Source organism: Numenius arquata, chromosome 6, assembly GCF_964106895.1.
Source record: "Numenius arquata chromosome 6, bNumArq3.hap1.1, whole genome shotgun sequence".
In the NCBI taxonomy this organism is placed as follows: Eukaryota; Metazoa; Chordata; class Aves; order Charadriiformes; family Scolopacidae; genus Numenius; species Numenius arquata.
Genome location: NC_133581.1, coordinates 47,167,429 through 47,228,376, shown reverse-complemented (window position 1 = coordinate 47,228,376; position 60,948 = coordinate 47,167,429). Strand labels below are relative to the sequence as shown.

The 60,948-nt window shown below is 41.3% G+C and overlaps 2 protein-coding genes across 2 annotated transcripts; one reads left to right on the top strand and one right to left on the bottom strand.

Annotated features, from left to right (window-relative positions):
- Positions 1–451: 451 nt before the first annotated feature.
- PIGH (phosphatidylinositol glycan anchor biosynthesis class H) lies at positions 452–6,925 on the top strand. Its single transcript, XM_074148943.1, has 4 exons — positions 452–679; positions 2,652–2,861; positions 3,489–3,572; positions 5,715–6,925. Exons 1-4 carry the CDS (start codon positions 503–505, stop codon positions 5,814–5,816), a joined length of 573 nt encoding a protein of 190 aa, XP_074005044.1. The 5' UTR covers positions 452–502; the 3' UTR covers positions 5,817–6,925.
- Positions 6,926–11,315: 4,390 nt separating this feature from the next.
- On the bottom strand, positions 11,316–55,993 carry PLEKHH1 (pleckstrin homology, MyTH4 and FERM domain containing H1). Its single transcript, XM_074148941.1, has 28 exons — positions 55,853–55,993; positions 50,076–50,138; positions 46,698–46,847; positions 43,498–43,581; positions 41,898–41,979; positions 38,114–39,123; positions 35,664–35,742; positions 34,953–35,041; positions 34,340–34,490; positions 33,217–33,356; positions 32,318–32,428; positions 30,732–30,818; positions 29,585–29,746; positions 28,511–28,591; positions 27,347–27,526; positions 27,109–27,217; positions 26,077–26,189; positions 25,223–25,399; positions 24,308–24,405; positions 21,560–21,737; positions 21,009–21,164; positions 18,251–18,351; positions 16,380–16,521; positions 15,332–15,474; positions 14,160–14,289; positions 12,501–12,587; positions 11,808–11,954; positions 11,316–11,492 (listed from the first exon to the last, which is right to left on the bottom strand). The coding sequence occupies exons 1-28, from the start codon at positions 55,991–55,993 to the stop codon at positions 11,316–11,318; spliced, it is 4,368 nt and encodes a 1,455-aa protein (XP_074005042.1).
- Positions 55,994–60,948: the final 4,955 nt, after the last annotated feature.

The window sequence follows — 60,948 nt, the reverse complement described above, 5'->3', positions numbered from 1 at the left end:
CTCTGGAACCAAGAAACACTGCTTTAAACTTTGAAACAAAAATTACTGGAAACACCCCAAAGAGACTTTGTTACAGACAAAAAGATACATTTTTATGTAGCAGGAACCGGTAAAGGCAAATGGCGAAAAAACCCGTGTCTCTTCACCACGGCAAGAGACACACACGGCCACACTAAAAGCCGTTATTAAACAACCGGAGGAAGCGAGCGCTGAACCGTCAGCCTTTGCAGACCGCGGGAACTCCTGATGCCCACCCGGACCACGGAGAGACGCCTGGCGAAGCTTCCCCGCCCCGGGCAATCCAGCGGCGCACCCTGCGGCCGGAGCGGCGCCGCTGGGCGGGGAGGGGAGGGGAGGGCCGTGCCGGTCCCGCCTCCCCGCCGCTCACCTCAGCCCCGGCTCCTCCCGCGCCGCCGCGACAACCGGAAGCGCGTGGCTGGGCCGCACGCCGAGGCGGGCCGGGTCGTGCTCGGCCGCTTCTCGGTGGTTCCGGCGGGGCGGCATGGAGGAGCGACGGTACCGCTCGGCCTCGGGGGCGCCCATCGCGCTGCGGCGCCGCCAGCACAGCGCCTCCTGCCGGGAGCTGGCCGTGCGCTGCCCCCGCCTGCGGCTCCGCTCACTCAGCGCCGCCACCTCCGCCGCCTGGCTGGCGGCCTACGGCCTCTTCGTGCTCACCGAGGTACCGACCGCCCCCCGGGCCGCCCCCCGATCAGACGCCGAGCCCTGAGCCAGTGTCCCGCTGAAATACCGGGGGGGTCATCAAGGGGCTGTGGTTGGCCTCCGAGAGGGTCTGTGGCAGCCTCTGTCCCCAAAGCCCACTGGCCTGGAGGGAGCCACGTGGCCTTTGCCGAGCTGCTCCTAGGGCATGGGCAACGCCGGCCAAGGAAGGTGGCCATAGCCGGTGAAAAGGCGATTCCCACGTATCCTGGGCCTCCTCCGTGCTCCGGGAATGCCGAGGCAGTAGATGGTGATGAGACTGCAGTGAAAAAGAGAGAGCTGTGGTAGCCAGGGTCTGAGGGCCCGCAAGCTACGACCTGGGTGCTCTTGGTGGCTTCTCAGATGCCTCCGTTGGTTTGTAGCCCCTTGCCAGATAGGGTAGATGTAGGTATGGGTGTGGAGTGAGGCCTGTCACATTCTTTTGAGTCCAAATAACAAATGCTTACTCGGAGAGATGAGTTGTGGGAGTCTGCAATAAAGGATATATTGAAGAAGGTGAGCGATTGCTAATCCCCAGAGGTATTTTCCTGAGTGAGTCAGAGAGCACTGCACTGTGAATGTCATCTACTTGTTTATGTTTCTCAGCCAAGGCAGTAAGACCTTGGCAGTACAGATTTCCAAAGCTGCTGATAAATCCAAAAGTATTAATTTAGCTACCTGATCTGTGACCCATACTTGCAGGGAAGGACCAATTTCTAGACCCAGACCCAATCTCCAGATTGAAGTCAGTAGCTTGACTGAAGAAGCTGCTCACTGTGACAAACACTACGACTGCTGCACTTCAATTTTTTCAATAATCTTTCCCAAGGAATGAAGACAGAGATTGCGACATGAGTCAGTTGACATATTTCTGATACGAAAAGATGATTCGCATTTTTTTAGCTGGAAGGGAAGCTGTGTTTGAGTTGTATTTGCTACAAAAGCAAACAGTGGTTGCCAGCCTGCTTGGTTTTACACATGCTCATGCAGCTCATATGCAAGTGACTGCAATCCTCCCTTTCTGACAGGAAACCAGATCTGAAAATCTCTCTCTGTGTGGATTTCAGTGTCTGTAATTCATGACTGTTTTTTCTTTTTGCCATGGTAACAAACTTTTGGAGAAGTCCTGTACCCTTCCTGTTTGAATGTGGCCATGGCTTCTTTACCTCACATGGTGGTACAGGTTTGAGTGGTAGCGCCACACAGTTCTTGTCCTTTAGGAAGCGTCAGTTATAACTGATGCATCGGTGTGCATCGGAGCTCTCGAAAACATGTGCCAGAAATAGGTTGTAGGTTGCAAACCTTTAGGATTTGTTACCAGGTCTTCAGATGACTTCCTGTTTGTTGCCTATAGTTCCATCAGTTATATATTGTTTTACGTAACAGCAATCCCAAGATTGCAGCGTGCAAAAGACACTCGTCCTCAGTTGAAGCACAGGAGAGAGCAAGTGCTCTCTAGATTGGTATTTTAAGCCAGGAAGAGAGACAAGGTTTGAACAAGTTTAGACTTGCGTTTTGTAGGAGGAAACCACTAGGCTGGTGTTTTTTCCTAAGAGATTTGTCTTCCTCTCTGAGACTCCACCTCTGCTCTAGTAAACATTTCACAACACTTCTCTGTCAGTGACATCATCTCTATAGACATTTGTTATAATACACTGTCATTGATGTAACTAGCTGGGTCTGGCTGAGATTTCTACACTAAATTTATGAGGGAATAGAATTTTCTTGCAGTTTCCAGTTTCAGCTCCAGTTCTTTCAGACCGTACTGTGAAGGCTGATCTAAATCTCATGACATACATCAGCCAGCCAGGTGAATAAAAGGAGTCCACCTAAGTAAAATTGCCTTGTAACTGTAGCTTTAATGTTATAATTTACTGTGAAATATTACTTTGTCTAAAACCATGTTCAATTAATTGTAAGACCAGAGCTCTGTCTTTGCTTGGCTTGTGTTACAGAATAGCATGGTGCTTTCTGCTGCTATCATCATCACGCTGATTGGCCTGATCGTATACTTGCACTTCGTGAAAATTGACCAGGAATCGCTGTTGGTCATCGGCTCGCTCGGCATTCAGGTGACTTCATCCTATGCTTCAGGGAAGGAGAGCACAACCTTCATTGAGATGAGTCAAGTGAAGGATGTGGTTATCAATGAAGCCATCCATATGGTAATCATGCACAGTCTTGCTTCTTGTGTATCTGTGGGCACACTCACATCCAGTGTATTTTCATGAGCGTGATTTACCAGAGCAACTAAACACAGCACCATCCATAGTGTTAGTGACATCAGGAGCTTGGTTTCAGATTTCTTTCTTTATTCTCTTATCTGTTCTCTCACCTTTAAAGGAGAACTTAAGACAAACAAATAACCTCAAAAAGCCAAGTCCATCCCTTAGATAATGCCACTGACACTGAGCTGGTGGTTTTAGTTCTTTGTGTTGAACTGTTCTTACAAACCCTGATGCCAAGCTCCAAAAGTAGTCAAGACGGAGTGAGAAGATAGGCAACGCGAGATGATTTTTCCAATTTCTGAAGTTTTCTGCAAAGCTCCTTTAGAAAAGCAGACCTTACCCTTCCAGCATAATAATAATAAAATATAATAGAAAAAAAACTCAGGTAAAATTATTTTTTTTATTGTGTGAATGGAGGAAAGTTATAGATATAAATTTGTAGACTTGACTGTGGCCTGGGTTGATTGGCCTTCAGACTATTGAGTTGAAACAGATTCTGTGATAACTCCTGGCACTTTGATGGCGTCATCAAACTCCAATGATTTTTTTCTGTTTGTCTTGTAGCAAAAAGTTATGTACTACCTGTGCATCCTCCTCCAGGACCCTGGAGATCCTCAGGGAGTATCTGAGGTTGTGCCACTCTTTCAGGTGAGTTTGCCTGAACGGTGGAGAAATCCAGATCTGTGCTCTGTGTGTGTGCACCAGTTGTCTAAGTGTACCTTTATTCCACTACAGGTAGCTGATTACAGTTGCCTTTCCCTGACTGGGCCTTCAGGCATTGTGGAATGGGTGGTATTGGAAATCTCACAGAATTACGTACCAGGGGTGGTCTTTTAATTTGCCCTCCATTCAAAGACCAGGGAGCTGTGTAAATAACCCAACCGGGAGCTTGCATGAAGTAGAAGTCTTTGGCTCACATAAGCTGCTGAGGACTCATACGGCTTTCTCTGTAGTCTCGTGCTCAGTGTTACCATCATAACTATAGCACTGCACTGTAGCTGATTTTTCTCTCAGCTCTGTGTGCCAAAAGTGCTCATAAAAACCTCCTTGGCATACAAATGACTTCCCCTGTCTCACCTGTTGACAAAGATCACAGTACAAACTGTGAGCAATTTGCTTAATGTATAATAACTTGTTTGCTTTACCATTACCCTGTCTCCCCTTTCTCTTCTTTTGCTAACCTGTTCATAATCCCATTTTGGGGATAGATCTTATTTCTGTATGATCCTTGGGTGGTGGTAAGCAGTACAGAGGTACTTCACATCTTAGACAGCTGATGTTTATAGCCCTCTCTGTCCTTCTTAATTCACTTGCTGCTGGTAACTGTCAGTTTGTAGTCCACATCCAGTTTATGACTAGATACAGTTAGTCTTCAGCTAAATACTAACAGGTATAAGTAAAGTATTCCATTGATACTTGCTGCTAGCTTGGTCCCACAATTGTAAAGACATTTACTAACAGTAATATAAATAAAGTATTTCACACATAGTCGAGCAAGAAAAATGGATTTGCTGGATGTCAACAACTACTAAATTTCAGCTGCACTCAGTTCCTTTCCAGTGTGCCTTTCCAGCTTCAAAGAGGCTGCCTGGCATTTGTGTACATTCTTTTTTTTTTTTTTTTCCCCTAGCTCAACTCTGAACAGTGTTATTTCCATGGAAATATCTTAGCATTGGTAGAGCTGACTCCACCAGCAAAGGAGGTACAGAAAGAGCTGTGTCAGTTTGCAATTCATTACCTGTCAGTAATTCTCACTTTAACATGCAAGTTAGTGTGTTACTTAGTTTGGAAGCAGCAGTGATTAGTAACTTTATTGCATCTCCTTCGTTGGGTTCCTCTAAGTTATGTCAGCCTTCAAAAATACAATTTACCGTGTCACTGAGCCCAGGAGCAGTTCTGCGCTGAATTGACCTATTGTTCTCTTAAGCAACACTTGCAAGGAGAGGCATTTGATGGACTTTACACAGTAATGCTGTTTTGGGAGCTCAAAAGTCATGGGACTGTAGGGACGGTGGGACTGGGAAACTTTCACCTCCTTGCTGGTTTTAATCTGGTCCAGGTTAGAAGTGACAGAAAAATCATTATACTTTGACCACTGTTTGCTGTTTGTGTGAAATGAATTGATGTTTTCAGTTAACCTACCATTGTCCTTTTGTTGACAATACCGCCAGAGGCCAAGGGCCAGGTGTCTAAATTCTCTGTCCTGAAGGTAGACTTTTCAGGGTGGAGGACACCTAGGATGGTAGATTAGTGTATGGAAATTAGTTTCGTAGGTCTCTAGAGGGAGTACGGCCTAGTAGATAGGTTAATGGGCTGGAAGGTGTGGATTTTCTTCCGTGCTGTCACTGTGCACTGTGAGCAGAGAAAGAGGATTTCTGATTTGGTGAGAGACTCGGGCTAACTGCAGAATGGTGCTGCATGTTTTGACCTGACGGCTTTAGGGACTGGCGTTTTTCATCCCAGAGCAGGTATGGCTTATGGAATGGCTTTGCATTCCTATATCACCAGTTTACATCAAACGCCTTCTGGAGTTTCATGAATTATTTATCAATGAACATGTAAAAGGGAAATCTGTTCTCCATTCACTTAATGTGAGAAAGCTGATCAACTACAGATACCTTGCTGTTGGCGTTCCTTCTACACGTCGGCTTCCGATAGTCAGCTTTGTGGCAGCTGTCTCCACGTTTCCTTTCCCTGCCTGACAAAACTCACTAGTGGGAAGTTAAAGCTTTCCAGCTCTTTTACAGCCAGTTCAGAGCCTCATTCTCTGTTGTTTGTCTTGAATTCTAGAGCTCCAAGCCACGTCTGGACTGCTTGATAGAGTTGTACAAAAGTTGCCAAGAGATCCTGGAGCAGAGGAAGACGGCTCCACAGTCAAGTGGTATAAAATAGTAAAAAAAATAATCAAGGAGGTGAACTTGCAGCAGGACTTGGAGAGACTCACAGAAAAGCAAGCAAAACTGCCCCATGTCTTCTTTTAATTAATGAGTAGAAAGTGGTGCAGCAGTAGAGTGAGGTTAGGGCTAAAGGCCCACACAGACTCACAGAATTGTTACAGAAAATGTCAGCTCAAGCACACAAGTGAACCTCAAAATCCTCTGCTGTGGAGACAGGTGGGCAGAACTTTTTAGAGTCAGACAGAGAAGATTTATCCTTGCCTCTCCAGAAAAGAATTATGGGGAAATTATGAGCAAAGGGAGGCAAGAACATGCATCAAACGTTTACTCTTTTGTGGATCTGAAAATTCTGATAAACTGACAATGTAACCTTGGCCAGACTGCCAAAAATGTGCTTTTTTTTTTTGTTTCTATTTAACCCTTTTTTTGAAAAAAGCATGTACCACTCTAAATACCAAAGCTGATGGGTGGGCTGGGACAGTAACCTAATCCACATGAGAATTTCAGAAAGAACATAAAATTAAAACATACTGTTGCATTCAATTATGTTTAATGAAATAAATATGGGAGAGCAGACCTTGGCCTCTTCAAGGATCTGCTACCGTGGAATGGTATCCTAGAGGGAAGAGGGGGTCCATAGCGGTTGATACTCAAGGATCACCTTCTTCAAGTGCAAGAACAGTCCATCCCAGTAAGCAAGAAGTCAAGCAAAAATGCCAGGAAGCTGGCATGGATGCATGGATAAATGGATGAATAAATTGCTCCTGGAAAAACTCAAACACCAGTGGTGGAAGCAGGGACAGGTAACCTGGGAGGAATATAGCAACATTGTCTGAGATGGAGTTAGGAAAACCAAAGCCCACCTGGAGTTGAATCAGTTGAGGGATGTCAAAGGCAACAAGAAGGGCTTCTGTAAGTACATAAGTTGCAAAAGGAAGACAGGGAAGGTGCGGACCCATTGCTGAATGGGGCAGTGGCATGGTGACGCAGGACATGGAGAAGATACAGCATTGAAAGGGCCACATCAATTGCTCTGAGAATATGAGGCAAATGTGTTGTTGAAAATGATGGTAATGACTATGTGAATAAAGATTTATTGCTCTGTACTCCTGTGATAACTTAAGGTTGGGAAATCCTTCTTTGTTGATGAGCTAAAAGTTACTGTAACCTTTAAGTGGTATTTTTCTTTCTTTTTTACCATGACTTCTTAGTAACATAACTAAGACAGTTGAAATGTCAAAACAAGAGCTAAACAAGCAAGTTGGCAGGAGCCTAGGGGCCATGCTTAATTTGCATACAATGCTATACTATGGTTGTCTACATCATCTCAAATTAAAACGTGGCAACATACCATCATGCAATATGGTAGAGATAAGGTGATTTATTTTTTTCCCATGGTGCTGCAAAGTTTGAAAGACACTGGTTAGCTCACGTCACAGGAAGCATTCTAGTTGTCCAAGTGAAAGGCAGCAGCTTGGGGATGTGCCACTGGCTTTTGGGTAACATCTAGGTTACTTCATTTTTTATGGGTTTATTTCTCATAAATACTTCAAATGTTGGGGTTAGCCAGATTTTTAGTTCCAGTACTGCCCTAATGTAAATTGGTGGGTCTCTCTGAAGTCAGTGAAGCTGGAGCCTGATGCAGATTATTTGGGTGCAAGTCCAGGCAGAACTGGGGAGGGCGGGTGTTAGGGCAGGAGCAGAAAAGAGTGGCAGGCCCTGGGAACGTGACAGTGTAAATGACTGCAATGGAAGTCCTTTGACTAAGAAGCATGTGTTATACTTCGGTTTCATATAGCTCAGGGTGTGGTTGAGCCAGGTTGTGTTTCTTCATGGGGAGGAGAAATGGCCAAGGCCCTTGAGGAGCACTATAGCAGCAGGAAGATTCACTGAGCTGTGGGGAGAACATGTCAGAAAATAAATTATGTCTCAGCAGAGTGGACAGGGTTTTCGGCTTAAGAGTGTGCTGGGAACATTGACTACACTGTAAAAATCCCATGAAGTCCTGAGAATGTGCACTGAAGAAACAACCAAGTAGCTGTGTCACAGGAGGAAGTCTGGAAGGTTGTTTTAGCCATCTTTTGAAGGAGTGAACATCCTGTGCCCATAGGAGTGCACTTTAGTCATGCACTAAAGTTAAGAGAAGATCAGCAGAGACAAACACGGAATCAGACTAGGGCAGGTTTGCACCAGGTGTGTGCATGGATATCAAACACAGTCTTTGTCCTTTTTTTTGTTTACATTGAGACTGTTTTGGCTTTTAAAGTAGTTTCTTTCATTCTGAGAATAATACAGTGTAATTAATCACAACTGCATTTTATTAAGAACAAACAGAAATCTCACAGTATCTCCCAGACAGCCTTCTATATACACACAGCAGTTGGGTAAACAAAGGATCCTGTCATCTCATTCTATGCTGCAGCAATAATCATTGGCAAAAGCATTGATTAAAATAAAAATTGTTTTCTCTACCAAAGAATCATACAAAATAGATATCTACACAGGTTTGGTTGGTTGGTTGAAGTCAGGTAAGCTATAAATAGGAGGTATATGTGCATCCATCAGAGTGGGGTTGTCCCTGAAATACTCAAGTATTGATGAATATTTTTAAGAAATAAGGAAGAATAAAAAGTTCTATATGCCATGCTTCTCAATTTAAAGTGCAGTTATAGCAGAAAATAATGAGCTTCGGGCAGCTCTTGCTTATTCAACATCTGTGCTTCCTGTTTGCCCTGGTACAAGTCTCTCAGGACATGAGTGTTGGCGCTGTGAGGGAAGTACAGCCTCTGAACTGTAGACTTTTATGCCTTGAGCATCCCCAGCACCGATGACAGCTCAGCTTGTTCTGAAGAAGCTTGGTGACTGGTGGGATACAGGAAGCAGGCTGCCAAACAGACCTTCAGGTACAGGAGCAATAGTTAGGCACAGGTGATTGAGTGAGGAGGAATAATGCTCTCTGTATTCAAACTGATGTATCTATACTAAGATCACCGTGTACGTGAGAGAGCAGCAAAATATGTACTACTGACCACTCTATCAGTATATATAGTCACTTAAAAGTATCTAAAGGGAAAAAAAAAAAGAGACTAAATACCTTCTCAAAATTGTTTTTGGCTCAGAAAGCTTCCACCCTTTTCTGTAACTTCAAGGGATGGTCCTTAAATTCGTAACAAGTGGGTATGTTACAGCATGTGCAAATCGGGTCTCTCTTCATACAATCTTTTCCTGTCATGTGTCTGCCATATTGTTGCCAGAACCCACTATGGCATGGTCTGGGTTTTGTTTGTGGGTTTATTTTTGGTTTTTTGTAACAAAGATGCCGATAAGGGGTTGCTTCGAAGGATTTTTGTCTGTCCCATGCTCTTCTCTTTTAATTTGTGGCTTTGCAGCAATCTTAAGAGTGAAACAAAAACTTCTTGAAGTATCAGCTCCACTGTGTGCATTAGTTGGATATTTCAAGGTTGGTGGCAGGTACCAGGGAGCAAAAACACTGGTATGGTTGGTTTGTTCATTTGTGAATAGCTTTGGTTTGCTATTACTGAATTCTTTCTAATGGTTGGATTCACACTGTTTAAATTTGGGAAAGCTGCCCATGAATGCATAATTATTATGAAGTTGCAGATGGTACTTTTGAAAGTGCAGTTATCCTTCCTTAGCTTTTTTAGAATGCTTATGAGAATAGCTGAACTCAAGCCAGGCAGATTTAGATTTTTTCAAGAAGAATTGCTATTTGTTTTTTTAAAAACAATTTGTTTAAAATCCATTAACCTTCTCAATCATAACGAAGTCCCTTTGAAACAGATCCAAAAACCCCCATTCTTCAGGAAAGACTGAAGAAGAATACTTGAGTACACATTTGCTGACTACCTCCTCCTTGCTATGGGAGCACGAAGGAAGCAGGAGTTTGAAAGGATCAGCTTCTGTCAAGTCAGAATGGGAGAGCTGGTTTGGGAAGATCTGTTCCAGTTGCTGAAAGACAGAAAAAGTACAAAATTTGCTTGCCTGGTCTTCCTTTGTCTGAGATTACGTGCAGTTTCAAACGCATCCCGAGACATCTACAACAGTGATTAACAGAAAGAGTCTTTGAAAGTGCTTGTCTGATGGTGGAGCACGTGATACCTTCAGCCCTGCAGCAGAGATATAATGTTTATCTTTGTATAACAGCATTGGCTCCCAAAATGTCCCAGTCCTGTAGGAGACAAGGCATCATCTGACAGTGTTCCAGTCCCAGTCGTTCTGAGTCCTCAACATGCAAAGACATTTCAGTACCACTGAACTCTTATTCTCTATTCCCTGTTTCAGATCTGAAATTACCCTTGACTTCCATTAGAATTATTCTTGTCAGTTTAGTTACTCTTCCTTCTGAACAGCGTCTTCTTCCTTTCTTTCATGCCTGGAGCAAGGACTTGGAAAGTTTGTCTCTTTCGGTTTTGGCATCAGTTTCAGGGAGTAGTCGTTATAGCTCTAGGGAAAATTAAATTGTCATCTTGGTTGTGTTAAGCAGTTGCATAAAAATGATTATGGTCTCTGCAAAAAGACTATCTTAGTAGTTGTTCTGGGAGTGGCAAAATTGAATTTAAACATGGTAAAAAAACTTTAGTGTGATGGCTATTCACAACCAGAGTATAGAACCAAAGTTATGTCTAAACTACCTGATCAGACTATGTCATGTTAATCTTTATATTCTGGTAATAGCCTTTTCATTGTATATCTAGTTTACGGTGCAGTGATACGCAGCTCCTAATACAGGCAGTATTCAATAGGATGCATCCTTGTACAGGGTTCGTGCCACATGTCACACTATCCATTACCACCTGGTTTTACTTTTAATAGGTCTGTGTTCAGCCCACTGCAGTCAGATTCAAGCCTATTGCCACTCAAATCTGCTGTGCAGGGGTTGCAGTCTAACCCAGGTAAAAAGTGAGCATGTTAGGGATTGATGCAAATAGAAGATTATTGGAAATAATGATAATAACTGAAAGGGGCTATGATGAGGAAAAGAGGTCACTAGGAGTTTTAAGAGCTGGTCTGAGATTTCAGACACAGGGCGCGCAGTGATCTAAAGGCAGGTGCAAAGCTGAAAATGGGAGGGATCAAAGAAAACCTTTGTGCTTGTAAGCACAGCAGTATGATCAGGAGATGGAAGAAGAATGGGTGCAAGGAAGGAGAGCAGATGTAATGTGACTGGAGCACTATGCAGGCAAGTGACCTGAGGGATGGTATTTTGGATGGAGTGTGGCATGGAAACGAAACTCCTGCACAGTCCCCAAAAGCAAGACTTTTTTAAAAAAAGAAGGGACACTGCCTCTACACGCACTAAGGAACTTTGTCTATTCTTATCGATAAAGAATCAGAGCCTGCATTAAAGTGAGGTGTGTAACCAGCAAAATCACAGCAGTCTGCAATTCAGTACAGAGCAGTGCAAAAAAAAAAAACCCCAACACAAAACCAAAAAACAATCAATCAAATCCCTAAAGTCATTTGGAATGAGACCTCAGAGCAGGGTGGGCCCCTTAGTGCTTCGGGGCACAGAAGGGTAAAAGCACCGACTTTCAGCCTCCCAGAGCTTGTTGGCAGGTGTTTTGCTGCGGGAGGGCTGTGTAGAAGGTAGGAGCGAAGGTGTCGAACGGTAGTTAATATAGCTGGCAATAAGAAGTGTTGCTTCAACAATCTAGGGGAAAAAAGAAAATGATTAACTGTAAGTCAATTAGAGGTAAGAGTGCCCTTTGATTTTTAGAACCCATTGACTGCATAACTTTTGCAAATGGCTTTCTCACATGGAGTTGTTGGTTTTGAAGCGAAGGTCTGTCTTTAAGAGTTGGGTCTTACAGTAAGTCCCTTGATTAAAGATTCCAGCTTACAAGGGATTTATTGAATGTATGTAGCTAGTGCAGCAGCCACAAGTGTATGTCCCTAGGGCTTGCACAAAATGCCCAGCTGTGACGCTGCCAGATGGAAAGAAACTCACCGTTCATTTTGTAATTACCTTTGGAATTGCCATTGTGAAAAGGAGTTTTTCAGTGATGTTTTTTCCAGAACTCCTTTCTTTCGTTTGACTGACTACAATCATGAAGTCATCTCGACAGCCTCCAAAGGTCAGCACAGAGGAGTATGAATAAGAGACCTTCAAGTGCTGCAGACAACAGAGAGTTTGAAAGAGTCATAGTTCTGTAAAAGAAAAAATGGCCACCTTAAACTAATATTTCTACTACTTACTGCAAGAACACCAGATCTCCAGCTGTAATAGACAGTATAGGGAATTGGCTCTATAGGTAATGGCTGGCAGAGAAATCTCAAATGATAATTGCATTTCTAGTTTTCTCCAAGCTTGCTCTACACCTCTCTGCTCCAGAGCAATAGTCCGAACTTTGTTGTATCCCGGATGGTGGTAGTTAAGCACATACCACTGAGATTTTGGAAGATGTATGAACATGTTTGCTGCTCATCAAAGAGGCAGTTAGCTGTTTCGTGAAACCTTACCTGACACTGGAGCTGTAATTTTCCTTTGTTTATGTAGTGTTCAAACATATCACTGACTTCCTCAACTCTGACTTCTACAAATTAACTTCTGGATCCATTTGAAGTTAAAGACCAACTTTTAGTGACTTTAAGTGGACTCAAGGGAATGTCTTTCTGTGGGAGGTAAGTTACTTTTCTTAAACGGTGTTCCTCACCATACCATAGTGTTATAATCCAGTATGCTGATACCATCTTCATTCACAGCTATCCAGACTGGACAGTCTTCCAACGAGGAAGGCAAAACAGGCTACAGAAAAAGAATTATTAATTTAGATATTTCTTGACCACCACGCAAAGATGTTTATTTCATCACACACACAAATCTTGGGTTTTAAGGATAAAGTAAAGACAAGGGTCTGACCCAGTTTGACTTTCTAGAGGACTTCTCTCAAAATCTGGAATAGCATTTTCAGATTTACATAAGAGTTTTGGGACTAGTGGCACAAGAGATGCAACGATAACGATGGCATTGAGATTAATTAAATTCCATCAGTGTGGTTAAAACTGAAAGAAATGCTAGGACAGAGCAACAAAGCAGCAGTTCTGCTCTGCTGTGGTTCTTATATCGCTCCCATCAGTCAGGCAGGCAGTGAAGCCTGTTGGTTTCTATAATGCCAACACACCCAGTACCATCACATCAATGCGGTTTTCTTTCTTACGGATTTTGACAAACATGCAGCAATTATCTGTTAAAGATGAGTTATGTGTTGTTATGAATAATGACATGAATCTTTCCTGGGAATCTGCTATTATCTGACTAATGCCATAGGCTTTGCTGTTTAACTATGGAAAAGTTAGAAAATATGTTAATAATCAAAAATATCAACATTATTTAAACTGTGGGTCGAACTATTCTATGTTCTGATTCTTCAGTGTCATTAACCTCAAATACCAGTAACCTCTTCTGCTTTTACTGCTGACAGTGGAAATAATTGTCTTTTGAAAACTTATTGTGTATTTGCTCCAGAGGTCCCTTTCATCCTTAGACTTTATGTCTTAACTATAGCAGCTTTAACTTCAAAGCAAGGAACACGTAACTATGAACATGACCTATCTCAAGCTTTCAGTAGAGGAGGTTTCTGCTGACTTGGGTAAGACAGTTAATGCCAAAACAAGATTTCTCAGCCACAATGTGCTAAGACCTTAGTTCAGGCATGAGTAATAGGCAGAGAGCTCTATCCTGGGATGGGCTGAGAGATGGTACAAGCTACAGGGAGAAGCTCCAGCTGTTCTTTGCTCTCCCACTGATGCCTGTGGGCTGGCAGCTTAACCAATATGTGCTTTAGTTTTTCTGTTTCTGCAACAGGACAGTAGCAGTGCTTACCTCTCTCCTGTGGCAAGGAAAGCAGCCAGCTCTGTGCCAAGCAGAGAACAGGACTGAAATACCCATTCTCCTTTTAGAGAATCAGCTGCCAGGTGTGATTTATGGGGGACTCTTCCCTCCCACCCCCCGCAGTCGTATGTAAATAGTATTTTTAAACTATCATTGCAGCCTTGATGACCAGGAAAATTCGTGCCTGAGAAAGCTTTGGCAAGGTTTGTAAGGAGATTTAGTTCTCTGCGTTATGATCAACTGATGCAGCCAGGGAACCTTCAGAATTTATTTACTAAACACTAGCAACCCCTAGTGTTTAGAACGTATTTATCTTCTTTCTAAATCTATGTGGTACCAAACAGAGCTGTTCGTTCAGAACAGACTATTGTTCAGTTTTTCCCTTCCTGAAGTTAAGCATTTTCAATCCGTGTTAACCAGAGATCATAAGTATATGTCTGCTCAGATAGTTCACTCAGGAACAGAAAAAAAGTGTACTCCTGTTACCTTTGCAGTAAATACGTTGGCTCCAAAGAGAGGCCACTTCCGGGCCACTGTCAAATAAATTCGAATGCATTCTGGTGGAGAGCATCCCTGTAGAACCATCCACTTCGTTGCCAGCCTGTCAGCCAGTTGCCTTTCACAGAATCCAAGACACAAGACATCATTATTTACTAATGTCTTCCAAGGAAAGGTGAGTAAAATTATAACAATTTATAGATGTACCTCTCATTCCAAAAGGGCTGTTCTACACAGCACCACAGACAGGGCTGTTTGCATTGTCAGTTATGAGGGTTGTACAACCTGAGTTTATTTTAGCATTTTAATGCCCAAGAATCAGAGTCACATATGGATTGCTCACTGGTGAATATATTAAACAACTGTAACTACAAACACTCAGGCAGCTGTTACAGTAAAATCCTGCCCAGCTTGTCTTCACATTCAATTATACTCACACCTTCATCTTAACTGTAGCATACTCTATATGGAGTGGCAATATATATTAACTCACTCTCGATTTGGCTCACTAGGGATGGTTTGGCAGCTATCTTGCTACATGCAGATGGAATTTGCTTCCAAAAGGAGGTAATTGTGTTAGTTCCACCACTGCATCCCTAAGTAGCTTTGGATCTGGAAGATTATCATTCTCTCGTTAAAACAGTTAGAGCTGAGATCCATGGCAGTATCCGAGTTCTGTACTTGAGATCTCTGCATTGTGTGTGAGAATTTCCAAGTCAGAACATCAAAAAGCCCTGCTAAAATATGTCCTACTAGAATTACTCCATGGCCTGAAGCAGCCCATATGTGCTGGCTTTACGGCTCATTGCAAATGTTAGGCATCTGGATTCAACTGACACTCGGGGGAAGGGTAAAACAAAAATTCAGAAACAGAATTCATCTTAGGCTTAGGTTAGAGTTTGTTGGAACTGAAATGGCTAACTTGGAAGTGAAAGGCTTAAACTTTTTGTTTAGGGAAAAATTAGTTGGTATTTGGCTCTTTTTATATTAGTTAACTGCTATTTTCTTTTAAAGGAACCTTTTCCTGACACTTGTGTTTTGGTTAAGTTTCTACATCAAATAATCTTGACAGGGCTCCTTGAAACTTCTTCAATATAAAGACAGAATTTTGCAAGTAAAATTTGTTTTCAGTGCAAAGTATAGAAAAGCAAACAATTTACCTGAGCTGTTCGGGAGTAATGTTTTGCTTGTAGCGTTTAGGGTAGAATTTATCTAAGACTTGGTGGAGAAGATGCTGCATTTTTGATTGTGATGTTCCTCCAGGACTTGAAGATCCTGGTCGATCCAAATCCCCATACTCCACCTAAGACAACATTATAGTTTATAGTGCAACACAACTATGGGGTTTTTAGTGCAGTAGAACATTCCACAAATTCCCATTCCGATAACTACTGTGTTTATTAGTCATGCAAAAAGACACCATTAGACTGGCGAGTTTTGTAACAGCATTTACCACAGCAAATGTATACAACAGAGCAACCACTGAGGACATGACCACCCAAGGAATTCTTTACCAATCCAAGAAAGTGAAACAAGAACTCAGCCAGCTCCTTGTTGTAGGGAGACACTTCTGAATAACTGCCAAGCTTTTGGGGTTTATTTTCAATTAGCCAATTAGAACAACAGCCTATCTGTAAATAGATAGGACATTGTTCCCGGCTTCTTCATCTCAATTTACATTGCTTTAACAAATGCAACAATCAGTTTCAGCTCAGTAAGAAACTACTATCCTGTTTATCATGCCCACAACCCATACTGTGTGTTTTATGTGGCAATAGCTAAATGCAAGCCTGGAGGTCTAATGGAGGATCCTACATGATGGTCTTCCTGAGTAAGAGGCTATTGGCAGTGCAACAGGGAAAGTTTTTACTATTAAGTGGAATTCTATTAGTGATACTATTTCCATATCTCTCCTAAGGCACTACTTGGAGGAGTTCTGGGTATAGTCCAGCCTCACTGTTTTTTCCAATATTTTTCTTCAGAAGGAAAGGAAAGGCACTCCTGTAGCAAATTTCCTCACAGCAAAAGGTGTTCTAACAACATATGTACGCTGGTATAATGTGTTTGGCATGGTACATCTCAGACTGTATGTTTGATAAGAAAAACTACTTTTGATGCAAAAGAAAGTTGCTTAGTCAAAGATATTCAGTGTACAGCTGAAGTCCCTGGAGGACAAAAGGGAGGATTTCTGCCCATAGCCATACTCACCTGAGCCATCAGAGCCACCATTTCCAGAGCTAATTCCTTATTAACAGGAAACCTTCCATTGGCTATTTCATTGCTGACTTGGAAGGCCAGTAGCAACCGCTCCCGGTCTGTCTCACCTTTGGCCTGGCTCCGAAAATATAGCCTAAAAAGCAGAGAGGATTGTGAAGTTAAAAGATACTGTGAACTGAGAGTAGATGAACTTTGTGTATTGTGGGGGTACTGGACAGAACTTTGGAAGCTGAGCTGCTTCTGTTATGAACAAGATTTAGGCAAGGAGGCTCAAAACATGCTTGCTATCTTTGGAAGCCATTTGAATTCTGAGCGCCAAGCACTTCAAGAAAGTGAAGCCTTATTAAACACAGGTAAATCAAGTGTCCGTCCATCCCTATCAAGCACAGGCAATATTTCAGATACGGTCTTCTCTGCTTATAACAGAATGCAGAACTGTGTCTGCTCTACACGTATAAACTTCTACATGACAGCCTTGTAGACTTGTTATTTTTGCCATCTTTGTTTTGACCAGTTACACTTATATTGTTATTGTCATTGTTATTAAAAAAGTTTGCTTCAGCAGGAAATAATAGAAAAAAATTGAAGCAGCATTCTTGCAAATCAAAGCTTCCTGCTATTTTTTATTCCCTTCATACTTGCAATTTCTTTGCCCTGGTATAGCAGGATGATTAATGGGGCTTGAAGACACCAGCTTGGGGAATGCTTCCCAGAACCATTCCTCATACATGCCCACACCATCTAATTCAAATATTAATTTACAGCTGCATCTATGACTATATATTCCACAATACAACAGAAGATACTTATTTCAGTGGATCAGTTTGTTTATTTTTATGTCAATTTAAGATTAACACCACCATTAGGACCATAGTGACCTTATACATCTTATCAGAGTCCTTGGCTTTAGAACACCCCAACCTTGGAAAGACCTTATCAAAACATCCTTGCTGTCCAGTCTAGGCACATTCCAGTCCAACAAAATAATACTGCAAAGATTCACTCCTGAAACAAATACTGCCTTCTGGGTCAAAAGCAATAACTTCTGCTTCCAGCTCTGTTATATCAACTAACAAAGCTCACAGAAATTTGTTTCCGCCATTAGAGTCAACAAAATCTTCATACATTCAATACAGAACTTTGCTTTGTCTCTTTTTGGTTTCGGGGTGGCCTTTGTTTTGGCTGCAAACAGAATTCACATGCAGAAAGCCATTCTTTGTTCTCATACACATCTCTCTATTCACTGTAATTCAGAATTCCTGTCTGTATTGTAAATGATGAACCTGTTCCAGTTTTTGGTTTAGATCTTTGTCTTATTCTTTCATTCTCTACTATCTCTTGTCATCCAACTTTTAACGTTTCTTTCTTATATAAAAGTCTGTGCACTGCTACTACATGTCTCCTCTACAGCTTTTGCCATTCAGAACATTATTCCTCTATGTTTTTCATCTTTGTGATTCTTCACTTAATTGCAAGTTTCAGCATATTTGTTTTCACTGGTGATTTTTCCCTCAGGTATCTCTTCCTCTCACCTAAGACGCATTATTTAATTATGTTTTAGGATCTAGGCAAATGAAATCATGCCAAGTATGTCTTACTGTGCTACAGCTAGTTCTTAACCCATTTTAAGTCTAGTCTGCTATTGCAAAGTATTTTGGGTTTTACTTCTAGGCCATATACCCTCTCTTACACATGTACCACACACAAAAGTCATCACATCTCATGTAGGATTTGAGCGCGTCTTTGCTAAAATAGTTTCGGCACTAACAGTACTATAAATTACTGACCATCTACAGAGATATATCCAGCCTAGAAATGTTAAATTAACAGCAGTTGTGAGGCCAACGAACAAAGCACAGTACCTGTTCTTATAGGTCAACTTCACAATTCTTGTGCCACCTTCATATTTCCCAGGATGCAATTCTTTTAAGGCTTGTTCCCATTTAGAAATGACATCACAGATCTTTAAAAAATATGGAGAGAGGAGAGACAAACTGAGGTGAAATGTATAGTCAAGGCTTGAGGGAAAAGTAAGTGAAAAATGTATCGTGGAACACAAAAGATAAAGAAATAGACTGGATCAGCATAAACACAGCCAAAAGCAGCACAGCAATTCCTTTTTCTATTACACAGTATGTAAAAATTAAAACATTCCTACTGAAAACTCCAGCTCTAACCTGCAAGGGGACATCTGTAAGTGAATTCTGGTCTGGTAGCAACTCCATGGCTATGTCTATGTTAGCATGTAGCAAAGCCCAGGAGGAGCAGATCTGCACAGTGGAACACTGGTCCCTAAGACTGTGTGCCCACACTTTATCAGTTTCAAAGGGTTTTCCTTTGGACTAGCTTTAGTCTGGTCAAATGGCCTGAAAGCCCACTACTGTGTTGGATCACATCTTCCAGTTCATTTTTCACGTAAAAAGAATCCAGTTCATCCTCTCTAAGCTTGCTCCTTAATGTGAATCAAAGCATGGTTAATAGGAATGATTGGTAGGTTTGCTTCAAAAGTGCCGTCCTCAGCCAAACTAAAGCACTATCGTATTCTCTGAATAGCAGCTGTCTACCTGCTTGGCTAAAGCAAACCCTTGGATGTGGATATCTGAACTTTGGGAACATTTGGTCCTAGACTCCAACTTTGTAACTCAGATATATTTTTAGTAATAGCATGGTTAATCTCTTTGGTTCCATTCAGCTTCTCTTGGTTATTCCAGTCCTTTTACAAGCGGTCTAATAAAGGCCCCTACTTCTCTTTTGATAGCGTCTCAATAAAAGGAATGTGAACATAAGAAGTCACATGAAATACATAATCAGATATCCTAATCCTCTCTTAAAAAGCTATTGAGGTTGCTGGCTAAGTAAATAATAAACAGTTAATAACCAGTAAAAGTGATGCCTTTGATTGTCTCAAGCTCCTTCGTTTACTATCTCATCTCTCCCAATGGTGGTTCAATTACCAGCAAAGCTCCAGATTATCTGATCTGTATCAGGCCATAAAAGTGAAGTATATAATTTGGCACTGTCTGTGGCAGTTTCCTCTTCAAACACTCTAATTTAAACTTCTCCCTCCGTTGCCCATCGCGAAATTCTACACTGTGTAAAACCGCATGTTTTTGTTCCTTACAGGTATCAGGGCCTCTTCAAAGTTCCCACTACCACTATTCCTCCCTCAGTGCTGTACGACAAATTATTCTCCCAGATTTGTACCAAAATCTGATGTGTCTCACTCATAGCTGCTAGCCGCTCACTCAAGGCTGTCATTCAGCTGCAGCATGGGTAAAAATCTCCATATGAAAGACACAGATGTTAATATTTGATTTGCTTTCCTTTTCCCTTCATCTGAGGCACTCCTCTCTCTTTTGAAGTAAAAGCATACTCAGTAGAGCTTTCTCCCCTAAGTACACTCATCAACAATGAAAGCCTGAGTTATCTGGAGATAGCAAGGAGATACTTCATAATCCAATGGATGAGATTTATATAGACATGCCAAGAGAATCGCAGCCTAACATAAATTTGTCTCAATTAAAAGTGTCACATTTGAGGTTAGTTGTGATATCTGATCATGCTAGCTAGCTCACTCATGTTTTAATTTTGCAGTCAAGATATTAAAGTTTAATGTATGTGCTCAAATCTGAGTTAAAGACTTTTTAAAAATTGACCAACTTATCACCTACTAAAACAGAACATGCTTTGTCCTAACTAGTGTTTCAGACGACACTGAGCTAATTAAGGAATCATAGAATCATTTAGGTTGGAAAAGACCTTTATGATCATAGACTCCAACAGTAAACCTAACACTACCAAGTCCACTACTAAACAATGTCCCCAAGCACCACATCTAAATGTCTTTTAAATACCTCCAGGGATGGTGACTCAACCACTTCCCTGGACAGCCTGTTCCAATGTTTGACAACCCTTTCAGTGAAGAAATATTTCCTAATATCCATTCTAAACCTCCCCTTGTGCAGCTTGAAGCCATTTCCTCTCATCCTGTTACTTGTGAAAAGAGACTGACAGCCACCTTTCTACAGCCTCCTTTCAGGTAGTTGTAGAGAGCGGTAAGGTCTCCCTTCAGCCTCCTTTTCTCCCCACTAAACAACCCCAGTTCCCTCAGCTGACCCTCATAAGACTTGCTGTCCAGACCCTTCACCAGTTCTGTTGCCCTTCTCTGGACTCACTCCAGCACCTCAATGTCTTTCCTGTAGTGAGTGGCCCAAACTGGACACAGCACTCGAGATAGGGCCTCACCAGTGCCCGGTCCAGGGGAATGATCACTTCCCTAGTCCTGCTGACCACACTATTCCTGATACAGGCCAGGATGCTGTTGGCCTTCTTGGCCATCTGGGCCCATTGCTGGCTCATATTCAGCCAACTTTCAACCAACACCTCCAGATCCTTTTCTGCCAGGCAGCTCTCCAGCCACTCTCCCCCAAGCCTGTAACATTGCATGGGGTTGTTGTGACCCAAATGCAGGAATTAAGTGCTCTGAATGCTAATCTAGATAGACAATACCCAAGTGTATTTGATCTTGCTGCATTAAGAAAAATTTAGTAGCCTTTTAGCAGCATACAAAGATGTATGCTGAAAGTAGCAGAGGGAAAAAGAAAACACCAAAACAACCACCTTTGTGTTGCCCTGCAGACAATGTTCCAAATTCCTGCCAGAAGGATCATCTGTGAACAGAGAAAATCCCATGTGGGATGGCTTCCTCATTCCTGTCTCCTGGTTCAGTCGCTGGATGAATTCATCAACTGTTGAGGAACCATCAAAACCTACAACCTGCAATGAAGGAGATGGTAACTGAGAATAACTTTCAAGAAACATGACATTGATGGGTATCACAACTAAAGAAGCCTGTTTTTTTTACAGATTGGTGTCTCAGCTCCAGTGATTACACTTGCATATTGTCACCCTTCACATTGCATTCTTTCTCGTACTGAGACACTTACAACATTTCTCTCTTTTCCCCAGCCAACATTTTTTCCTAAGACCTGTAGAGCTGGCACGGGATTCCCTTCATTTTCTCAGGAAAAACGGCAAGGAAGAGAAATAGTGTCTGTCTCCCAATATCTGATGTGTATAATAAACACCATGGTGCCACCCACACACATGAAGGAGGCAGGTTATGGTGCATTCCTCCAGTGCCCAGAAGAAAGGCAGCTGCTGTGGCTTACCTGGTAGGTACCATTCATGAAGTGCACTGGGATGCTAAAGGGGAGCGAGTGGTGGTAGGGATTTCTCAGCAGGATGGACACAATCTCCATCCGGGAGGGCTTGGCTTCCCGCTCACCAGTCTGCACAGTGCGGTCTACTGATCTCTGGCAGTAGATGGCATACTTGCCTATTTCACTCCTAGGCAAAGAGGTGGAAATAAGACACAACAAACATGCTTTAAATGCCATGTCCTCTTCCATATCCCATGCCACGACAAAGCATTTCTCCCCCAGGCTTTTGCTCAAGTAAAGATACATCTTTGTGCAGCTATCCTAGTTCATCTCAACAGACTAACAGCTCAAGTGAAAAGCTACAATACAAATCTCGGCTCCAAGGATCTGTAAAGATGAGGTAGGTGATGGACTCCCTGGGAAGTGCAAGAGCATTCCCTGCTCCTAGATGGACTGGACATTGTATAGGAATATCCTCTTCTGTACCCTGTTGCCATCATAGTATCCATTAAACCAAGACCAGTTAGTTACTATCATATCAAGTCCTGATAAGTATTAATAATAAACTGTAATGCTTTAGTCTCTCAGGATTATATAAGTTGTGTTTATCAATTTACATGGTCATAGAAATTTTAAGTTTCCATGCATTAACCCTATCTGCCAATCAAGAGACTCGACAGAGATTCAAAGCAGGCTCAGATTTGTTAACAGTTCAATACAGTATAGGGACAGACTAATAGGATCAGTTTACTGTCTACTGAAGAGAGTGCACCATCCGATAGCACCAAAAGGATCTAAGTGTCTCTAAAGCCAGGCAGGAACAGTCCATTACATCTTTTGCAAAATGTTATATGCAAAATGTTATAAAGAATGTATATACTGAATAAGTTCTGAAATTGAAGTATTTATATGGATTTATAACCGTGCTATCACTTTGCAGGGGAAACTGATTCCATTCAAGATGCCTTCAGGAGCTCAGTACATGATTAAATCTCCAGTTGAATTCCTACAAGCAACATGGAAGTCAGGAGCTCTGGCTTTTCACTGCGGCAATGTATTGCTCACCTTCCCAGTAATGTGTTTGAACAATTTTCAGAGAATCTTGCTTCAACGAGAAGCTGTTGTGTCTGGCTCCCAAATGCTCCTGAGCCCTGTGTCTTCTAACCTAGAACTGTGTCCCCCTTTTTTCCTCTCAGAGACTGAATATATACTCTAAGGTCACCTTTCATGAAAAACAATACCTAGAATGAAGATCTAGTGTACATCTAGACCATAGGCACTATGCAACATAAACATTCTAGTGTCGTTTGCTGTATGAAACAGAGAAATCACATCTATTTAACTGGTCAAGAAACAGCCGTACCTGCTCCATCTAAAGAGACATAAGTATTCCTAAATATAGGGCAGAAGGAGCTAAGCTAACTCTCATTTAGCAACTGCTCTAAATCTAATCTAAACAACAGATATCTAAACTACAGATGATTATAAGCAGAGTTTGCTGTAATTTGTTTGTTTGGGTTTTTTTTCTAGCCTTAATAATTGTTTCATAGGTGCATTGCATAAATACATTTCCTCTTTGCTTCTGCCTTAAGGTTTTTTTTTTTTGTTGTTGATAAAGGTACTTTTGGGCTAAGAACTGGCAGACCATCAGCATAGTAGTGATTGAAACTGATGCATTAAATGAGTATCACAGAGCCCAGCACATCTTTATGAAATTCAATAGTCCCTAACAGTAGAGCAGCTCCACTACTGAGTTGAATGGACCAGTTTGGGATCTGGTAATGCACAAGATTGAAGAGATGATTTCTAGTACTTGCCAGAAGATCCCTAACATATTGCCTAAGCCAATGGAGACGGAGCCTGAACATTGAGGAGTGCCTAATATCTGTATTTTTGCTTCTGAGAAGAAATAGCAAATGTGAGGCAGCACATAAGAAAATTAAGAAAAAAAACTTTATAGGAGGAGTACACAAGTCTCCTTTGCAATACTAGGAGATTTTTAGCTTGAGTTCCAAGGCAGACTTAGGCTGAGTATTTGAATATGAATATTTGTTTGAAATGAAGCCACTCTTTTACCTATGTCTTAGCAACAGTATATTGTTGCAACAGACAACTAGACATCTCTAGCTGTGACCTCCTCTCCAAGGACACAATGAGATATGCTGAAGACCAGATCACTATGGAAACAAACAAAGAGCACAGCATGAACACTGGAGAACAACTTATTGCTGTTACAGTAGATCTTGTGCTGGTTTTTTATAGGGGAAAGTGTTACACACCAAAGAGGTAACAGAAAACAGTACTAGCATATATTTCAGGTTTGTTAGTTTTTCCTAACTTTTTATGGTTCCCTGAGATGTTCTCTGCCTCACTTTTGTTCTGTCAGTATGCTTAGTAACCTGACAACAAAATGTAATCACCTAAAATTCTAATAATTCATTTTAAATAATTACTTTGGTCTTTCTAGCAATAAAAGAAAGCAGAAAGATCAGCAAAAAACTCCCTGTGTAACTCCAGTTGTACCTGCAAAAAGTTCTTTTGCTAGTATAGGTCACTCAATGTTGTGAACTAGCTAATATAAGTGACAAATTAATGTGAATGACTGAAGGGGGAATGACTTGATACCACTGGGAACTTTCTGTCCCCTCCCTCAACTTATTTTTGCAGGTGTGAGTTACAAAACTGCTTCCATCTTTATCCATAGTGGATGCAAAAGACAATCAGCTTAGCAGAAGAAAATGCTGTTGGAATCTTTACCTGGGGTCTGCATGTCGCTGGAAGTGCTGCTTGATGTACCAGAGGAAGTGATGCTGAGGCAGGAATAGAGGAGCACACAAAGCCAGGAGTTGCCAGCACTGTGAACATAAAACTGGATGTCATTCTTGTTCTGTACTTGCCTGTTGTCTTTCATAGAATACTGCAACCAAAATGTTGGATGGTGACCACTGCTTTTGGGAGCCATATAGTTCAAGATGCTTCAAAGGGAAGTGATGGTCAGAGGACAAACTGCTCTTCAGTATCTCAACCTGGACTCCAAGAAGAGGTATTCTAAATGACTGGCCACTTTTGAAAATTTTCACTAGTGTAACCAGAGCTGAATGAACAATTAAGACTTAAAATAATACTTTTTTCCTGTTTGTAACTGCAAATCATAACGAAGAACACACTAGGTAATTTTGTTTCAAATTAAACCCATTATTCTTCAACCAGATTTTATTTTCTCATTTGAGATGGGAATATTATAATCGATTATTTACATTTATGCTGTAACTTATTAATTTGATTTACCCAATAATTATAGTGCAATAATCAGATTTCATGCTTAATAGTAATATTAATGATTTCCATGTGTTGATTAACTAAAATGGAAAACAGAATTAATAGCATGTGACAGTTATAGCTAGCCAACATGAGTGATGAATTTTGATTCTGAATATGGTCTGAATAGACCATGTGCAACTGGTAAATGGTTAAAATAAAAATAAAGCTTAGTTTGCAAGTAGTTACATTCTCAGTGTTTTTCTTTACACATCAGTGTTGAGATTCTCTTTCCTCCAGCATGCCTTTCGCATTTGCACAACTTTATGAGTACCAGTCCCATTGCTAATTATTAAAAACATGCAATTAAATAGAAAGTATTTGCAGAGTGGAAGCGATAGAAGAGGAACTGACCTGAATGACTGAATGGTTCTGGGGTTGTCGGCAGCTGGTCTGTTTAACAAGCTGACAGTAAATTTCATTCTGCAGCTCAGTATGTGTCAAGCAGACCTGCAGTGCTGTCTGGGCAAGTGACACGTGGTAATCAATAGAGGGTGCCTCCACAGGGACATTGATGAACAGCTGACAGGACTGGAAAAGGGTGGAAGTTAGCCAGTGCCATGAATACAGTGACTCTTCTCTGGTACTTTGCAGGCCAGGTTCCCCAGATGTGTTACAGACAACTAATGAACTCTTCTAAATAACCCTGAGAGGAGGGAGGAGAATAAATACTTAATTCCTATCCCTCCCTCTTTAGTTGTGACAACTAGAAAATTCACTCAACCTCCCCCAGCCTGAGGAGCTCATAGTCAGCAAGAAAATCAAGGGGAAAATGTGCTTCTGCCTTTCATGCTCATGCTTTACCTTGCTGAGACTGGACAGTCTTACTGCTCATCTCACGCTTAGAGAGTGCAAGATTCACATCTCCAATGGCTTCACCATTGGTCTTACTGACACAACTGAGTTTGCCACTAAATTGTTTTCTTCAGTCCAACTATTGGAGAGGAAGAGGAAGACAAGGCTAACTTTGAAGTGTAAAGGCTGTGGAGGACATCATTTCTAAACGCAGATACTCTACAAGGAAAAGTTAGAATTTCAGAGAATGAATGACACCTAATATCCAACTGTCCTATTGTAATTTATTGATACAGCACACCTGTCTAAAGCAACCAATGGTGACAGTAAATGTGACAAACATGACCAAACAATGTTGTTGCCCCAGCAACAGAATAAAATAACTGAAAGCCATGCAATGTCCCTTTAAATACCTTAAAAAGTTTCAGAGCTTCAGTCTGTAGAGCCTCCGACGGCAGAGTGGTGAGGGATGTGTGCAACCCATCTTTACTGTAGCACAACATAGGATGTTTCCACAGAGGAGAATCTGAGGTAGTAGACAGGTAAAAACACGCAGTGTCAGAGACAGAAGAAAGATAACAGTGTTCACGTTGAAAAGGAGCCTTGCTGATATGGCAAAGCACCCGAGGAAGCAGCGCTGCACTAGGCCACATTTATCTTTGATACCACTTCATTGGATTTCAGCAAAGCCTGCCATGAACAAGGAGTCACCAGCAGCATTAGACATCAGCAGAAAGAAGTATTGCCATCCTCAATCTTGCTGTGTCAGAGCTTCTCATCAGCTGGATTCTGGTGAGAAACCACCCAGCTGTGTGTTCAAACAAGAGACACAAACTCTGCCAGGGCAGCTGCCTGCAATAGGGATCTATGTTACTGCAAATCACTATTCAACAGTAAGCAAGGTCCACATATAGGTCTTGCAATATGTGAGCATGTAGAAAAAGAGTATTAAGTGTGAATGCGTATGTTATTACACACAGGATGTGTGTATCAAAGATGAGGAGGAACAGACGAGCATGGATGTATGTGCAAGGGTTTATATGCGCAGGCAGAGAAACAGATGTGAAGGCAAGTGTGTGTGAGTGTATTTAGAGGAGAGAGCATGCATTTGTATGGTCAAGACTCCCAAGTAAGGAAAATCAGAACCAATAATAACAGGAAAAAGTTAAAGCTCCAGTTCTTTATTTTAATTTTAATTTACGTTACATAAGTTTCAGATGTCTTGATAAATGATAGGACAATGTGACAGACTTGTCTAGTTTCACTGCAATGCCTGTATCCTCTCTGGAGATGTTACTGTAGAACTAGGGGAAAAGGACACTACATCATACACTGTTCTATTGAGAATCTCCTTCCCTTCCCTTTGGCTGGATTAAACCTGGGAATTAAAATTACCCTTTCTTATGTTTTGCTACCATGGAAAAGCATTTGTGGTTTCTACTTACTGGGGTCTCCCTCTGCATCCAATAGTTTTCCAATGAGTTGTTCATATGATGTGCCCACTGTGGCATTACTGCTACCAGCCGCTACGGTCAGATGGTACAGCCAGGTGTTCTAGGCATAAGTATGAGAACAGTAGGGGTCAATTCAGACCTTGTTTTCTATAAACAGGTTTAGTCTCTACCCCCCTTGTCTGCTGATACCAAAAAGACTCTTGCTCTCCAAAAAGACTGCCTTTTATACCTTCTCCTGTTTGGTGCGAATGAGTAAGTATGTGGGACTCTGGTCCTGTGGGTGAATCACCAATGTACAGTGAGATGAGAGAAGTCCTCCACCAGTGGCTTCATAATCTTCATCAGAGTCACAGGAACGGTCTACTTCTTGCACTTTGGACTCACGCATAGGCAGATGCCCTAGGGGACACTATAAGGAGAGGAAGTTAGGTAAGTATAGCTAATCTCCCACTATGGACAGGGAACTCTGGGAAAGAAAACCCAGGTCAAAATGTTGGCATTTCTGTAAAATGTAAGGAATAAATTATAATTCAGTGTTTAACTAATGTAATTACATAATCTTGCATTTCTATAGAATCTCTTCTCTCTCATCACGTAAAGTACTTACAAACTGTGTTACTACTTTCATTATTTTTCTTGGGAGAGCATCTACAGATCAGAATGAGAACATGCAAATAAAAAGATGGTCTTTCCCATAAGGTACTGTTTTCTTTCCATTACACTTGTCAGTTGTGTTTACATCATTGGTTCTGCAAGGCAGGATGTTTTCTGATGGTCAGTTGCTCAGTATTTTGAGCTACTGTTTTCTGATCCTAGTCAGACTTTCTGCTTTCCACTGGAAAATAAGTACTTTTAAAATTACATAAATAGGTAGATTCATACAAACAGAGTATATCTGCTGTGCTGACCCTGGAGGTCAATCCCAAGTATGAGTCACAGTACTTCTTGATATTCTAAAACTTGGGTTTCCACATCTCCAAGACAAAGTAATGGACCATTAGGTAAAGCTTCCAGAAGTGGAAGCACATTACACTGACGAAATTACTTTCCTCTTCCCATATTGTTGTTGCTACTTATTTACATGATAGTATGCAAAATATATCAGCTGCTGTAGAAAAGTCTGCTCTAAAGGCTTCACAAGACCAACTGGAGAGAGCGACAAACAATACAGTGATCTGAGAAAGAGCAGTCACTTGCTTTGTAAGTCTTTTGTCATTTTAGCTTTAAAAAAAGAATATTTAAAAAACCAGATGAAATATTGATTCGCTTTGTGGAGCAGATGATGTTAGAAGGAAATAGCTTGAAGTATGAGACAAAGAAGCAGTAAAAGGAAAGAAAGCATCATGAGAAATGGGAAAGGAGGGTTCAGGAACAAAAGGGGAAAAGGAATTACCTTATCTTCATGATTTCGATAGTAGTAGAAAGTTTTTCCAATCAGTGCACACCAGACCAGCTTAGAGTGACCATGCTTGACCTGTAAGGAGGACAAAGAAATACATGTTTTTAACATCAGCAGTGTTGCTGGAAAGATTTTCTAGAATTCCAGTTTTCAATTCAACTCTCCCTTAAAACCCTGCATATATTATTTGTTCTATGCTAATATGAGCTCCTCTCAAAACATACAGGGCATCACTTCCAAAAGCAGTAAGTATATCCCACATAAGTAGATGGGAGACAGGTGCTTATGGAAACAGGTCTAAGATTTTGTGAAGTATTTTACTTATTCACAACAACCCATCATTTCTGTATCCTGAAATACAATATTAAGAATAACCTTTGTAAGATTATAAATATGAATCATTTCACCTCAGCAGAAAAAGACCAGTCAATGTGTAGTCTAGGGAGCTGTTTCCTATTGCAGATGAACAAGCTTCAGATGCAGGTTGCCTTCAGCCATCTTTAGATGCTGGCCAGAATTATATTAAAAAATTCATAGTAACTTGGCATGAAAAACTCATCTATGGAAACGGCATAAAGCATAAGAATTTTCAGCCATTGTACTTTGTGCTTTTTACTATGTAAATTGTACTCTGTACTTATGTGCATGCACTCTGTTATGATAGAAATAAATGCCTAGAACCATACAAGCCCTTTCTTTGAAACTGCCCTATATCACCAAGTTAAGATGAAGTAAATGTGACATTTAACACTGTTTCCTGATGGTTGTTTTTTTATTATGACATACTGTGAATTCTGTTGAAGAAAAGCATACATAAACTAGGTATTTGTTATTACTATTTGACAAAGATAGTATCTCTCAGTAGCCTTGTTTGTCCCACTCCTTATCATTTATACAAATGTTCCTCTCTCTGAAATACAGAAATGTACTGCTACTTTTCTTTCTTTCCCCGCTCTTCTAGGGAGTATTAAAATACTAATTTCTTGCTGACATTTACTGTGCAAACCAAGAAGCTGGTACACTGTCAATACTGAGCTAAACGGAATAAACTAAAAAATAGTATTTTACCTTGGTGAGCCAACCTTTCACAGTAGGTTTAGCATCACTATGAGGAACACCAACAGGACTGGTCACTTGCACTCTCAGGATACTCTGTAGGACATGAATCCATTCCTCCAGGATGTTGGGAGAGTCTGCTGTCAGGAAATAGGTTCTCTTTTCTGTTATGAGCTGGAAGAAAAAGGAGTGAGCAGGTAAAAATCTGCACACCTACAAATCTTTTCTTCAGCTGCTGAGTTTCATTATCCCATACAAATTTTTTTTGGTGGTTCAGGAGGGATTTTTTGGGGGTAAGAGAAAGGTGCTAATCCTCAAAGCCCAAGTGAAAGGGCTTTAACTCAGATGAATCAAATTCTTATGAGCGCTTTTGCTATTTCTGTTGTACATTGTAGCTTTGTCTCCTCTCTTGTACTTTCTTGTTTCTCTGTGCTGCTGCTAATTTTTAATTTTAAATGAATTTTTTTTGCTGCCTTCACTTTGTATTGCATTCTGCCTTCAATAGCTTGTGACTCTTTGAGAGGAAAGATGCTATGAATTTAATAGTATTAAGCCTTAGAAACTTCAGTTCCATAAAGGCAGAAGGTAGCTCACAGGTCAGGCCACATGCCTTGCAGTCAGTATGAGAGAAACTTTAATACCACGTTTATAATGAAGTCCTCTAACAATAACGACTTAAAACTGAACCCAGTGATGGGCTAACTTCTAGTACTTTGGAAGCTGAATTCTAATTGGAATCCAACACTTCAGATGTTTCTTCAGATCCTCCAAACATGTAAAGTCAGACTGGAGATCTTGAGAGGAGTCTTTCAGAAAGAGGAGATCCTAGGTACTATCTGGTTTTAATTGTATCGCTTTTCCCCACAGATTTCAAACTCTCAGTCCTAACTGCAAAAAAGGAAAGTGCTATGGTGTAAAACAAAGCAAAACAAAACAAAACAAAAGCAGAATTTATTCCATTTTCAAGAAGCTGTATTTGGGTTACAATTTAGCTCTTTCCCCATTATTTAACTAACTGGCTTGTGCCAGGAAACACAGGGGCCAGATAAAGTAAGCTCATATCAATTGAGACATACAGTACCATTCAGCCTGAAATAAGTGCTCTCTCACCCAGCAGCTGAGTGTGAGGTTATCTGCAGGATGAAAAAGCAATGCTTACCTGGAATGTCTGCGACCCTTCCCCTCTGACAATTTGGCACAAGGAATTCAGCTCCATCTGCCCTTGTGGTTTGCGGATAACGTCACTCTGAGGAAAGAAAGCAAACAACTTTTTCAGCAGGAAAAAAATTCAGGTGGGTCTTAGAGTACTTAAATACACCATTATATGCATGTACAGGTTGGAGTCTGTATTCATGAGCAGGAAGGGACAGCTGAAGTTTGCCAGGTTGGGTATGAGACAGTGTGATCCCTTTGCAATGATGAAGCAAAAGTCTCCTGAGGAGTGGCAGACAATGCAAGAGTAATGGCAACAAATATTGTCTTATGAAGTACAGATTGGACACTAGGAAAAAAAACCAACAACCCTACAGAAAAAAACAACAAACCCTTTCTCACTGGGAAGGAAATACAACACCAAACAGGTACCCAGATAGTGGTTGAACTCCCACCTTTGGAAGTTTTCAAGATTCAGGTAGACAAAGCCATATGTGGTTTGATCTATACCTGGTGAGAGTCCCTCTTCAATGTGTCAGTTGGACTAGGGCTTTCCAGAAGTTCCTTCCAACCAACAGTAAATTCTGCATATTTATGAAGTTATTTTTTATAGATATATGTATGGATATAATATATATGTATAATTTACTTGTGAATTCTGATTGACAAACGTAGTATCAGAAATAAAGATGCATTGTGCCCTAAGGTGTATCGTGAGAATATGACAACAACTGAAAAAAGTTGAAAATAAATCTTCTCAGTATTTCTGAATTGTAAGCAAAGATGTGTATATACACAGGAATACTTTGTAACCATGCAGGTATGGAGGAAACTCTTGTATCCAGAAGAAAAAAGTATGGAAGGAAAATATCCCTAAATATAATTCCCTCTAATGTAGAGCAGAATAATGAAGGCCAACCAAAAATATATTTTATTGTATATACAAATTTTGAGTTCATACTGCTAGAATTTTTGAAATAACGTAGCTTCATTTGAAATAGTTGTGAGTTATAAAAAGCATTTGGAAAGGTTTGAATGCACAAACACGCTCTCTCAATATTGTTTCATTGATCACTGTAAGACAGCATTTTGCATGAAAGCTTATTTTCAATTTTACCATACTTTTCTAATACTTTCATGTCCGTGTGGGAGGGTGAAAGATGAAAGAATCCAGCTTTCTTCCCCCTAAAAGTTGTAGTTTTCCTTAGAGCCCCATATACTGACTGATGAGTATGTATCTGTGTCCTCCTAGTACTGTAATTTATTTTTCCTTTATTTTCATCTTAAACATGACCAAAGCTGGACCATGGTATGCCTTCTGTTTTTCATCATCTGTATGAAGTGAAGCAGTAAATGTCAAACTTCTGTCCTTGTGAACAACCTTTCATCTCTGGAAACTGCCACCAGCAGCTTCCCTGCCTAAGCAGAGACCCATGGTTGAAGCTGTGGGTCAGACAAAGTTCTCTGGCAGGACATTTGGGGGAAGCTTGCCCATGGCTGCGCCCTCTGCCAGTGGTATGAGCCTGGAACCAGTTCTGCAGACAGCATTCCCCTGCACCTCCACACAGGAGTAAATGTATCCCAGTGACTCACCGGAGACTTGTAGTACATGATTTGTCTGTTTCTTAGAACAAACCATCGTCTCTTCCACATCTTCACCTGGCTGCTCATTTTCAGCAAGTAACCTGACTTCTCCATGGGCTCCTGGAGGGCAAAAAGCAAGGAGACAACAAGGTTATCTTGCACCTCTCAAGACACAAATGAAAGAGCGCTGAAGTCAAGCTCAGACATTTGCTGCACCTCCATCATTTTCCACTTTACTCTGCCAGATGGGAGCAGCAGCCATCCAAGGCCAGTTCTCTCTGCACAACTTGGAGACAGTACTAGATGTTCTGTGTAGCTGCAAATACCACAGTGTGTTGCTTTAGTAAAGAAGACACCTGAAGATCATTTCACTGATTGTTTGATGCACTGAAAACTAAATGGGTTTCCTACCATAGCAGTGATTTTCCAAATAAACGTGAAGGCTGACTCCAAATCATGATTAGACTCCTGTTCCTTATCTGCTTGATCTCTTACATTCAAAAGTACAGAATTTCATGTTGCCCATGTTTGAGGTTTTCTTCTAGGCCAAAACATTCTATCCTTTCTCCTTCCTTCCTCTGAATTTCCAAACTTGCTTTGTCACAGAAGTGTAAGGCCATCATTAAAGTAGAATATGACTAACAGAATGCCAGCTTCTGACTAACAGGTCATCAGGAAAGAATACAGACCTTGATGCTTATCCTTTTATCTAATTACATAACAGAAATTGCCCCTTCTTCTGAAGCATCACATACTGTCTTTTGATACAAACCAGCTGGACCAACAGCCCAGTCTGTTAGAGCATCACTTTGCAGATGATCACTCAATATATTGTAGTTATACTTTTTCTCTTTCAAGGCCAAGGCTCTGTTTCCACCCCTTCACAACTGTGAGGTAGCAAGACTTACAGTGCAAATTCCACCATCAGTAGAATAGGAAGATGTTCGTTGTAGCTTATGTTCTGGCTCTGAATAGTCACCATCCAAGGAGTAGGCATCAGGAGGGATGGCATAGTCACTCTCGGAGCTCAGTGAGGACATAGATACACCTGTTCCAAATAAAGGAAAGAACGAGAATCATAGCTAGACAGAAGCAGGCACAGAATACTGCACACTCTGAAGAGTTTTTGAATTCACCATTAAGGATTTTTTGTTCAAGAAGAACAAATGAGATCAGACTTTGGAAACTCAAACCCCAGTAACCAAACTTCTGAGACCTTTCTTTTACCTAGGAAGACAAGCAGTGAGTTTTGGATACCGACAGTGAAATAAATTTTCTGCTGAATAAACAGAGATGAAAAAATACATCAGAAAAATAAAACCAAAACCAAGATACTTGTTATTTAAAGCACAGACATGCTGTTTCCATCTTGAAAACATCCAGCATAAAGCCTCAAGCCTCTGTCATTCAAACTAAAGAAAAGGCTTCACCAGCAACGAGGCTTTGCTTTTCTGTGAATCTGTGAATCTGCCGCCACTGGTCCATGGCAATGCACAGACACATCAGCCAATGCATCACAATAGAACTTAAGACTATAGGAAATGGGGTTCTATTTTGTTGACTACCAATTGTAATGAAAATTCTACTCAAGGATCCAGTTTAACCTTGCCAGCAGTCAAGAAAAATTATCCTAGCCAGGACCCAGATTACCTGATGCCTCTCAAAGATAGCAAAGATCTGCTTACTGGTCAAGAAGCCAGTGACAGAGACAAAAACCATTTTCTTTAATGTACTAGCTTTCTTACAAGAAGTCACAGAAAAGGTATAGATGGCTTCACTGGATATGTGATGAGCTTGGGAGATCAACCCTTCCCATGATCTTAGCTTAGCAATTGCCTGGATGGAAATCTACCAGCGGTAAAAATCCATCTAAGAGGATAGGTTTCTACTCAGTAGCTATTGATATCTGCACACATTCTCGGAGAACTCCTTATTACCATCACCAAGGCTGAGCTTTTGCATGTTCAGGACATCTTGCCTCACCTATGAGGACTGAGTTCATGCTGCTCAGTTGCAATACTCCCACTTTACCTCTCTTCACTGCGCGAGGGCTGCCTGGCATGCTAGTTTTCCTGTTCTCGGATCCAGCAGTAGAAGTCCTGAAGCTGGCATGGGAGCCACAGTCATCATCAGAGCCTGAAGACTCATCTAAGAAAGGCACGTTGCTGATCTGTGTGGCTTTCTGGAAAACAGACCTGTATGGTCAGCATGTGAGGGAAGAGTTTCCCAGAACAATTCCTGCTCAATAAGGAGACAGAGCAATCAATGCTGGCCCTTCATTTTCACACTGCCTTGCCCACTACTGTCCCAGGGCTCCTCATTTCCTCCCTTTCTAGCCTGAGAACTTCCAATCTGGACTCTCTAGTCTGATCTAATTTGGTGTCCTCTGGTTACACCCTTCTACTGTTCCACTATCCCTGTGCTTCCCCATAACCTCTCAAGAGCCCTCTTTCTTGCTGCAGTGTTTTGTATTCCTAAATACATTTATCATCTCCTACTCTTTCTGCATTCTTTTGGTGTTCAGTACTTCCTGGCATTCTCTAATTTCCTTTCCTTCACTGCACAGCTTCATCCCGTTCTCTCTCAAATTACTGGCAGCCCTGGACCATGCTTTTCATAGAGGAAAAGTGAGGTAACTCCTTACCCCCTTCAGCGTAGTGTAGACTGGCACTGTGATATTTCTGTAGATGAGACAGGTAAATGGCCCAGAAGTTGAACGCGACAAATTGGAAACTGGGAAAATTCAGAGAGAAAGCAAATAATACAAACTGTTGAAAAGAAGGAGGCTTTAATGGAGACATACACATATGCATGTAAGATTTTATGTAGCCTCTTGGGACATCAAATAATGGAGGATTGCGATCCTAGACAATTTGGCCTCAGAAAGGCCAGAGGATATGCAATTAATTACTTACAACTCCCAGAGACAGCTGCAATGGGCCCTCCATTTAGCCTGTAAGACATCTTACCCACCCTGTGCTCCCTATGGTACAATGGCAATGCAGTGCACCATGTCCAGATAGGTAAAAGCCATAACAGGGCAAGGTGACGGTAAATCAAAAGACTAAAAGCACGTTACAGCCATGCAAAGGCAGAATAGTGTCAGCAAAAGTGATGAAGGAGATAATGGAGGCCCTGAAGATGTCACTGAATGTAGGGGTTCAAACAGCCCAGCACCAACCATCCTCAAGATCAGACATATCCTCCTCCTTTCCTTTCTTTATTGTGGCTATCTGGGAAATCAAATTTACTTTGAAAACAGGCAAGGAAATGAAGAAATGTGAACAGCCAGAAGCTCAGGTCCCACACTATCACTGTAAGCTCCCTCTAAGGATGGATCTTGTCTAGAACTTACAGCAGCTGGAAGTATCATTCACTGTGGCCACTTCAGAAAACCTCATGCCAGACTTAGCCACAGCATAGATTCGACTCTCCTGGAACAATAATACCATGAACAGCAATGGTCAGACAAAAACATGATTCCTGCAAAAAGAAATGCTTGTGTCACAGAATTACATCACAATCACACCTTGGGCAGGAAGGAGGAGCCTCCTAAGAAAGGTTGCTCTAGTCTACCAGATGTTGAGTGAATGACCATTTGTGGAAGTGGGCATCTGAGCGCAATTCCCCGAATCCCAACAAACTTGGCTTATAAATGCTACAGAGCTAATATCCACAGTGGAACACCTACATGCAATTATCAATAAATGACTATATCACAGCTTGGGAAAAGCTGTTTTTTCCACTTTATGAACAATACATTAAAATGAATCAAGAACGGCCCTAAATCAGGACAATTTATTGAGTCACCACCTGCAAAGGATTCCCTTTCCCTGATAAGGGAATGAAAGAAATGCCTGGAATGTTCTCAATAAGCCTGTGTCTCATTTATAACAACATATGGAGCTTTCAGTTCAAAGGATCTCCAAGTGCTTCACAAATTGATAAAAATTCCAAGGGGGGAACCCAAATCTGTAACTAAATGCAATGTTATGTCTAAGACATCAACCAGTCTAAAATGAATAAAAATCAAAGCTAGAAATTCTCTTGCTGCTCCTTAAGGAATACAACCAATCACAATCAGATAACACACATAATACATATACATGAAAGTCCTTAAGACTGCAAAGTCCAGTAGATAAAAAAAGAAATGACAGAGTTTTCTGTATGTATATCCATTGTGAGTTAGTCTCTAATGAAATATTATGTGTATTTTTTTCCCCAGACACTTCCTATTCAGGGCGTATAATGGACATTTCTTACTGATTAAGCTGCTATTTAATATTCTATTCATGCTTTAGTGTTTGATACACCTAGATTTGCCCTACTTGCATACACTTACTTGACTCTGGTCTGAAGACAAAATAATGGCTTTTTCCTGTGGTGTTCCTGACTATAATTCTGCAATGCTTCATAAACACTAATAAAATTTTTTACAAAAACCCTGGGAGAGACATTGATAGGTGCTATTACTATTTTCCAGAAGACAAACTCAGACATAGGTGATGCTATGAATTAAGCAGTAGCTTTGGAGTATCCATTTCAGGTGCTCAGACCTGACTTTTTGAGAATTTAGCATCATGTAACATCGTTTGTAATGAAAATAACTAAATACAGTTGCAGCAGAGAAGTGCTCAGCGTTTCTCTAATCAAATTAACTTGCCAAACTCAAGTTAGATATTTAGAAGGTGGATGTGGAGCTGATGATCACCTGTGAAAAATTTAGCCTGAGGGACCAGAAGAACCTTACGTAGGAACTCTAGATCAGAGAAAGGAATAGTAGCCAATCTCTGAGCCATACTTTCTTTCTTCCAAGGGAATACACTGTTCACAACACCTTTCTGACTTCTACAGCAAATAAACCAGACATCTTAAAAACTGCAGTTTCTTTTACTACACTGTCCAGCTTCATCCCCAACACAGGTCCATATTAGGGACTGAATTAAAAGAAATTCTTTTGGAAAAATAGCTGTGATTATACTGGGTTTTAAATTGGTATCATAAAGGACACAGTCAAAAATCACAAATAATGTTACGTTTCCGTAGAAAAAAAATTATAAAACATGAAGATTAACAATCAGCACTTGACTTTGCACCTTCGATAAACCATTTGTTTGCCTAGGCCTTCAAAAAAGCAAATTGAAAATAATAGAATTATCGCTTTTGTTACTACATTGATTTCCACCAAGTTTATCAATTAGATCGACACATTAGTAAACAATCCAACCATCTGAACTAACAAGCAACTGAAAGTGATAATAACAGACTTCTCTCTCACGTGAAGTAAGCAATCGGACATGTATATTCACTTTACCAATGGTTTTCACAAAATTTTCCTGATAGCAGAAGTATACCACGAGATAAGAATGCTGAGACTTAATCCATGTATCTATTCTAGTATTCACAGCTTTTTCTGACCGTGAAACTATCCAGTCTTGTCCATTTACTTGCACTCACTTTCCTGTCTTAAACAGATGACAACAGAACTAAGGATTAACTGTTGATGACTCATAAGGATAAATCATAATGCAGCACCTCTTAACTTCCATTTTTATTCCTATGTTTCTTGAGTGCTATTTTCTTCCATGGATTTTTTTTTTTCCCTTATAAAGAGAAAAGAACAAAAAAAATGTCAGTGGAAACAGCATGCCCCATGATATGAAACTGTCAGACTAGGTGGTTCAGAAATGTGACTGATGTCCACAGGAAACAACAGTGTGAGACCAAGAGCTATTGTAGCCTAACTACTGGGCACTACTCAAAGATAAACAGCACTTCTCAGACTGTTGTCCTTGCATTTCTTACCCACGATGGTAATCTGTGCAGCGGTGGTGTGGGAGGTTTACCTCCTGGGTCAAGTACGCCGGCCTCAGAACTCACAGCTTCTCTTTGCCCTGCAGATAAGTGTTTGATTTCCTCACACGCTTCAGCTTCTTCCTTCACCAGGTCACGTTCTGTCTCCATCTTCTCCAGTACCCCATCATCATCGATGTCTGTCTCCTTCACTTGCCCATGGCAGACTAGGGAGTCTGTTATGGGCTGGAAGGTGCTAGCCTCTAAGCTCATTATGTGATGGAAAGCATTAGCCCCTGGCTGTGGTTGGCTGTAATGCCTCTTGGCTAGTTGGATACTGTCTCTTGGTGTAGTGGGAGTTCGTATTTTCGGAAAGGTCATACTACTGCCAAGGCCGCATTCCCTCCCTGGACAGAAGGAACGTGCTGTAACAGCTGATGTTGACACAACCATGGATGGCTCAGCAGTTTGGAGACAGCCCTCAAGCATGCTCATTATTTCTCCTGAGGAAGAGGAGTCCAGCCTGTGGGAGCGGAACCTGGCACTCAGATCATCAGAGAAGCGCGTGCCGTTCGAAGCCACTTGTTGCAAGGTGCCCACAGCGCTATGGTTTCCTTCCAAAGATGACTGGAAAGTCAAAGCATCAAGGATTCTTGTGGCCTCAGCTGGTGGGTCCAGTGATGTGGGATCAGAGTACCCTAACCTGTGTTCAGAACTTATGGCTGGGAATACATCCTTCTCCGTGGAGAGACTCCAGTTTGATGGATCAGACATGAGCTTCAGTGTGCTCTGGGAAAGCAGAGATTTATCCTCCCCATCCTCGGTAAAGGTGTCATTGGCAAGAACTAGTTTTGCTGTAGAGAGGACACGTTTGGAAGGTCCTGTCTGACACACCTGTCTGAAACCAGGTGCAAGGAGCACAGATTTCTGGTCTATCTTCTCAGCAAAAGAGGCCTGTGATGCTCTGGGCTTCAGAGAATTACAGCTCCAAAGAGATTCAAAGGGAGGAATGCTGGTCATATCTACACCGGAGGAGAACATATGGTTAGGCCATTCAAATGCTTTACTGTCTAAAATGTTACTTGCTAGTGTAAATTGTTCATGTCAGTTGTATTTCAATAGCGCCCTGGCCTGGTTAGGACTATACAGAATGGAAAGGAGATGGCTGGGCACAGCTGTAACAGAAGTGCTATATATTTATAATCAGGAAAAGTACAGAAAAGATGAATAGCAAATTATTAATTGCTGTTTCTTGCAGAAGTGGAATTAAGGAGTGCCTAATGAAATTATCAGGCAGTGTGTTTGAAATTTACAGAAGGAGGGGGTGCTTTTTAAACAAAAAAGGAAAGAGAATACTGTGGTATCCAAAAGATAGGCCAGAAAAAGTAATGTATCAGTGGTACAAATAACAATTTAGAAGTTCTGCCCTAGGAATTTCCTAAAACACTGACAGCAGAAGCTGGAAGGGTACATGGAGAGAAGGACAACTCTACTTGCAATATTTTCTACACTTTTTCCTGAAATATTCACAGCCAACCAAGAGACAGGCCTAGGAAAGCTTTCAGTCTAACTCAATATAGCAGTTTTTACTCTTACCTGTCCACAATTACATCTCTTCTCTTAAAACAGCTATGAGAAGGAAGTGCACCTATCCACACAATACTCTATCAAAAAACATCTAAATGGCCAAAACGCTGCTTAGTGTGGCTTTTGACTTCAATGGACCTACTACTAAATAACTTTAAGCCATCAATTAAGCTGGTATGGTTCCTCACACTCCTAGTGCCTAGATGAGGCTTTCAGCATATTTATGGAGACCTTCTTAACCATCACATGATCAGTGAGGTTACTCTCTTTTCAAGAATTTCCTTAGAGCTTTTTGCTATCATTTTGTGCTATGTGACTCAAGCAGTGCTTTTTGTCAACAAGTTTTATAACAGTTATTTACATGGTTTTGGTGTAAAAATGTCTTTTTCTTTATTTATTTTTTTCTCTGCCTCTTCAGTTATTCTATATTAGAAGATGACACAAAAAAACCCCAGATTACCTCTATTGTTCTTTGTCTATTTAGAACCTATACTTTATAATTCTTCTACTTTCTTTCTTTCCATAATTACTAGATTTAAAGACTAATCTCAGTTCTGCAGGTTCTGCTGAATAGCAGCTTTAGGATATGAGAAAGTATGGATAAAACTTGGAGTGGCAGAGGATGTTACTTCACTTTATGATTTTGATTGACCTTGGCATTTATACATTGCCTGACTGAAAAGAACCAAGCCATAAGATGCTTTGGAAATTACATAAATATGGGTGAGTGTGACTCTGCACAGCTATTACTGAAAATGCTGTCTGAACATCAAACTCTACAGGCATTGCTTAACCACTAGCAGGAATTACAAGGAAGTAGAAACAAACTGAAGACAAAGTAACCAAGGGAACAGCAAACAGCAGGATAAATCACTGTTGATTGTGAAGAGGATGAAGCCCACTCTTGGAAACAGCTGAGGAAAGACAACCATGAGAACCTGGCCTTAGCACTGGAGTCACAAGGAACTAAATGCTAACAAAGCTATTCCTAACATAACTCTGGCACACATAGCTCCTGGCACACATTGTCCCCTGCCCCTGAGGTAAATTCATTACTATAGACTTGAAAAGAGGCCATTCATTTTAAATATTATTGGTATTTTTACAGCTTCCTAGATGTGACAGGAGATGAAGGAGAGGAAGCTGTTACTATTAGTATGGCAAGCAAGAAGATATTTGTCCCTCCGCAGAGGCCTCTGAATTCAGCCTGGCACAGTGAGACTAGTGGGGGATAAGAGGAGAGGGCAGAGCTGTTTACTGCCCAGAGAGTTGGGATCCAGGGAACACTTAATACCAGATTATTAACGCAGCTTACCAGCCATTCTCTTTTTGTAAACAGCCAGAGCCAGAGGGGATGAGAAAAACCCAGTCATAAAGCATTTAGCTAGAAACATGGTGGGATTTAGAAGGAATTTTGCTCTATTCCCTTGCTGGGGAGTGATAGGAATGTCAGAAAGTCTTCTGCAGGAAAAGAAATGCCCCCTGCTTGCATGCCCAGTGAAGTTCTGAAAACCAGCTCATCTTACTCTGACCAAACTAAGCTCTTTAAAAAAAAGAAAAAAAACCACCACATTTTCTTCCTGGTTTGTTAAGAGAGAATTTCCTCTTCAAAATGTGTTGTGATGAACAGTGCCGATTTCAGGCTCTGGAGACCGAAGTTCTCCATCTGTCCACCAAACAAGAACTACACAGGCAGCTTTCTCCAACCCAGCCTGATAGCACAGAGGAAACCAGGTTCTAAAGGCAGATCAGAGGGCTTCTGCCTTGGCCCATTCAGTCCTCAGTTACTCGGTTCACGTGCCAGCAGAGGTTCTGTGCAGATAATTCACATGTGGAGGTAAAGTGAAATACCTCAGGGACTTCTACCCTGCACCATTGAAGTGAATGTAGAGTTTTTCTATGTATTTCAATGAGTGCTTCTAATTCAGGAACTCAGTGGCTTATTTTAATGGCAAAAGTAGACTCTGAAGAAAAAAAAAAAAAAGGGTGTCTGTGTTCAGTCACTGATGGGAAACCAAATAAGAGATTAAGGCAGGTAAGCAATGTTATTCCTGTCTTAAAAATAAACTCACTGAGGAACAGAGCAATTCTATTGCTTGCTCACTGTCACAAGTGCTCATTTCTGACAAAGTTAAGAATACAACCCAGGAATGCCGACTTCCACTCTTGTGGTGGTTACTAGGCTACAATGCCAGGTGAACACATTTACCTTGCAATGTATCCTGAAGGGCTTCAATTTGCTCCGTCAGCCTCCGATTACAGTTTTTCAGGTGGTAATTTTCTAGCTCAAGCTATGAAATAACAATAATAAAAACCAAAAAATAATGCAAAACTCTGTATGTGTTCCACTATACAGAACATGTCTTCATCTTTATTACATTCAAGTGTTTGAACAAGAAAAGGAAAAAAGGATGGGCAAGTCACCTTGAAGTCCTCCTTCTCAGCAGCTCCACTGGACAACCCACTTAAACACTTCGCTGGGTTTTCTCAAATAGCCTCTGTATATACTATTCACATTCTTAAAATAGGTCTTTTTATTTCCTTCCCTGCTATTGTTTATCATTTACTCCTGTTCCAGAAATAACCATCATGAAAGAGACAATAAAAAACCTATTACGCAGGAGGAGCATTTTTCCCTCTCACCCTGTATGTGGTAAAAGGAGATCCCCTGGATCCAGGTGACCAAAACATTAAGGCTGCATTTACATTTGCAATTTGTGCACTAGTGATTCTTTGCAAATTTGCCATGTCTTTGCTTGAAGTGCCTCAGCATACATTATTAAGGGTAGCAGTGGTACACCCAAAGCGGCTTCCCTTTTGACAGAATCAAAGCTGAAATTGCATTCGTGGTGCTGTTTGGAGACAGCCATTTGCAACACAGATGCAAAGTCCTTCAGTTAGCAGTGGTCCACTTGTGCATAGTATGCACCTAGAATCAGCATCTGGCACGAACTTCATTGCCAGTAAAGACATAACTTGAATGTACGGTCCTGGATTCACAGCAGGTCACACCAAGTCAATCTCTGTGCTTCCTCCTTTGTGCTGCCCCAGTCAGTGATGTAGATGCACCTTAAGTTATCTCACATAGGAAAATGAAAGAGAAGCAGCATAGCAGCTCAGTGAATTGTCTAGACAAGCTAATGAGATTACAAAGTCACATCATAACACAATTACTGCCCACAAAGACTGCTTCTTCCAACTCCAACAAATCTCCTTTCTGGCATAAGCTGGGAAATCTATAGCTTTAACTTGGAATAAAAAGGAAAGACTAGACAGCCCCAATCCCAGCTGTAAACTATTAATGCATTTTTAAAACTGCATGCCGTCTCAGTTTTTCTAGAGTGTATTGAATCAGGCCCAAATAGAGGAATAAGCCCACAGGACGGATAGGAAGGAGAGGTTAGACATGAGAAAATGTCGGGCAGTAGGAAAACAGCATTAGTCAGAGACATGTTATTGTGTCACAGCTGCTTTGTCAGAAAAAGGGACAAACCACAGCCAGAGAAAAAAGGGAGAGGCAGGCGAAAGGTAGGTAAAAGCCACTTGTGACTAGTAAATCTTCTTCAGAGACTGCTTTTGGGCATTAGTGATTTCACAGTCATTTATCATTTGCCCAAAGCAGTAAACAGCCCTCAGTAAGAGGGATGTCCCTGGCTCTGCAACTGAGCGTGTGTAAGGCCAAACAAGCAGAAAGCCCCTGTGGCAGACTGACTGTCCTCAGACTATTGTCCTACGCAGGAGCCCATTGGCAATGCAGCCACTGTACCTAGTCCTAGGCCTTGAAACCTGGCAGCAAGCTAAAGACTCACCTCTCTCAGCTTAAATGTTACCCACTCTTTGATCTTGGCAGCTTTCTCTTGAACAATTTTAGCTTCCTCAGTCCTCAACTGTTTCTGTGACAAAAAAAAAAGATTAGATGCATTAGGAGAGTACAACTAACTGTTCTCAGTAAGTTACTGCATCAGGAGTGACTTAAACACTGAAACTTCCATTCCAGACATAAGATTTAAGACCGCTATTTGGATATTATTATTTAGCTGGCCTCTGAAAAATCAAGCTCTAAGTTGTCTTACATGCTCCCTGGAGCCAAATTCAGACAGTTGTTTCAAGAGGTTGTTGTGGAATAGCAGAGTCCAGCCCAGGTAATGATTGCCCACCTACCGCAGTTTCTTTTGCGTCTGCAACTTTTCCTGTTTTAGATGGTTTTGCAATGTTGCTATTGAGCATCTGTAGTGTTCCCCCAGCGCCCCCCCACCATATAGTTGGCTGAAGTTAATAAGAATTAAGCAGTGCCTGTAAGTGATGTATAAAACAGTGTAATTCTTCTAAGCAAAAAGGATTCAACTGCTGCAAGCACAGGTGTATAGACTTTAAAGATGCATGAGATGGAAACTATTATCAACAATGTATTTAACACACACAATATTCTCATTGAGAAAGTAAATAAATCAAAAAAAAAGACAGCAAACTCAGGATAAAAAAAGCTCCAAAACTTCACCTTGAAATGCTAAGACCTGCTAGGAGGTTTTCAGATGGCGTAAGTGGTTGTATGCTTACATAGCCATTAAAACAGGTTCTAGTCCACACAAAAGTGTTATGGGAATACTGTTGATTTGCACAATGAACATTTTTCCCCTGGTATCTGCTTAAGCAATATTGCTACAACATCGTTTTTGCACCTGTGTTTTCTCAGCTGCAGGTTTTTCCTTTTCTGGAAATTTCCTTTGAAAGATGCTAGATTGATACTACGATCACCTGAAGCCTTCTGTTCATCTCCTGCGTGGCTTCCTCAGAAGCCATGATGTCACTGAAAGGTCTCCTATCCACAAAATGATCAAAACAACTACAAGGAGAAGTCAGCTGCAGGAATAAGGGATGGAGGGAGGGGAAATATACTGTGTACAGCACATTCAGCCCCGGTGTCTCTAATTAAATGGACAAAGGTAATACCTTCTGGTAGCAGCTGGTGGTTTCCCTGCCAGATATTTTTTTCCTGATGTGAACAAATACCCTCCCCTTTTAAATTTTTCACACTGAAGAGTATAAGTTCACTTAATGAATACCATATAAATGCACAATAGTCTGCAGGAAATTCCCCACATCTTCACATTGCTTTTAATCACCACATGCTATTCATCACTACAGTTCCACATTTAAAAGCTCTTATTCAAATATGTCTGCTGACTTTAAAATAGACCTTGGCAACATTATGGGTAGCAGTAACATTTGTAGCTGAGCATAATGAAATAAAAGTGATCAAATCTGATGCTTTAATAGGAGGATTTATTTAGTTTTTCTCCCTGAATACGGCTGTGCGCATTCCTAATCATCAGGTACTGGCCTTTGCTGCAGTCAGAATATTAGACATGCCTACTGGTCTGAAATGATCTGGTACATATAGTGAATCTATCATAGTCCTCTGAACATCCATCATGTGGGTAATGCCTCTGAATCCCTAATGACCTGGACTTGTCTCAGATCAGGGACCAAGAGGTAAAAGATTCAGAACACTGCTATGCTACATGGTAAAGTGCAATGCCAAGATTTTATTTAGCGTCATAAAGTAGACTAGTGACATGTCAACAGCATTGTCACAGAGCTTAGAAAGCCCTGCCTCTAAGCAGAGCCAATTCACTCAGGCACAGCACCCATAGATGCTGTTATTGTGCTTTAAGATCCAGAAGCAGTTAGAGATTCTTTGTCCTATGCTATTGTGTGGTCCAGACATGACCTCAGTCTTCTCTTATTAACACTCTGAATGCCACAGCTCTCCCCATTCCAGCGAAAAGAAACGGGATGCCTTACAGGAACCCTTAGTGGCCTTCTGGCACTGCCACTGTCCCATACCATTCTGAAACTGAACTGATGACCTGATAAAGTGTTTCTTGTTTGAAATTCTTAAGCTTCAGCTTTCATTTCTAGAAGCTCATTTTGCCTCTTATTGCTAGAATAAGAAGATTTCTACTAACAGAACATTCTCGCTTATGTTTGTTGATTTTAATCAAATCACACCTTGCATTTCTGGGTAAATCAGAATTTCTTCCATCTTTCGTTGCAAGAGCTGCTCTAGACCTTGATAACTATTGTAGCTCCTTCTGAAAACCTTCTGTCTCCTCCAAAATGCAGAAAATTCATCTACGTTCTGCCTGAGCAAGCTGGCCTGGGGAAGTTACATGAAACCCAAAATATTACAAAGACCTGATGCCAGACCTCTACACTACACTTGGTCTGAGTAAGTTCAGGCAGCTTATCAATCTATTTTGCCCTTGAAATAGGTGACGATTAGTTAAATATAAAATGTGACTCAAATGACAAAGTATTTTTTTATGTACAATTCTAATGAGCTATTTTTATTTTAAAAGTATTTACTTAGCAACATATAAGAATACCTCATTGCTTGTGCTATAAAGACCACAACACAAGGCCTTTACTAGAGCCAAAATACAAGCCCTGCTGTAGATGTAGCTCCTTCCTTCCACCACCTGTGAATGGAAGAGACTAAGAAGTATCCATACTGGGAAACAGCTGCTCTTTTATGAGGGCATCTGACATGAGATGAACTATGCTAAAAGGTTGCTAAAGACTGGAAAAAGTCACTTCCCAAGAAGCAGCATATGCCAAATCAGAGATGGGCTACATAATGATTTTGGAGAGAATCTCTATGCCAGGAAGCCAGAGAAATACTATGATGACTCTAGCATTACAATTTAGGGTCTCAACTCAGCACTAACATAAGGAAGTCCTTTAAGGACATAAGGAAGTCCTTTCTATGACATTGACCAGTCTCCTATAATGAAGACAAGGGCTACTGAGACTGAATGCATGCTTTTGTCTGAAAAGAGAAAGGATGGAGGATCTTGCACTGAGCAGGGCATCATTTTACAGCTGACCTGAAGGCAACTGAGAGGCTAATATGTAAAGGAGACAAAGTCCGTACCTTTGAAACATACATTACAGAGTCCCCCCAACTCATGAAAGCTACAGGTCTCCCTGCAGAAAATATCTTTACCTGTTTTGCTAGCTGCGTCTCCAATCTGTTGATCAGATCTTCTTTTCCTTGCACTGTGCCCATCAACTCTTGGTATTTCCTGTGCAGAGTGCTGTCTGACTCACTGGTCTTCACGTTGGCTAGTTTTATCTTCTCTTCCATAACTCTGACCTGTAAGAAGAATCAGAAGAAGATAATAAAACCCAAAATAATGTAAATGAAGGACCTGCTTGTTTAGTGGTAAGACCCTAACAGAGTATTTGTAGGTTCCATATTTTTGAAGTTGGGAAAGGAAGAAAAAAATCCCAACCTTCAAGTCATACTTGGTTTATATCCACATATGTAAAAAGAACATTGTCCATTCATTTGTAATGCTGAAGCAGTAACAGATGCAAACTGCACCATGAACAGATAAACACATTTTGAATTGTGAAATATTTGCACACTATTAGTAAAAGAGACCATACAGGAACTAGAGTCTACACAGACACCTGGGCAAGGTACAGCACGTTTTCCTCCTATGCAATACGATGGTCAGTTTTTTGCCCCATTCGCTATCAAGGCATACACCACAAAACTCTGGCCATTTGCTTCAGGTCAAGATTTCTACAGGGAAATGTACTACAGAGTCCCTTCTTTCTCCTATCCCCTTAGCTTAGACAATGTTCTGGCAACTTCTGGCTGTCTGACAGGTGTTTTCTCCAGACCAGCTAAGGAGTTACCATGTTAGATATTTCAGAAGCTTTGCCTATCTTTGAGCTCCTGCCTGTGCCAACATTTGTTCATCTCAGCAGGAGAAGCACCAATGTAATGCTCCCTCACTACAGACAAAGGTTCAATGCAGCAAAATCTAGCTGCTGCTGAAACCTTTCAGGTTTTTAGCAAATTTTTAAAACCTCTTTGCTTTCTTCAAGGCCTATGTCTCTCGATATGCCAGTCTGTTTTATTATTACCTCATCCTATTGCAATGGATTGTAAGATTTCATTTCTAAAAGTGAACAGAATTCCGCTGACTTAACTCAAACCTGCTAGTTGCAGCATTTGATGATGGGAAAAATATCTGGTTCCAACACATCTCAGAGACACTAAATCTGCAAAGAAACCAACTCCAGATACCATTAATTTTGCATGAGTTTGGAACCTGGAAGGCAGAATGCAGACAATGATCTGAGCACTTCACAGAGCCTGTGCAAGAGAGTTACTCATGCTCTGGTGAGCAGCCTATACTTCATACTTGCAGAAGCTGTGTTTTGTCCTCCTGTCTGCCTGCATTAGGCAGAGAAGCAAACTGCCTCTTCCTCATACTGAATCAGAAAGGTAGGCGCCCAGCATCCAAGCCAGAAAACTAAGCCTGCTGAGTCGGATGTGTTTTCATTAGAGTTTAGGGTGCTTATAGTAAAACGAAATGGCCCCTCCTTTCTGTCTGATGCCTAAATGCTGACTCTGTACTAGAGGCTCAGAGAGGGGACTGCAAACATGTGATTTCCTTAATTGAGGTTGGCAGCTACAGGGAGCCCATTGAATTAACAAATACAACCCCCAGACTCCTGGAGAGAAAGATAACAAGGGATTTTACACTTGATGTGGAGCCCTCTCATTTGTCAGCTGCTTCTTATTCACAGCAAATATACTTGCTAGTGGGAGGGAAGGGTCCTACTCCTTATGCTGTCACTTCTCCAGGCTGTGAGGCAGCAATGAGTATTTCTTCAGGAACACTTATCTCTGGATATGGATAGTGCTGCTGGAAAGGTAAACCATACAACTTTGAGGGTGGCTAGTCTTTAGGATGGCTGCAGAACTGCTGGTGGCAGGTGAGTGAAGGCAACCCTCATTTCTCCTATACCTTCCCAGCCAAGTTCTCCATTTCTTGCCCATTCTCTGACCTGGATTTGACTTGGTCTCCATCTGCTCCCTTACTGTCATTGCATCTTACCATATTCATAGATACTCTACTACTACGATTGAGGTATCTGCTAGTATGAAACCCCCTTCATTTGCCTGTGGCAATAAATATATTTCCTGCTGGTGCTGTCACAGTGACACAGTGACCTTTGCCTGTCTTGGTTGGATGTGGACTTATTGATACCACTCTCAAGAACAACTCTTGTTCTTGCTTGGCAATTGCTGATCTAGCACAGAGACTAACAGCATGATGACTAGACATAGCATCTTTCCTATATTTAAGCTGGTCAGACAAAAATCTTGACGTCAATATCAAACTGGCATGGAACAGTACATTCTGCAGACAGAATACCTTACTGGGTGCTTCAAGCTCTTGATTCCTAGGCAATAGTTTCCCAGTGCTTATTTCACTGAATTTTTTAGAGTTGGAAGGGACCATAAAGATCATCTAGTCCAACTCCCCTGCCGAAGCAGGATTGCCCAGAGCATGTCAGAGCATATTACTCAGGACTGCATCCAGGCGGGTCTTGAAAATCTCCAAAGAAGGGGACTCCACAACCTCCCTGGGCAGCCTGTTCCAGTGCTCTGGAATAACACTATTATAACACTACCTATTCAGTCCTTCACTACTGAATTCCTCTTTGACAGCCATTCTTGGCCATCTTGCATGGCTCTTAGTTCTGCGCTTTAATCTCTGACTCAATGCTCAGTCCTGCAGCTCTTGTCCAGCTGGAGGGAGCTGATTCACTTCAAACCTTCCCCTCAGCAGTGGTCTGCAGTGATGCAGGAGCTCAGATCATTTGGCCCTTTTTTTACGTAATACTCCCTACAGTGCAGACAAAGGTCCATTATTCCTTATAGCCTGTTCACAAGCTGAAGTTTCTCTCTCTCTCTCCTCCCTTCTCCATTATTCAAGAAGGATAGAAGGACTAGCTTGGACAATATGTCTAATTTTTTAGATGGTTACAGTAATATGCAATGAATCCAGCTCTTACTGCTTTTCCCCATGGGCTCCCAAGCCAGAGCAGTAACTACTAAAAAGGAAGTCCAAAACAACTGATAGGTTTTGCAGGCACATCCTTACTTCTTTATCAGACCTTCTCTACCCATAGAGAAGTCCTTACCAGTACTCTTAAATATTTGTTTACTGAGGACCTGCCAGCCTGCTCTATCTCTGCATTTTAATCCCGAGGTACAACATCCCCTTCCTTTTCCATAACTAAGCATGATATCATGGATGAGGGGGTAAAGGCTGTGAAGCTGAGAGGCAGACAGAAGGGGCTGGTTTTCATTTAGGGTTGAACCTATTTAGGCACCTGTTCGTAGCTCAGACTCAAAGGCTGGGAAGTAGACCAGAAAATCCATCCACCACTGTAAATCAATGTTTCCCTAGTGAAGCACAGCACTGTAGAGTGCTGTCTGTATGCCAGCCTGGAAGGTATGTAGAGTAAGTTCCTTCTTGGCTTGTACCAGAGCAACCATAAGAGAATCTCTTACCTGTTTCTCTGCATCCTCAGCTCTTTGCTCTGCTTCTATCACTCTCTGTTCCAATTCCTGCATCTTCAGAGCCAGAAGAGAAGGAGGGAAGAGGGGAAAAGCAAGAAAAAACATTAATATCACCTGGAAATTCACCTGTTTTACCCAGGAATCTTCCATTCCTTGTGCAAGTCTACAGATTTTTGGCATCTTTTGGGTTAACTGGACAGCTTTGATCAGGGAAAAAAAAGAAAAAAGCCTTTGACCTTTTCCAGTCTTTTGCCCTACTTTGAATTTACCGGAACTGTTTTCTCATTAGTAAGCTTCATCATTAATTACACGGGTCAAGGGAATAGTCCCAAAGTCTTGACCCCATCTCTACAATTTACACACCATGGGCTGTCCCTGCAAGAAGCCTGTCTACAGCACGCCATTCTTTCCTGTTTTTATTTCAGCTAGGATTCCTTAACAATGGTAAATAAAACTGAACACATCTTGGAAAGCTCACAGCAGGTTCTCTACGATGCCACATTATAACCAATGAATACTTTGTTTTGGCTTCAAAAGCATCACATACTAATAACTGACAAGATTAACAATCATCTTAATTTTCCTATGCTTCTTTTCATTTTAAAGAGCTTTGCAAACCGACAATTCTGTGATTCTTTATCTAAGCATTGCTACTAGTGAAGTCTAAGGACACTGAATAGAATTTTACTCTAAATGTATATATATCACTATATATCACTTCCTTCTCAGTGAAATGCAGATGTACCTGGGGTTCCTCTAATAACTTACCACCAGAGCCCAGCTTTTTTTTTTTTTCCTCTTTTTTTTTTTTTGTAATAGCAATTTAGGATCTCATCCAGTGCTTACAAGGTCATCTTCTACCATGTGCCCTGCTTCAATGGGTCTCAGATTTAAGTGCAGTAATATAAAGACAGTGACACTAAGTTTCTTCCACTAAGCTGCAAAATTTGAGGAATGCTTCATAGAGTTTCCAGCGTTTACTTGTGCTTTACTAATGAAGGAATGACATAGAAGCAGCTCCAGAAGATTAAAAGAATCATGCTTCAAGCAGAAAACAAACCAGAAAACAAACTATAAGGGAAACTGAGCTCCTCCTCTCTCCAATGCGTTTTATGATTCTTGATAAAGCCCTGGAGCCAAGTATTCAGGTTGGTCACTATTAGGACCAAACCAATACTTCCGAAAAAGGGACTTATTCCTCTTGGGCTGATCACGCAGAATGGTGATGTCAGCATTGTTGTGTTTCCATTTCCCTTCCTTCAGATGACAACAAGACAACTCCCCATTTCATACATACACATTGATCATAAGAGCAGACTGATACCCACTGACAAACATATCAGAAAGGTACATAAGTGTAGACACCTCAATGGCCATATAACTAAAAAAGCCATGCCATAACCAATTCAAACCACAAAGATGAGAAAATGCCACATTCAGCATGGTACCCCTCAGGTTTGTTTTTTCCGTCAAGCAATCAAGGATATCACAGTTCATGGAGCTTAATAACTAAATTAAGGACATTTCTTTGGCAGAGGAACAGAGAGATGCTACAGAAGATTGCACAGACGGCCAAAGGTCCTCTGACCAAAGACCCAGCCTCTGAGAGTCTTGGTAGAGGCTGAGCTCAAGGCAACATAATGATGATAGCAGTGGTCTGGGTTACAACATGGGTCTGTGTCCATTAGGAACAGTGACCTATCCATGCATTTATCTATTAGTCTGTGGATAGTCATCACCACAAACAGGTAGCAGCAAAATATATTGGTGAAAGACAGATGCTAACTGGAGACATAATACACCTTGTGGAACAAAGACTATTTATGCCAGTAGCTTCAGCATCAATATCCTCTGCTAGTTTTCTGATGAATTGACAGGGTCTATATTCACAGCACAGACTTCAGGGCCTTTTCCCAAAGGTGACCCTCTTAGACTAATAATTCAATCCTCCACAAGGTGGGCAATCTCCATTAAAGACTCAGGTTATTTTAAGAAGACAGCACTACTCTGCGTGAAAAACTTCTTCTTGTCCCAGCTTCATGATGGTTTGCTTCGCAAAGCGGTCCTGGTTCCTCATCAGGACAGCGAATGTATGTTGGGACCATTCCTGATCACTAAAGAGTTATGAAACTTCTTGGGCAAGCAGGGTGACCTGGCTAAGTTCCAGTCAAATCAATTACTTTTGTCACCCTAATTCCCTCTGTAGCCTTAAATGAACTTGTACTTTTCTTAACTTCCTGTACGATATTGTTGGGTTGTCCTACTATGAACTGTTAAATAACTGCTGTGCTTCTCATGTACACAAAATGATTACTTCACCCATCCCCAGTGTCAGCTGTCTCACTGAAGCACATTCAGATTTAATACATTCATGCTTTTCAGGCTCTTTCAAATCCCTCAATGAATTAATAATAATGCTTGGTATTTACATGGGTCCTTTCATACAAAATGCTTTATAATTTGACAAATGCTACTAAGCAACTTGACCCAGGTCACATAAAAAAAAAAAACAACTTAGCAATGAAGCCAAATTCAAGTAACTTCTCCCCAACATTAGCCCAGACAGCTTGTATGGAGAGAAACAGGCCCAGTTGTACCGCCATGCTTGCATGAGACAAAAGAGGCTTTTTCCAAGTGTCATTGTTTATTGAAATAAGACAGAGGCAGGTTAAAAGCTACCCAGATGGCCCTTCTAAAAGCTGCAAAAGATCCTCCTATCACCATTCACAAAGCCTTTCCCTCTCCTGATGGCTCAGAACGCGCTAAATAAAATTGAGTGGAAAAAAGTTCCTGCATGTCTTAGCCTCATTTTCCTCCTGTTCTCTTACAGAGCTCACTCCTAACCAGGTCATCTTGCTGCCAAGGAAACAGCCTGCAATGTCGCTCACCAACAGAGGAGTACCCCATTCTTTGTATGTGTACAAGAAAGTCAGAGTGCAAACAATTGCCTGTTTCCAAAGAGACCAGATCCCTGCTGATGTCCACAACAAGGCAAGACCCAGGGGTCTTGTGCCCTATGGGGGTCCAGCAGGATGGCAGAGCTTTGTCTTGGAGGCCAGGGCTGGGGTTCCTCTGCCACGCTGACCTGCAGCCAGGCTCTGCACAGCTTGGGCAGTGCCGCTAGATAGCTGAGACTGAGCTATCAACATGGAAGTTCACACCATGTGAACTAGGGCACTGGCAGTTAAACTGTTGGGTTTTAAATTCCTCATGTTCTGAACTGCGATCTAGATTATTCAATCTAAGCGGATTTTAAAAATCTGAAGTATTTAAGCTGTTAAGTGCACATTGTGCTGCCAATGCCAGGCATGAGTGGTTGGGTGGGGTTTTTTTTGCGAGTTAAAATAGTAAAATGTGCCTTAAAATCATAAAATTGGTTACAAAGACTGATTTAAAATATGGGGGATCGGGTTTTCAAGCCTTTCAGTCAGTAGCTTCCAGACCCCTGAGACAACCTGGCTGGTAAGCATCACACTGCTTATAACATTGTTCTTCACTTTCACTGGCAAAACCATTTTTTCCCCTCCCCCAAAACTAATTCTTGTGTTGCTGCAAACCATATTAGAGGATCTCAGGGGTAATACTCACCACAAGTTGGCAACACAGCTTTAAACTGTGCCCACTCCACATTTTTCAGGCTCTTCTCCCCCACCCTCCAAAAACCCTGAAAATGCAGTACTCTTTCAAATAAGTCTGAATCTCTTCATTCTCACAGACAGAACTGGAGTTGGCATCACTATGCATAAACCATGTGCCTCCTTCATTTCTGCATCACTGCCCATCAGAGTGGGAGAAGGATGCAGTGTGGCCAGGAGCCCCAGGTGCTGTGACTGCTGGGGAGCCCTATGGCAACCGAGGAGGGAAGGAGGGTCTCAGAGAAGATCGTTGCAGAGCAGTCAGGATCCTGAGGCACAGGACACTTCCTAACGGCAGTGCTCAGCATGAGCACTGTGTGCTGAGCAACTGCTCTGGTGCCTCAAGTCCACCAGCATCAGGAGAGACTGCTGAAGCTGGCCCACAGTCCCTGAGGCTCTCCCCTTCCCACATGACATTCAGAGTAGGGAATTGCAAACCTGCTAGCTCTCTGACCCTTCAAGTAAGCCTACAACGGCACCATACACATAGTTACAGAGTAACCTGATCACTGAACCAAGCTACTTCTTAATCTTAACAAAGTGAAAACCGCTTTGACTAAAAGGTTGGGCTAATGGCAGTCAGGCCCCTTCCTTGAGGCCCCTGCAGCAGATGACAATTTCATTCTCTGTCGTGGCCCACAAACCTCCCTAAAGAAATAGTCAAAAGATCTCTGGCAAGTCTGTTATCCAAAAAGAGTCTGACAGGCAGGTTTCTTTGTTTGGCGTGGGAGTAATCAGGAAGTTTCTCAAAGCAAGGATTAATGAAACATGAGAATGCAGCAAATGTAGAGTATTGCACATGAGTACTGGTTGTCTTTACCAGACCCGCACCACATCTATAGGTGATTTCTTTAATGGACCTTTATCTAAATGTACTGTATGACCACTTTCAGTGTTCTCCAAGGCAAGTAGTCACTAAGGTCCATTTCAGAAGCTACCTTGAAAAGATGAAGAGGGCACTGAGAGTTGCACAATTTCTTAAATATGAGGAGTAAAATGAACATCTCACACAGTGCACAATGTTAGTGGAAATGTAATTACAGTGAAACCAAGGATGAAAATTGCTCCACTCAGAAGTAGATGTCATTTGGATATTTTTACATCCAAAAGCAACAAACAAGAATATACATATAAAAGTTACATAATACAAAATGGAGCAAAAGTGAGTTTAGAACATATCTGTCATCACGTACAGCTTAAATGCATTTGGAGTAAACTGCAGTCAGTTGTAAAGATTTCAACTTCATTAGCAAACTGTGACTGAAAGAACTGTTCTCACTTTCCAATAGTAATTGAATATCTGAGCAATCTTGGACTGGACTGTGATAATGTAAGCCACGCTTTGAAACAAAGAAGGAACCTCACAGCAACCTACAAACTTGGATTTTATGCAAGTTAGAGGTAAGTGAAAAAGCTTTAATTCAAATTGAAAAATAAGTCAATTTAAGGTAAAGAAAAAACCATCAAAAATCCACATCAGGATGGAAACAAAAAAACCCACAAAAAAACCCCACAACAAAACCCTCAAATCTTTGCCAGTCCTCTCCCCTAGGATTGCAAATGAGTTTACTTGCTGCACTTGAAAGAGCTTAGCAGGAGATGCCTCTAAAACAATAGATGCCATGCAAGTTTCTAACATCCAGATCTCAAAGTATCTTAGTCCTGCTCTTCAGCATCCCCGGAATGTTTTGACTGGAGATGCAATGTGGACTGGAGGTAACACTCTGGCAGTACATGTACCCCTGTCCAGTCTTTTAACAGTACACCATAGTTCGCACTCCTATAAGCTTTTCTATTGCCAGACAAGTCCTGATCTGGCTGTTCTTATCCAAAACAGCCACCTTTGCTCTGCAAGATATCCAGAATCTTGTTGGTACAGTGTTTTCCAGTAGGGTCCAAATTGGTGATTTTCCAGTAAACAAGGCCAAATTCTTATTTTCACTAACGCCACTTTACATCACTCTGACAGGCACATCTCTGTATCTCAACTGATAAGCAGAGTGCAATGACATACTGTAATTGAGGAAGAGATCTCCCACTGCAAGTAAGAGTTTTATTGGGTAGCTCAGCATTTGGGGATTTTTTGCTTTCATGCCATAACTCAGCGCAAAGTAGAAGCCACCACTGCCTCACCTTCTCAGCCAACAGCTCTCGGATCTTGCTTGCCTGCAAGCGGAATTTGAAGAGCTGGGACTCCAACGCAAGGCAGCGCTTTTGCCAGTCCATACAGCTACCGTTCTCCACTGTGAGTTCTGCCATTGTGAAGTTAATCATCCACTTGGGATGTCGTCTGAGGTGCTCTAAAAATCCTACAGAAGAGAAGGAAAAAAAAAAAACAAAACACAAAATCCAACAAACGTATTTTAGACACGTAAACTTTTCACCCCTTGTGCCTAGTCTTCCTTGGTCCCTTTTACAGGACTGGTAACAAAGGCCATTTCTCCCGCAAGCAGAAGATGAAATGGTATTATCCCAAGTTATTGATATTGCCCTCTGCCAGAGGTCATTCTTTTAATGGATAACAGATAAATATTCAAATAAACTTTTACCTTTAGACTGAGTAAATAATTTACTAATGCATCATGCCGTATATGCCACAAACAGCCTTGCTGCCATCCTTACAGCCTTGATTAGCATCTACCTAGAGACTAGGAGTATTTTTACTCCTTCCTCCTTTGTACCAGTATGGTTGTAAACTCTCAAGTGACTAAAACCTCTTTAACATAACTCAGGTGACACATCCATTATTGACTTGGGGCACCAGTGCCTTATCTCATACAGACTGTGTTAAGAGGATGTGATGTATGAAACAGTGTTCCCAACCCCTAACCACTAGATACAGTCAGTCCACAAGAAGAGTGGAAGAGCAGCTGTAACACAATATATAAACAATCGCTCTGTTAAAACATAAAGAGATCCCAGCCAGGAATAAGCTAAGGCTGAAGACAAAACATGCAGGTCTACTGAAGTCCTTGTAGACATCAACAGATGTAACTCCACAAAGTGGAAAAAGCTGTGGGTTTTGAAGTTGTTTTATTTTCTTACTCGGTGAGAATGTTTTGACATTTCAGATACTTTATGCTCATTTTAAAAGATACGTAAAATGTAGGTAATAAGTGTCCATAACAAAATTCAGGCATTTGTCAGCACTCGCAGACAGGTTTATAGTATCAAGTCAGCCTGTGCAGTTCAGCAGCCAGCTGTATAACCCTACAATAACAAATGTTTACAAAGCCAGAATGGTTATTAGTTCAGTTTCATCAAAACACTGAAACCCACACTTGTTAAAGGAACTTCTCACCTGCTCGCAGGCAAACTTGGTGCTTTCCTGAACTGGGGCCAAAGCAACAGGTCAAGACTTGGTAGAGAGCAGTAAGCCTCATTGCCTTTACATCTGCCTTTGCAAGGTGGGAAAGCTTAAGATGTCCCTCTAGTTGTATCCACTCGCCAGGGCACCTGGCTCATATTTTGCATGTAAAAGACCTGATATTCAAGTTACCCTAAGTACACATAATAGTATAAGTATACATAACACAGCAAGCCACTATCCAGCTATATTCCTGCTGTTCTGAGTTAAGGAAGACACATTTTTATATCCTTTAGCTACAAACATTACCTGTAAGTTATTTTATATACAGGTTGCTTTGTTCAGTAATGGAAAGTTTTCCAAGCAGTGAGTTGCCTGCCTTGCGAACAATTTGGGAAATCCTATTCCAGGGCAGAAGGTGGGTATCATTAAAACAAGAAAAAGGCACACTCATGCTTGGTACTGTATCACAGAAAACACTCGGCAATAGGAAGGAAGACCAGAATTCAACAAGCAGCACACCTCCAGCTTTACAGAAATTCAGAGGCCATCCTTTTTCGCAGCCCAGGAAAGAGCATCAATCTAATCTCTAGCCCTAGCTCCTTGCAAGCAGGCTATTTTTGGCACACTTCACAACACTGTAGGGTGTTGCTCTAAAGTAGTGCTATCAGTCCTTCTCAAGCCAAAAGACTGTACTAAGTCATGGAACACATATACAACATATACCTACATATATATACATATAAAACACCCTAAGCTTGTTCATATCTAACTCTTTTCTGGACATCATAATTCAGCTCTCAAATGAAATTATGTTCTCTTTCATACAGGTATAAAGAGATTTTAGTTTTTATTCATAGAGTTTATGTCCAAAGAGGACATACGAATGAATGAGATTAATTTTTCGTTGTGCCATTAGAGTTTACTTACCACACAACTTATGCCAGAGCAAAAGTAATTTCCTCAGATATTCCATAACTTCCGATTGAACTATAATACCTCATTCTGAATAGGAAGTTTAAGACTGGGACACATGTCCTGAATCATTAAGTCTCGTTCTTTCTCACTCTAGGCAACTGCATCATAAAATCCCTTTCATAAACCAAGGCTGCCCTTCCCTAGAACCATGCAGGCAGTTTTGCTCCCACTATTGCTGTTGTTCTAGAACCTCACCCCTCTAATGAGCCACCTTCTAATTACCAGCATATATGTAGTCATAACCAGCTTGTATCTGTTCATTCTTGTAGAATATTGCCCTTCAGCTTAGCTAGTTTTTTTCCCCTCCCTCATATTTACTCCTTGGTATATTTAGATATATCAAAAGCTTCTCCCTAAAGACCTCATTTTGCAAGGCTAGAGATAAGGGGCTCTTTTAGTCTCAGAAGAAAAGCTCATGACTTTCCCTCTGCACCTGTTCCAGCTTTAGTGCACATCCTATAAAAGAGCTGGGTTTTATCTCTCTCGCTCCCCTTCATAGACATGGGTGATCCCAACTGCACCTGGAAGGCAGTATGCAGCCTCACCAAAGCCTTGTGCAAAGGCATTTAGTACTTTTCCCCTCTCCTAAAGGACACCTCACCTGATTGAATTTGCCTTTTTTACAACCACATTACACTGGTCATCAACATTCACAGACAATCCAACACAATTTGCCTTTGCAAATGCCAGGCATGGGAGTACAGGGGGCCCATTACAATGATACGGGAACAGATTAATAAAGCACAGGTCTGTGCTGGATCCCCACAAGATCAAGGGGCTCTGTACTACAGTCCACTGCAGAATTTAACAGGCCCAAGGTTACTTTACGCCATTTCTAAGTAGTGCTCTCCCAGGTTTTGTGCCCACTTTATTACTACTACTACTGTGCAATTTTACTCTATGTCATTAGAGTTTTTCCCACCCTTATTAATCCCCGGGTCAGTCAGCTCTTCCAGTAAAATACCTACTTACTAACAGCCCCCCTTCAGCACAGTGTCATCACATTTTCTTTTGTCATTTCTTTGACTATCTTATTCTTCTATTGATCCTCATCTCCTCTACTTAAGCTAATAATTTCCCCATGTGTCATCATGTCAAATGATTCCTGAAGGCCAGAGATTAGAATTACAGCTTTTTCTCTCTCTCGCAAAAACCTTACTCTTTTTTCAGAGAAAGATAGGGGTAAATGTGAGACACTGTGATACAATTAAGTTACAACTTAAAACTTATTCCAAATTCTCACCTACTGTTAAATGCAACATTCCGTCTCCCCCATTCACCAAAATATAAGCAGTTCACCTGTACTTTATGAATTACAATATCAACTTTATTTTGACAGACTGACTTTAAATCCTTGCAACTAGACCTGCCATTTCATATGCTATTTTTTTGGTAATTCTTAATCATCTTAATCCACTAAATTCTTTTATTTCTCCCTATTTCCCTCATACCAGTACTTTTCATACCAGCTAAAGAATTTATATGGTTATATAAACCATATTTATATGGTTATATAAAACTGTTTGTTTTTTCCGTGTTGGCGTATGAAGAAGTTGGGAATCAGATACTTTCAGGTACAGTATTCTTACTTTGGAACTTGGAAAATAAGAGGCAGACGCTTTGTTTCAACAAGCTGAGATTTTCAAAACTTCATTCTTAAATGCACACAGACACTTCTGAAAGAGCAGCTTGATTTTCAGTGTTAAGTATCAAACAACTTCCAGTGAAGATAATGGGACGTACAGTCCTTAAAACTTAGTGGGGGGAAAATTGACTAAACCAACTACTAAATGGAGACATGAGACTCCTAATTTTGACTATATCTGTAAGTTTTGATCAGCAGCAGAGAAAGTTTGACACTAAATGCTATATCCAAAATAAATATTAATATATTTACTTAGAGTGCCCATATCCAGTTGTAATTCTGATGAAGCTAAAATTTATACCGGAGTGTCATGGCTTTTTTTGTTTTTAGACCAGAATCAGCTGATGTCCCAGATGTGGATCCAGACTAAAATTCAAAACAGAGACTTTGTACATTTCCACCTGAAAAGCCTTCTGAGAATAAAGGCAATTAATCAACATGAAGACTTTCAGGTGCAGGTAAAGTCTCTGCAGCTTTGTTAACTCAGTGCAAACAATGCAGACAAGTGAAACAGTATTTCCAGGTTTCAAATGCGTCTCCTCAGCTGAGGAATCCGTTTACCCAGGCTGTTATAGGGAATTCAATAAGCACAGAAGGAGTGCAGCTCTTAGCACCTGCCAGCAAAATGCACCAGACCCTGCCTGAACCAGAGCTGAACACTGGTCTACCTTTCAGCTACCGCCTTACTACAAAAGGAATCAGTGGAAACGCAACAAATGTAACACGTGAAGGGAGAGAGATTTCTTCCAATGTCACTGCATCAATGCCAAGAAGGCCAGCAGTATGGGTGATGGTCAAAAAAAATCAACGTGGAAACCCTGTACTATTAATTAAATCCCTGCCCCCAGTAACCTCATTTTCCACTTCACAACCAGCTTCACCCCTCAGCTTTTTAACCCTCGAGGCCATTGGAATTGTTCAGCCACATGTTCATTTCCCATTCACGAGTGTGGCTTGGGATGTGCCGAGCATGGGGAAAAAATAACATGACAAGCTGTGGGAAGGGCAAGGTTTGGCAAGGGCCAGGAGAAGGAAAAAAAAATATAAAATTTCCCTCTACATCAGTGCAGGTGGCTTGACTAATAAAAATGCCAGAGGGCAGGAAGATGGCTCCTGGTTTGGCCACTCTGCTTCCAGAGGTCTTGCCTCACACACCCAGGCTTACCAGGAAAACAAGAAGAGACCGTGGGACTTACATGGGTTTACTGTTGGGCTACACTTCCCCCGTTCCTCCCCCCACCTCCTCCATGCAGCTTCAGGGACCAAAGTCCCACACCCGAAGGCAAACCTACTTATTTT

What these genes read in the sequence shown, in the direction of transcription:
- PIGH (XM_074148943.1), top strand. Translation starts at nt 503, where the DNA reads ATGGAGGAGCGACGGTACCGCTCGGCCTCGGGGGCGCCCATCGCGCTG. An exon ending in TCAATGAAGCCATCCATATG is followed by an intron (nt 2,862 to 3,488) that starts GTAATCATGCAC and finishes TTTGTCTTGTAG; the next exon opens with CAAAAAGTTATGTACTACCT. An exon ending in AGGTTGTGCCACTCTTTCAG is followed by an intron (nt 3,573 to 5,714) that starts GTGAGTTTGCCT and finishes CTTGAATTCTAG; the next exon opens with AGCTCCAAGCCACGTCTGGA.
- PLEKHH1 (XM_074148941.1), bottom strand. Translation starts at nt 55,993, where the DNA reads ATGATTAACTTCACAATGGCAGAACTCACAGTGGAGAACGGTAGCTGT. An exon ending in CCCTCGCGCAGTGAAGAGAG is followed by an intron (nt 33,357 to 34,339) that starts GTAAAGTGGGAG and finishes TATTTGGAACAG; the next exon opens with GTGTATCTATGTCCTCACTG. An exon ending in ATTACTCCCGAACAGCTCAG is followed by an intron (nt 14,290 to 15,331) that starts GTAAATTGTTTG and finishes ATTCTGTGAAAG; the next exon opens with GCAACTGGCTGACAGGCTGG.